A 72,089-nucleotide genomic window follows, 5' to 3' on the forward strand; every position below is an offset into this window, starting at 1 on the left:
TTGTATTACTCTGTGTTCTGGGAAAAAGTTCATCATTAATGATAATCTTAAATTACAACAGCAACTCAAGGATATCAGCAAATGAGCTAATATTAAGAACAATAAAAATAAAAAGTATAAAAATTCAATTCAATATAAACCATATGATTTTTCTGGGGGAGATACAAAACACCTTCAGGTGAAAGATAATCTATACAAAATATAGAAAAAAATTAAAAATACATATTCCTTTTACCAATCTACAAAAACATTCCTCTCTTCCTTCCAAAAATAAAAGCAAACAAAAAAATATCAAGGGACAGACAGCAATTAACAACCCTGACAGCTGTCAACTCATAGCTGACATAGCATTAACTGTTAGACTATGGTGTTCTGTTGAACATAAATAATTTCACAAACTCACAATATCACATGAAATCACTCTATGGTCCTGGTGGAAAGAAAGAAACAAACAAAATTTCTCTGTAATCACCTCTGAGGACAAACGACAACAGCAACAGTAACAACAAATAGCCCCCTTTTCAGCATACTGCAAGTGACTGCTACTTCTTTTCCATTTACAGTTTTAGCCTTGTTCTGTTTTTCCACCCTCCTAGAAAACAATTATTAATGTACTAACCAAGAGGGTCTTAATGTTCCCCTCAGCTTAACTTAACTGTAGTCATCTTTCTTTTTGATGATAGATCTCTGACCTCACTTTTCTCAGAGGCTTTACTTTAGAAAACTTTTAATTGTAAATTCTTTCTCTGTTCTTTGAGATGTAAATCTTCTACCAGTCTCTTTCCAGTTTCACCACACAAGAATGCCTTACTCAAAAACCTGGGAGCCATATTTTTGAAATATAATCATCAAGAAAGATAGCTCTCCTATTTCTTAATCTCTGTGGAAGGATAGGATCCTAACTTTATCAGTAAGCACCAATTAACAAACATGGATGACCTCATCACCTTGACCAATCTCCTGCCTAACGGCCCCAGCATTTAAAAATTCTCCTGTCTTGTTTCAGTGGTGTTGAATTCAATCTCTCTCCCCAGTTGCAAAAGCTTGAACTTCTACTACAATAGTCATTTGTTGTGATTTTTTTTGGACATTACTTAATAGAATTACCAATTCCTTATAATAACATTCAATTCTGAATGTAATCTGGTTTATTGAACCCTTCCCCAAATCACCTAACAGAACCACAAATCTTACAATAAGCACTTGTTAACATCTTCTTACTAAGATATCCCTTATTTCCTTATAACCTCTATTGTTTGACTATTGGTGTGTTTCTGGTAAACTTGGCTGGTGAGCACCAATAAGACTAATGTCACCTATAAACATAGGAAAGACTTCTAAATTAATTAAGAAAATATAAACATAAAGTTATCAAAATATATTAAATTACAATAAGCTGTGGCTTTTGGAGGAATGAAAGATTAGTGATTAACTAAACTGTTAAAATGTACTATGAGCTCAAACATTTACCTCTACAGTTTTTAAAATTCCTTTAAATTATCAAATCATATACCAAATTAAATAGTACACATGCACACACATTCACAGCACAATTCATTCAGAACAGCATTAGAAAATAGGAAAAACATTCTGTAATATTGCTAAGTGTATTAAATCTCATTATGGTAAGGGTATGCCTTTTAAGCTGAGATTTGAAAGGCAAGTAGAAGTTCGACAAGAAAAGGCTTAACGGTTTAATGAAACTTACCTGAAAGTGCTCAGTGAGTTAGGGCATGAAATGTGATGAGGCCAGTTTCAGGGAAAAGCCCCAGATAACTTCACATGTGTGTTCTTTCAAATATTTTAAAAAAGGAATAATAACATTCCCTCACAAAATCTCTCAGAAAATTAAGGAGGGAACCCTTCCCATCTCATGTTGCTAGTGTTACCCTGATACAAAGCCAGACACAGATATCACAAGAATATACAAATTAATATTCCTCAGGAACATTGACACATAAAAATTAATACGATAGAAAAAAAATTAATACAATAGTAACAAAAAAAATCCAGCACCATATAAAAATGATTATATACCAAGACTAAGTAGAATTTATCCAAGGAATATACTGTTGTTTTACAATCTGAGAACAATAAATGTAATAACCATATTAATAGAAAAGGATACAGAAGCCAAATTGCATCATAATCTCAATAAATGTCTGAAAAAGTATCTGACAAAATCCAACATCCATTTGTAGTTTTAAAAAGTATTCAGCAAACCAGGAAAAGAAGGGAATTTCCTCAATCTGATAAAGGGAACTTACAAAAACCTCACAGCTTACATTATATGCAACAGTAAAAACAGAATGATTCCCCCCTAAGATTGAGAACAAGGCATAAATGTCTACTCTCACCACTTCTATTCAGCATTTTCTTGGAGATTTTAACCTGTACAGTAAGGCAGAAATGAATAGATAGATAGATAGATAGATAGATAGATGGATAGATGGATAGATAGAGATAGAGAGATAAAAGAAGTAAAACTGTCTTTATTCATGGATGACTTGATAATATATGTAGAAGATATCATATAAAGGAATTCACAAAAGAGCTATTAGCATTAATTAAAAATTTTAGTAAGGTTGCAGGATTCAAACTCAGTATAAAAATCACTTCTATTTATATACCTTAGTAACAACAAAAAATAAATGGAAGAAAGAATTCCATTCACAACACCTTCAAAAAGGAAAAAAAAAATCTTAATTTAGCAAAATAATTGCAAGTCAAACTTAGAACTACAAAATACTGCTGAGTAAAATTAAAGAACATCTAAATCAGCAGTCCCCAACTTTTTGGCACCAGGGACCAGTTTCGTGGAAAACAAGTTTTCCATGGACGGGGACGGGGTGGGGGGCTGGGAGGGATGGTTCAGGCAGTTATGCCAGCGATGGGGCCGGCAGATGAAGCTTCACACTCACCTGCGCTCACCTCTTGCTGTGCGGCTCTGTTCCTAACAGGCTGCAGACCTATACGGTCCAGTGGCCCAGGTGTTGGAGACCCCTGATCTAAATAAATGGGGAAAAGTTCTATGCTCTTGGGTTGTAAGACACAGTATTGTCAAGATGGTAATTTTCCTCAAATTTATCTGTTAATTTATTGTTTTCTCTAAAAATATCCAACAGGTTCTTTTATAAAACTTCCAGGCTAAAGCTAATATTTATATAGAAATCCAAAATACCTAAAATAGCAAAAACAATCTCTCAAAGAAGAACAAAGTTAGAGAAATTATACTTCCTGATTTCCAAACTTAACTAAAAAACTACAGAAATTAACCAGTATGTGAAACAGGCATAAGGATAGACATATAGGCCAATAATAAAATAGAGAGTCCAGAAATAATCCCTTGCATGTATTCATTTTCAATAAATGTACTAAAAAATTTTACTTGAAGAATATAATCTTTTCAGCGTGTTGTGCTTGGGCACATGTGAGGACTCTTACTTCACATGATACATATACAATGGACCACAGACCTAAAACCTGTAGAAAATGCAGAAAAATTCTGTGATCTTTGATTAGTCAAAAAGTCTTAAATATGACATCCAAAGCATGTTTCATAAAAGAGAAAAGTTGATAACTTTTACTTTGTCAAAATAAAAAAAAATATGCTTCAAAAGGCCCCATTAAGAAAATGAAAAGATAAGCCACTCTGAAAAAAATTTTGCAACGTATATATGTGACAAAGGACTTTATTAGAATGTTTAAAGAACTCTATAACACAATAATAATATGAAAGCAAATATCCCAATTTAAAAGTCCCAATTTAAAAACAAGTTGGATATACATTTCACCAAAGAAGATATAATGAATAGCTATTAACCACATTAAAAGATGTTCAACAATATTATTCATCAGGTAAATGCAAATTAAATCCCCAATGACACCACTATACACCCACTAAAAGGATACAATTAGAAGGAGAGACAATAGCATGCTTTGACAAGGATGTAAAGAACCTGGGACCATCATATACTGCTGGTGCGAATGTGAAATGGAAAATAGTTTGACAATTTCTCAAAAAGTTTAACATAAACTTATCCCTTGACATGACAGTTCCACTACTGGGAATTTAGTCAAGAGAAATAAAAAAAATATTTATACAAGGCAAGCATGCAGCATTTTAGTGATATTAACTATATCCCAAAACTGAACAAAGTCCAGGTGCCCCTCAAATGATGAATGAATGGATAAACAAATATGGTTTATCCATATTGATCTCAGGTGGCCTTGGCAGCAGCTAGAAGCAGGATTTTGGCTTTTGACCAGAGATTGAGGTCTGGTCACGGCAGTGAGAGTGCTGAATCCTAGCCACTAGACCACCAGGGACCAGTGGCCATTGACAAGGCCCTGGCCCATCAGCTATGTAGAAATGAATTTCCACACAGACATGGAAAGTAGTGAAACAAGTGTTTATTAGGAGGAAAAGTGGTGTGTGTGGATAGACACATGGGCGAACTCAGAGTCACACTCACATGGTTGTTTGAATCACTTATATGGGGCATTTCTTCCAGGTTTCCTTTGGCCAATCATCTTGATTTGCTGGTTCTGAGTTGTATCTGGTTTATCTCAGGGTCCTCCAATGTGTGCATGCACATCTCTTAGCCAAGATGGATTCTAATGAAGAGGCCTATGGGTAGGTTGACATCACCTACTATGGGGTGGCGCCCCTCCCTTTTTGACCCCTGAGGAGCCTTTCTGAGCATGTGTAATCAGAAAGGTCTCCTTGACTTTGAGAATGAGGAAAATGTTGTCTTTTATCTCTTATCTGGGCAGGTCTCTGTTCTTATTTCGCTCCTGTTATTTTGGAGTATCTGTCCACAGGGGACAAACTCCAGCTGCTCAGCCTGGGGCCCATCTATCTCCTCCCTCAGTATAATGGGATACAAACAACTGATACATGCTGCAACATAAGTGAACGTTAAAATATGCTGAGTGAAGGAAAACATGCAGAAGACTCCATGGTGTCTGACTCCAATTCTAGAAGCTTTCTAAAAAAAGGTAACTTGATACAGAAAGAAAGCAGATCAATGATAGTACAAGGCTGAGGGTGAGTGGGAGAATGAATTAACCATAAATGATAACCTGGGAACATTTTGGGGTAATGGGAATGTTTATTGGATTGTGGTGATGGTTGAAGAACTGTATACATTTACTAAAAACAAAGAAAGATAATAGAGGAGGAGTGAGTTCCTTTATGTAGGTGCCTCTCAGTGGAGGCGATAATGGAGCTAGGACCTGGAGTATGGGAAAGATCCAGGCTAAGTAAGAGTGTTGAGGAAGAGATTAAGGGCATCAAGGAGCCTTCCAGAATAAGGACAACAGGCAGTTGGTTAAATGCTACCACATCAGGATACAATAAAGGTATGAAGACATAAACTAGGGCAGCTGCTGATGACAAAATTTCCACACCTGAAATATTTGCCTAAGCTTGGTTCTCATCTCTCTTCTCTTGCCTAGAATCAAAGGAAAATCTTCTCCTTTATATGGAAGCTGGGGAGTGCAAGGAGGGTCTCAACCCCAACAGCCCTTTGTCCTGCCTTCCCTGGTGAGCCTGGATCTGGGTAGAGGAGGTGAGAGTGTCAAATTTCCTCTGTTTTAATTATAGGGATCTGCTCACAACTGAAGAACACATCTCCCAAGACTAGAAGCAGAATACAAAGTTAGATACACCTCATTCTACTGTCCTCTGCCTCCTTGCAGAGCAGTTTTCTTCTTCTACTGAAGAAGCCCTTCCTCTCTCCAGCTCTCTAATTCATGCTCAGGGAGCTGCATGTCAAGTAGAGACATAGATCCTAACAAGCTTTTACTAGGGCAAAAGCAAGAAGACATCATGGAACACCTTCTGATCCTTGGGGACCTTTAGTAATCTCATCTGCAAATCATTAGGCAGATTTTATCAACTGTTTCTAGCTAGGTGGGCTGAATGGGCAAGCACAGGACCCCACACTCAGAAGGTTCTCTGATTTGTTTAATTCTCTGCTATCACCATCTTGGAATTCTGATTAACTTGAACTTTGAACTTCCATTTTGTAATGGAAGGACAATGAAACAAAGAAACAAATCATAACAGCAATAACAATAATAGCACCATCAACAAAATTGAGCTTATCAAAACCTACACATCTATGTCCACTTAAAAAATACCACAACATTATAAAGAAGAAAAAATCAGGCAGAAATGTAGGCAAACCCCAGCAGTACCCCCAAATGTGAGAATACTTCTCACTGTAAATAAATAAAGGAGGAAATAGTGACAGAAAGACAGCAATGTGCTGAGTACCAAGTGACATTGTTAAACTTGTACAAAATGATACTTCTTATTAAAGGATTAGGGAAGCAACTGAAGCCTCAAAAGGCAAAGTTGACTTGATAAGGGGAAAAGTACTTGAGTCATAGAACACACTTGTCTAGTTATCAAACAAAACAAAACAAAACAAAAACACACAGCTAAACAATATAAAGATATTTAAGGGGGCATGAAGGACTTTGGAAATAACAAATAGATCTAATATAAAATCATTGGATTTTAGACTTGGGAAGAAACAACCTTCTGTCTTTCAATGAAACCGTGTACAAGCCCCTGTGTCCTTGTCTTTTGAAGTAAAAGTTTGACTCAAGAGTTAATGAATGAGAAATGTGAAGACATAGAAACAAAGAGTAGCTGTTGGGCTGGGGAACTGTTAACAATTTAGACTATAATTCTGCCACATCACAGAATCACTGAACTCCCAATTCCCTGAAATATATAGATAAAGGCCTGACACATATTCCTAAGTTGTTTGTACAGGAAGCAGACCCCCACCAGATGAAAATTGCTCACTTCAAGAACATAGACCCTAGACTGGTTGAAACCAGAAGGGTGATGATGCTTGAAACCACCTTGATACCAACCAGTCCCAGAAATGTCCACGAGCTGATCATGCCTGCACCTTGAACACTGTAAGACTCCTCACTACCTCCTCCAGGGGTGGAGTCATATAGTCTTGAGGGCATTAGCCTGCTGTGGCTCCCTTTGCCTGGCAAAGCAATAAAAGCTACTCTTTTCTACTTCACCCAAAACTCTGTCTCTGCATTTCTATTCAGCACTGGTGAACAGAGGCCTAGTTTTGGCAACACTAGCATTCTTACTGAATTGCTCCAATGGCAGCAACTGCTCCAATTCAAAGATTCAATACTCATTTTGTTGCTAATTCCTCCCTCCCTAACATAACCCTCCTAATCTCCAGTAATTCCTTCAGTAGGGTTTCCAGGGTCCATCACTCCAGCCATTCTCTTGCCCAATACCTTCAAATCCATTTACTATATTCATCTTTTCTCCTCTATAAGACAACATTCTGATCCTGAGTAAATCTAACTGTCTGACTTCCTCATAACTGTTAGTAGATGTTGTAATGCTTTTTGATATACCATAAAACTGTAGTGTCCAATATTTGTGTAACTTTCATCACTGCCAAGATTTTTTTCTTGTTTTCCACAAAGACAGTTTCAAATGGTTTCATTGTCTTCATCTTCTGATTTCTTCATGAAACTGTCCAAAAAAATTGTGCCGGCCTGTGGAAAACAAACATGGAAGACTTACTTAAGACTATTTCAATGGAAGAAAGAGATTTAACATAACTCCACTGAAATGAAAGGTAGTGGAAAAGTACTGGAGGATGTTAGAAGAGAGGCTGGAACATTCTGTGTTTGCTCATTGGCAGAAATGAAAGTTAAGTCCCTACTCTCCCACAGAGACTGGAAGATAGTAATTGTATCTTCCTTGATGGTTACATTTCAAAAAGATGGCTCCCAAGTTCATGAAAAAGATATTGCTGGGTTGCAAAACTGACAAGAAGCTGTGAGGAGATTTACGTCTTAAAGAGACATAGAAAAAAATGTACAATTTAAAGTTTTCTAAAGTAAATCCTCTGAGAATAGGAAGGATTGTGAAGTCCAGGCCCAATAGGCAAGAAGAGACACGTCTGAAGTTTGGTCAAGCTGAGGGGAAATTTAAGGCCTTGGTCCTACCCCTCACTCTTTTCTTTTTTTTTTTTTTGCGGTACGCAGGGCTCTCACTGTCGTGGCCTCTCCCGTTGCGGAGCACAGGCTCGGGATGCGCAGGCTCAGTGGCCATGGCTCATGGGCCCAGCCGCTCCGCGGCATGTGGGATCTTCCCGGACCGGGGCACGAGCCCGTGTACCCTGCATCAGCAGGCGGACTCTCAACCACTGCGCCACTACCCCCTCACTCTTAATTAATGACATCTACTTCACATAAGCCTTTCATCCTACCTATGAGTTGACTTGTTCCTTTCTTCCTAGGAAAGTGGTTTTCCTTATTTCCTCCTCTCTTCATGCAACCTAAGCCCCTTTCCCTGTATCTTGCATTCCATAACTTTGACTTTCTTAGGAAACTAATTTCCCAACTACTCCTTATATCTTCAACAGTTTAGTCACTTCTTGCTCCTTCCCACTAGTATCAAGTTATTTCCCAAACAGCAGGAACAAAACAATATAGTCCGTTGGCTCCAAATCACTTTTATCTTATCTTCTGTTATTCAGCTTCTCTTTAGAGCCACACTTATTGAAAGATTTGATAAAATCACTGTCTCCTAGTCTTTACTTCCTATTTTTCACCCATTAATTTTTCTCTGTATCACTTACAAAAAACTTCCTTTATAACAAAAAGCAATGGTGATTTAATGGTTCCCTTTATACTTGGTATTTTAATAGTATTTGGGTGTACTGAGTATACTGCCTGTTTTGATATTTACTTAACTACCACAATACTATAATTTCCTAATTTTACCCTTGAGGTACAGGCATATTTTGTTTTCTTCATATAATATTTCCCTTTGCTTTTTCCTAAATGCTGTTGTTATAAGAATTATATCTTTCTGGGCATATACTCAGAGAAAACCATAATTCAAAAAGACACATTCACACCAATGTACATTGCAGCACTATTTACAATAGCCAGGTCATGGAATCAACTTAAATGCCTATCAACAGATGAATGGATAAAGAAGATGAATGGATAAAGAAGATGTGGTACATATATACAATGGAATATTACTCAGCCATAAAAAGGAACGAAATTGGGTCATTTGTAGAGATGGAGATGGATCTACTGACAGAGTGAAGTAAGTCAGAAAGAGAAAAACAAATATGGTATATTAACACATATATGTGGAACCTAGAAAAATGGTACAGATGAACCAGTTTGCAGGGCAGAAATAGAGACACAGATGTAGAGAACAAACATATGGACACCAGGGGGGGAAGTGGTGGTGGGGGTTGGGGGGTGGGATGAATTAGGAGACTGGGATTGGCATATATACATTAATATGTATAAAATAGATAACTAATAGAACCTGCTGTATAAGAAATAAATAAAATAAATTTCAAAAATTAAAAAAAAAGAATTATGTCTTTAACCCTCTTCTCATCTACATTCTCTCAAATTGTATCCACTTCTGTTACTATCTATAGACTGATAACTTCTGTGTATTTCTGCTGTAAATATTCCTCTTGAGTTTCTGACCACACATAAAATTTAACATCTCACTGACAAAGAAAGAAAACAAACAAGAAACAATGAAATTGAGGACTGGTTCATTGAAAAGATAAGCAAAATTGACAGGCCATTAACTAGGCTAACCAAGAAAAAAAAGAGAAAGGGCACAACCAAATAAAATCAGAAATGAAAGAGGAGAAATTACAACTGATATCACAGAAATACAAAGGATCATAAGAGACTACTATGAATGATTGTACCTCAACAAATAGGACAACTTATAAGAAATGGATACACTTCTAGAAGCATACAGTCTTTCAAGACTGAATCAGAAAGATATAGGAACTCTGAATAGACTGATTACTAATGAGGACATTGAAACAGTAATCAAAAAGCTCCCAATAAACAAAAGCCAAGGGCAAAATGGCTTCACTGGTGACTTCTACAAAACATTCAAAGATATAATACCTATCCTCAAACTTTTCCAAAAAATAGAGAGGAAGGAAACTGTTCAAAGACATTTTACAAAACCAGCATTACTCTGATACCATAACCAGAGAAGGACATTACCAAAAAAGAAAATTACAGGCCAATATCCCTGATGCACATCGATGCAGAAATTCCCAATAAAATATTGCCAAACATAATTCAACAATACATTAAAAGGATCATACACCATGATAAAGTGAATTTATTCCAGAGATGAAAGGATGCTTCAACATCTACAAATTAATCAATGTGAGTCATAACAATAACAAAAAGGAGGAAAATTATATTATCATCTGAATAGATGCAGAAAAACGTGTGACAAAATTCAACGTTCATTTATGATAAAAACTTTCAGTCAAGTGGTTATAGAGGGAACATACCTCAATAAATAAAGGCCATATATGACAAACCCATGGCTAACACGATACTAAGTAGCAAAAAGCTGAAAACTTTTCTTTTAAGATCAGGAACAAGAAAAAGGATGCTCACTTTCACCAATTTTATTTAACATAGTATTGTAAGTCCTAGCCACAGCAATTAGGCAAGAAAAAGAAATAAAAGAAATCCAAATTGGAAAGAAAGAAGTAAAGCTGCCACTATTCGCAAAAGACATGATACTATATAGAGAAAACCCTAAAGACTCTACCAAAAACTATTAAAACTAATAAATAAATTCAGTAAAGTCACAGAATACAAAATCAATATACAGAAATTTGTGCCATTTCTACACATTAATAATGTACTATCAGAAAGAAAAATTAAGAAAATCCAATTCCAACTGCATCAAAAAGAATAAAATATCTAGGAATAAATTTAACCAAGTAGGTGAAAGATCTATACACTGAGAACTATAAGACACTGATAAAAGAAACAAAAAATCGAAAGATATTTCATGCTCATGAATTGGAAGAATTAATATTATTAAAATGTTCATACTACCCAAAGCAATCTACAGACTCAATGCAATACCTATCAAATTTCCAATGACATTTTTCACAGAACTAGAACAAATCTAAAATTTCATAGAACCACAAAAGACTCTAATAGCCAAAACAGTCTTGGAAAAGAAGAATGAAGCTGGAGGTATTACACTTTCTGATTTCAAAGTATACTACAAAGCTATAGTAATCAAAACAGCATGGTACTGGCACAAAAAAGGACACACAGATCAATGGAACAGAGTAGAGAGCCCAGAAATAAAACCACACATATATGGACAATTAATCTAGGAAAAGGGAGCAAAGAACATACAATGAAGAAGGCACAGTCTCTTCAATAAATGGTGCTGGGAAAACTGGAGAGTCACATTGAAAGGAATGAAACTAGACCTCTACCTCACACCATGCACAATAATTATCTCAAAATGGATTAAAAACTTACATGTAATACATGAAACCATAAAGTTCCTATAAGAAAAGATAGGGGTAACCTCATTGACATGTGTCTTAGTGACGTTTTGTGGATCTGACTCCAAAGACAAGGGAAACAAAAGCAAAAATTAACAAATGTGACTACATCAAACTTAAAAGCTTTTGCACAGCAAAGAAAACCATCATCAAAATGACAATGAGAAGATATTTACAAATCATATATCTGATAGGGGTTGATATCCAAAATATATAAAGAATTCATACAACTCAACAACAAAAAAACAAACAACCCACTTTTAAAATGGGCAGAGAACTTTAATAGATATTTTTCCAAAGACATAAAGATGGCCAACAGGTATATGAAAAGATGTTCAGCATCACTAATGATCAAGGAAATGCAATTCCAAACCAGCTCACACATGTCAGAATGGCTATAATCAAAAAGACAAAAAATAGCAAGTGTTAATGAGAAGGTGGAGGAAAAGGAAAAGGAACCCTAGTACAATGTTGCTGAAATGTAAATTGGTGCAGCCACTACAGAAAACTGTATGGAAATTCCTCAAAACGTTAGGACTAGAACTACCATAAGACTCAGCTATTCTGACTTTTGAGTATTTATTTGAAGAACATGAAAACACTAATCTGAAAATATATGTATCCCTATGTTTACTGAAGCATTATTTACAATAGCCAAGATATGGAAAAAAATCTGAGTTGGCCATCAATAAATGAATGGATAAAGAATATGTGTTTTATATATACAATGGACTATTATTCAGTCATAAAAATGAATTAAATCCTGCCATTAGAGGCAATATGGATGGATCTTGAGGGTATTATGCTAAGTCAAATAAATCAGGTTAAGAAAAACAAATACCGTGTAATTTTACACATATGTGGAATCTAAATAAATAAATAAATAACAATGAACAAACTCATAGGCAGAACAGATGAGTGGTTACCAGAGAGGAAAACGTTTGGGATAGGGGTGTACAAAATAGGTGAAGGAGTCAACAGTGCAGTGATGGATGCAGGCTTGTGGTGATCACTCTGTACTGTATATAGATGTTGAACTGTAATGGTGTACACCTGATTATATATATATATATGGACACACACACATATATAAAACATCTCACTATGGATGTAAATATGGTACACAACTAATCCATTCAAAACTGAACTCATCAGCTTTACTCTCCTGTCCTCAACGTTGTCTTCATATTTCTCCCCTTTTTTTATTAGGTGGAACCATTTACCTAATAAAAATCTGGGAGTCACCTGCGATTTTCTTTCTCTCATTCATTTCAACTCAAATACCAAGTCATGTTGTTTCTAAATGTTAAACTCTCTTGAATCTACAAATTTTTCTCTATTTTGACTGTTACTTCTCCACTTTGGGTCCATTATCTCTCATCTAGCTTATTGTAATATCTTTCTAGAATCAAGACTGGACCCCTTCTAAGAAATTCTTTAGCATTTTAATATATAAATCTGGCTATTTTATTTAGTTACTTTGAAAATTTTGTACTATGTTCCTTACTTTAAACACTTTATAAAATAGTTAAGCACTTTGAATCTTACCACTTCAGGCAAATTCTCCATAATCCTAAACACCTCTTGTACTATTTTGTATCTATCCTAATTGCAGTTTAGTTCTTCAGATGTTAAATGGTCTCATATCTCCAAGTTTTAATATTTGCTTTTTCCTCTAACTGAAATACACCTCTACTTCCTATACAACCTCTCACTGGGTATATTAGTTAGCTGTGCTGCAGTAGCAAACAATGCCAAACTTTCAACAACAAATTTATTTTTCTCATTCATTTTACATGCTGCCATCATGAGTCAGCTGCTGTAACTTTACTGAAAAGTAAGGCATTTAATTATTATTGTTTTTCTCTTTAACTTGACAAAAGCCCCTTGTTTTCAGACATTTCGTGTTCTTGTTGTTTTGTCTATTTTTGTCAGTACCTTGAATAGTATGTTGGACTTTTAATAAGAAATATTGAACTAAATTGATATGTTAGCATTCAGACAAACCTTGATGCCTATACTTCAGATTTAATATACAACCAGTATCTATATAATGTATGCCTTTCTTTTTATTTATTTTACTTTTCATTACATGCTATGATTTTCACCAAGGAAAAGCACAAAGAAATTAAGTGTACAACAGTGTGTAAAAATCATTATCTTAAGGTCAAAAGAAACCCAGAACACCTAAAATAAAGACTTGATTATGTTTTAAGTTACTTTTTTATTATTTTACTACATTCCCAAGGACACAGTGTAAAGTGAATTGGAGTGAAAAAAATTTGAGTGATCAGTATCATCATGGCCTAAATTACCTTGAATCATTTGTTCATCTCTAACTGTTATGAGCAACTTGAATGGACATTTTCTATATCAATTTACATGATACTGAATATATTTCAATTTAATTTCCTCTTAAATACCATTTTTATGTGCTACATAGAACAAGATTCTGGGGTGTAGCCTTCATTTCCAGTTTATTTGCTTCAGTTGAAAGATAATTTGATTGCTTTCCTTTTGTGTCAGTTAGGATACTATTAGAAGTTTTTCATACAAATATGAAACTCAAAATTGAGTTTATAATTATCTGTACAGAATTACTTTGTCTATTTATGTGATCTTTTTCTAAAGAGTATGAGTATTTCTGTCTCCTATAATACATAAATGGAGAAGACCTGAAGGTAAAATTCAACTTGTACTGAATAGAAAACCATCCTAAGAGCTACAAACCCCAAACACAGATCAGTAGAAATTTCTTTAAATCCAGCCCCAATTTACTCTCTTGGACTATTCTAATAGATAAATAAATGAGTTCTCTATATATAGACATGCCATGTTTCAATTCATTTATTAATAGCCAGAGTGAGCCTTCTGACTTCTAGTATGATCTTATCATTCCCCTGTTTGAGAGTCATCAATGTTCTTTTAAGGAATCTTGTAAACTTTTCAACCCCTAAATCTTAACATTGGCACTCTAGCTATATTGCATTAACTGTGTGTCAAAATGTTTTGATTTCTATGCCTTCACATATAATCTTCTCTATTTATGAAATGACTTTTCCCATCTTCTTTTCATTGGTGAAATGTTTGGCTTTTTTAATGACTCAGTTATTTAAACTGTTGGGTTCCTTCTTCCTTTATTTATTTTATAATTTATTCAACACATAATTATTAAGAAGCTACAATGTGTTGGATAGTATGACAAGACCTGGATAAATAAAAGTAGATAGTCACTCTAAGCTTTTTGTGAAATAGAATATCCAATGCCTCATATAAATATAAAGACATAGCAAGTGAACAGTGCTATAAAGAAAAGAAACATGGAATTATGATATAACATAAATTAGGAACATTACCAAATCACTGAGTTAATGAAGCCTTTACAGACAAAATAATAATTAAAACAAGAAGTAAAAGGTGAGTGAGTAGGAGCTGACTACATGAAAAGGCGGGAAGAGAGAATTCAAAGCAGAAGGAAAACCATGTTAAATTCCCTGTGGTAGAACTTGGTTTGGAAGATACAACGTTTTGAAAGGGGATTCATCTAGGTGAATGATGAATTTGTAAATCGTTCAAGCTGCAGTCCAGGGAGCCGTGTAAAATATCTTCCACTTATTTATCATAGCTTAAAGTATGTTCATGAGGGAAATCTATGGAGAACATCCTGCCTTTCTTATCTCTTTTGTTCAAGCTATATTTTATTTTGTGAATATTGTGCAAAGCTTGTCAAATGGTCATTCTCTAATTGGAGTTTAAATGAAGTTTTCTTTAGTTGTGCTTCCACTGCCATTTCTCTCAGAAGCTTTATCTAACGTTAAAGAAGATTTGATGTCTGTACGTCTGCATAACTTGGATTAAATTATTCTGAGTTTTTGTTTGCTTTGTTTTACATATGGTTGTACACATAACTCCATATGAACAGAGAAGTCAGTACTATTAAACAAGACACATAAAATGAGCACAGGTAAACTAATGACTCAACTACCAGACAACCATCCAGTTAGTTATGAAGAATCTAAATTTATTAAACCAAAAAATATACATCTCTCATATGAATGGATAAAGATGATGTGACACATATATACAATGGAATATTACTCAGCCATAAAAAGAAACAAAATTGAGTTATTTGTAGTGAGGTGGATGGACCTAGAGTCTGTCATACAGAGTGAAGTAAGTCAGAAAGAGAAAAACAAATACTGTATGTTAACCCATATATATGGAATATTTTTAAAAAATTGATTCTGATGAACCTAGCTGTAGGGCAGGAATAAAGAGGTAGACATAGAGAATGGACCTGATGACATGGGGTGGGAGGGCGAAGCTGGGGTGAAGTAAGAGTAATGTCGACATATATACACTACCGAATGTAAAAGAGTTGGCTGGTGGGAAGTAGAAGCATAGCACAGGGAGATCACCTTGGTGCTTTGCGATGACCTAGAGGGTGGGATAGGGAGGAGGGGAGGGAGGCTCAAGAGGGAAGGGATATGGGGACATGTGTATGCATATGGCTGATTTGCTTTGTTGTACAACAGAAACTAGCACAGTATTGTGAAGCAATTATACTCCAATAAAAAGCTATTAAAAATTATATATATATATATATACATCTCTCTAAGTATTATATTACTGTTACGGGCAATAGAGAGGAAAATTTAGTTCATAGGCAGCTCTGTATTACAACAAGTGCAAGAAATTTTCAAACATTGTAAATTTTATGAGAAATTACAAATGAGAAAAAGACAAGCTTTTCTTCTACTCCAAATACCTTAAAAAATAAATACTTCGTTTGTGAGAAAATGCCCCTAGAAATATTACATAGATTAATGAAACTATGAAAATCATTTGAGAGCCTCATTTAGATACACTGACACAGTGTACTACTTTCTAGAATACTCAACACTCATCACAATAAGGACCCTAGAGCACAAAGTACTAAAGAGTTTTTAAAATTTTCTTATTAGTTGAAAATATTTATTAAATATTGTGCAATGGCACTTTCTCCAGAAATTTCTGAAATACTTTAAAAAAGACATTTGAGTCTCACATATTTAGAAGTGAGGAAACATCCTATTTCTTCTTACTTAGTAAGGATAAAACACACAAACATTCTTTTACCCATTTGATGTAACTATACTATTTGAAAAAATTGATTTTCATATATAAACACAACCAATCTGTAGAACTAGATATTTTTTAATATTAATGTAGCATTACATAAACCTCACTAAATCTATCTTTTACTATAGGTAATTCTGATTAAGTAAATTTGACATATGCTTTAAAAGACTAAAGAGGCAAATTTGACTTAATCATTTCGGACATATATATACACAAAGCAGAAAATTCAGACTACCAAATATGAGTACTGGACAGAAACAGAGAAAGCCCCCAGAATTAAGTGTGCATCTATCTGGCCAAGTTATATTCAGTATTTTCTCACTTCTACATTTTTATCCTTTAAAGAATCCTCCTTAGAGATCTAGGGTCTACTAGATCATTCATAAGATGCTGTCATGTTTTTAAAAACTAAAAAACATGGAAACCTCAATTAAAATTTATATTTTTCATGCCCTGAGGGATTGTTTTATGCCAATTTTAAGTAAGTTAATTTGTATTCAAAATTTAACTGACTTATTTGAATAACTCCTGCTATTTTCTTTGTTCCAAACATTACTATGTGCCCATGATAATTTTTATATAGCTTATGGTTAACAGTATTAGGCATGTTTAAAACACTCGTGCTATCAGACAAAATCCAATAAGTGTCACAGAGAGCTGTGAATGTTGTTTTCTGACTAAGATGATATGAGAAGGCTTTAGGGAGAAAGGAGCCATATGTCAGAGTTTTGAAGACTAGGTACACTTTGTAAAAACTCAGATGGAGAGAAAAAACATTTTAAATAATACAAAATTTTTAAAAGAAGAAATGATGTAGGAAAGTTAAGCATCTCTTGATGAACAGAATGTAGTAGTAAAGTTTGGAGACAGTGAACATTGTTTTGTAAAAGGGTTGTAAACAAGGCAAGAAAATACATATGTAAGGGAAATGTATTGGGAAGCATCTGGAATGGAAGAGTAGAGGAAGACACAGCTAAAGTTGCTGTTGTTGTTTGGTTTTATTCATTTTTAATTGATGAATTCTTAATATTTAAGCTTTCATGTAGAGATTTTACTTTATTAATAAGTTGGCTCACTCAAAACCAGAATTTCAATGACAGTAGAACCTGTTGCTCCCAAGAGAATGATACTTCCTTAATTTTTACTGTTCATTTTAAAATAACTTTTTACTGAAATACATTTTAATGTGAGTATCAGAAAAGCCCTAAAATCATGAGTGCACAACTGAATGAACCTTTATCAAGTGAACACACCTGTGTAATCACAGCACAGATGAAGAAGTAGAATATTTCCAAAACACAGTATTCACATTCTCCTTTAGTTGCTGTATATCTCACAAAGGTGATTGGTAACCTGACTTCTATCATGATAGATTATTTTTGTCTGTTTATAAACATTATATAAATGGAATCATAGTGTGCACTATTTAATATCTGGCTTCTTTAACTCAACAGTAGGCTTGTAATATTCGTCATGTGTAACAAAATTTCTTTCTTATTTATTGCCATATAGTATCCCATGGTCCCTCTAAGAAGAAAACACAATACATATAATTATCCATTTTACTGTTGGTGGTTATTTAAGCTGTCTCCTGTTTGGGGGTACCATAAGTAATGTAGGAATGAACAGTCTCTGTTATGGAATAAATTGCACCCCCCCAAATTTATATGTTAAAGCCTTAATCCCCAAAGTGATCGTATTTGGAGATAGGCCTTTTAGGGGAGGTAATTAAGGTTAAATAAGGCCATAAGAGTGGTGCTCCAATTTCATGGAGTTAGTATCCTAGAAGAGAAAGAGACACCAGAGATCTCCCTTTCTCTCTGCTTCAGTGCAAACACAGAAAAAAGGCCACTTGTGGACACAGCAAGAAGGTGGGCATGTACAAGCCAGGAAGAGAGACTTCACCAGAAACCAAACTTGGCACCTTGACCTTGGGCTCTGGCCTCTATAAGTGTCAGAAAATAAATATCTGTTGTTTAAGCTACCTAGTCTGTGGTATTTTGTTATGGCAACTCAATTAGTCTAATAAGCTCTCATACATAAATACCATAAAATTCTGTGTTCATTTTAATATAGAGGTTTTGCAAATTTTTCATTAGTTTTTTGGTTTGTTTGTTTTGCTTTCTTTTTGGCTGATTGTGTCTTCATTGCTGTGTTCAGGCTTTCTCTAGATGCGTCGAGTGGGGGCTACTCTTCATTGCAGTTCACAGGCTTCTCATTGCTGCGGCTTCTCTTTGTTGCAGAGAACAGGCTCTAGGTGCATGGGCTTCAGCAGCTGTGGCACGTGGGCTCAGTAGTTGTGGCTCGCAAGCTCTAGAGCGCAGGCTCAGTAGCTGTGGCACATGGGCTTAGTTACTCCACGGCATGTGTGGACCAGGGCTCGAACCTGTGTTCCCTGAATTGGCAGGTGGATTCTTAACCACTGCATCACCAGGGAAGTCCATTTTCATTTGTTTCATTACTAGGTAACTGAAACTTTCTGCAACTACTAAAATGCTATCAATCACTTTGTAATTTTCATTGTCAACTTATAAAAACATTTTATGTTGGCCTGGCATGCAGTTCTCTGTAAAATTTAACTTTTTAACTGTAACAGTTTATTTCTAGATTATCTTGGATTTTCTATATACACATTAAGTCATCTCCAAATAGGCAGTGTTTCATTTCTCTTTCTCCAATTCTTATAATTTATATTATCTTGCCTTATTATACAAGTAATATTTCTAGTAATATGATAAATAGAAGTGATAAGAGTAAACACACTTCTTTTATTCCTGATCTCAAGATTGAACACTTTCAATCTTTCACTGTTATGTGTGATGTTTAGTGGAGGTATTTTAAAAATACGGTTGACTCTTAAACAACATGGGTTCAAACTATGAGGGTTCACTTATACACTGATTTTTTTTCAAAAGTAAACACTACAGTACTACTTGATTTGAGGTTGGTTGAGTCCTTGGAAGCAGAACTGTGGATATGGAGGGCCAACTGTAAGTTATAATCAGATTTTCAATTGTGCAAAGGGTTGGCAGCCATAACCCTCATGTTGTTAAAGGGTCAACTGTACTCTTTAACTAATTAAGATAGTCTTTTACCACTTGTAGTTTACTAAGATGTTTTTCTTATATTTATCAAATGATAAAATGCATCTACTAAGAGTATGACTTTTTTCTCTTCCTTTGTATCAGTCAGGATTTGATTAGAGAAGCAGGTCACTAGAAGTGATTTCAAATAAGGAGAATATTATTTGAATTTGACCTTAGACAATTGTGGTAATTAAATTAACAGCTCATGCAATTTTGTTGACTTGGAGTCTGGTACAGCACAGGGTAGCATCTGCATCAGCAGCACAGACAGTTAGGAAGGAAGATGAATGGGAGGTAGAGAAGACCGAGGACAAACTGGAATCCATGAAGAGAAGCTCAGACTCACAAAGGTAAATTGAAACCCATTAGTCTCACCACATCTAAGCTTTCAACTTCAATGATCTGAGTGATCTGCAGGAGAAAATGGTATTATTTCTTTTAATCCAGTAGTGAGAGCAACAGAAAATAATGACCTAGAGGAAGCTGAAGAAGATACTACCACGTACCAACAATGTGAGCCAGTTGATTGATGACAGCATGCATGAGTTGCAACAGTGCCTGAACTTACTCTGACTCCCCAGCATAAAAATGGCAGCTGTTTATTTTTCACCTTCCAAATTTTTTATAGCTTTCTCTTGTAACCAACCCTAGACAAGCCACATTTGAAGAATGAAATTCTTTTCCAGTTGACCTACATTGACACAGAACAAATACATACACAGCTATCCATACCTAACTTCCAAATAAAGACAAAAGCAAAAGCCTGATTCCACGTAGGATGATAGTATAATAGCTAGTATAACTGAAAGCATTCTAACTGTAAACTTTTACCTCACCCCTAAGCATCTTTCTCCTCAAAGTAGTAGACATCAGGGTAGGGTGGGTAGAAAGGATGGGGTGCCGAGCAAGAGACACTTCATGCCTGTAAATAAGACATTGTATTTAATTTTTGTTTTGAGAAGATGTCTACACAGCTAAACCAAACAAACTTCTAATGTTTTCTGTCCACCCAATTTTCTACATCTTCATTCCCAACACCATATATTTTACTCTTGGGGACTTCTTGACCCAATAGCTCTAGCCACCTTGTCCGTCATTTGGGACTGCAGAACTTGTTTCCCTGTTGTCATAAGAACATACCTCCTTCCTCCTGCCTGAAGGAGAGTGAGCAATGATCAAAGCACCATTTGGGCAGCTTTTTTCAATCCTTCTTCTCACTGTTCATCCTTTAAACATTCATTAGCAGGTAGAGAAGTTAGGGACCCTTACCAGCACTCCCACTCACTCACCACTTGGATAAGAACATTTGCTAACAGCTCCAAATGCAAATTTTTGTATTCCTTATGTCAGCTCAAACCGTCATCCTTTCTCTTCTAGAAAGCCATGCCTTTGTCAGCACTTCATTCTCATTGCCCAAACTCTCAGTACCTATGAAGAATCTGAAATTTTACACTATTTGCAAGCTAACAAGTTAGTCTGCCACAGTTTGATGGATACTAGAGAGAAAAATGAGTGTACTGGGTCAAAGATAAAAGAGTTACTAGTCACAAAGATAGCAGCAGTCAAAGTGTCAGGATTTGTGCTAGTTCCCTGAGACTGAATTCCCACAGAGTGATTCAAAGGGGGTTAGATATTGCCTGCACATACTATAGATTGTATTACAGTAGAAAAAACCCAAGTTTAGGAAACCCAAGCTTTTATACTGGTCAGGTTGTTCTGTTTTTTGCCCGGACATTATCTTTACTATACTGGATTGTAATGAAGCTTGCCATTTACTCCAGAGGGAGGTGCTATCTTAATCTTCCAAGGCTCTGTGCTCTACAGACATCCTTCAAAAGATAAGATGGACAAAGCCAGTCAGTTCCTTTGCTCAGAAGACATGTAGAGATGTAAGAGAGCCATGGAGAATTATCCCCCAATATTCAACTGAACTCCACTGAGGTCACAAGTGTAAACTGAAAGGAAAGAGGCAAGAAAGTAGGAGGATGGGCCATGGACATCTAGGCCATATGCCATGCAACCTACTTACGATTTTAGGACCTTCCCAAGCTCAATCTTGTATATAGTAGTTCTGTTTGATGATGGAGTATTGCTGAACACATACACCTTTAAGGTTTGAAAGGTCACAGAATACCCAAGTCATGATACATAGCTCAGTTCAAATGGTAATTTTATGCTGTATGGTCAAACATTCTGTCTCTCCTAGGGCCCTGAAGAAAGTTAAAAAGAGAATTATTATCATCTGGGTAAGGGATCACATTACTACAAATTTTTAAGGAGCAGCCCAAGAGTTCAAATAGCAATCCTATTTGGTCAAATATATTTCAAGAAAAATTGGATCCTCTGGGCCATATGGCCCAAGTGGCAGAAGAGTTTTTTTGTTTTGTTTTGTTTTTGTTTTTTATGGAACACTGTACCTGTTGCAGGAATTTATATTTTTCTAAGTCCCGTTAAAAACTGCCAACTTTTAGGGTTACTTGGTACATGGGTCAGAGATGCTCACCCATAGCGGGTATTTGTTGCCTTCAATATTCAAAAGGCTGACTAAGCTTGTGTCTCTTTTTCTAGCATTACAAGATATCAGATGCAAAAATGTGCCCATTGAAGAAATATATCTCCATGTCTTGAACAGCTGGACCCCAAGAAACTTAACCTAGTTGACAGACCACTAAACATTTGTAGAATTTATTTCACACTATCTGGAATACATGTGTCTTACAAGGGATTCTAGAATATTTGGTACTTTCTGCTACTAAGTTAAAAGATCATGTTATAATCAGTGTAATGGAGAAGTACAATGTCCTGTAGAATAGAGAGGCAATCAAGGTTGGAAAGTTGAGCTAGCCCCAAAGGATAGCAGAGAAGATGTATTGCTGGCCCTAACAGCTGTATGAAAATGGCTGCTGGGGATCTTTAAAAACAAAAACAAAAACACTGGCCAGATTAATGACACTTACCAGATCCCAGCACACGGGTTGACTTCTTCCAGCAATACAATCACATTGAAACAGTAACTTTAATTAAAAGAAAGACCCAATTAAGTTTATAATAATCCACTGTTGGTATCTAAAATTCATCTGAAATTTGTATGAGTGTGCGGTAAGTAATCATTATCCTTACATCTTTCAGGTTTTTAATGGTGGCACGAATCTCTGCAATCCCTCCAGTAACGTGGTGCATATTTTGTTTTAATACTTTTGTAGCTGAGTGGAAGTTCTGGTGGCTCCGTTTGGCTTACACTAGCATCACATTTCTCAGTTCATAAGTTAGGGAATACATGTGGGCATTCTGCAAGGTACTAAATATGTCTATCCTATTAATCATTTTGGACTGGGTATACAATCACAGAGGACTCATGGTCTACGGGGACCACTGGGAGAAGGGCTCAAGCCAAAACTCCATTCCTAACATAACTCCATAATCCCTAGTAAGACTGTGGACCACAGTAGCATTTTGGGTCATCTGTAATTGTCAGTTCAAAGCAATGTATCCAGCAGTATCTAAAATGCCTGATTATTTCCCTTTCTCCAGTGCATAGTCACCCTAGTAAATGGTCATATGTCTCTTTGTAGAAGGCTGGGGAGATATATAGCATACAGCATCTGTTTATATAGTAGGATCCTTCCTCAAGCTATACTATCATTCCCTTAATTCAAGGTATTCTTGGGTTGTGAACTAGCTCTAGCCTGGAATTATTTGTGGGACTGTAACTCATTATTGTGGTGATTCAAGTCAGATCCCTGTCATCAGATCTAGAGACTTTCAGATTATACAAATCAAGTAAGATTTAAGCAGCCCACCCATGTATTTCAATTCTTGGGGTACCATAATCAGCTAGGCAATGCCAAAGACCTCCGATGGTCAGAACATTCTGACCACTTGATTCTTCCCTGCTACCCAGTATAGTGAGCAGACTTCCTGTGTTTTTGTTGAGTATAAGCACAACCCCCATAGCTTTTTTGTCAAGTCTATTTTTAGCCCTAAATTTATTCTGCCTTGTCTCCTTTTTCGTGTGCTCCTGACTATTACACACTATTAAAAATAAGTATGTTTGAACATATTCATGCAAAGACACACACACAAAGATAGGACTGGTGAACTTAACATTAAAAGAATTATGTGTTGTTATTCTTAGAAAAGTACTTTTCACATAGTAGAGTCTCCTTAATATTATAGATGACTTTGAAATGCAAATCAATTCTCCACAAAATAATTGTGACAGAAAGCCAGCTCAAAATAGCTTAAGAATAGAGGAAAATATATTGCTTCCTGTAACTGAACCATAGGAAGGACAAGTATACAATGTAACCTTAAGCATATTGAGAACTGTAATTTACACCACAGTCCAGACCTTTGTCTCCACTGCTTGTTTTTGTTTCTCTCTGTATGTGGGCTTAATTCTCCCCGATTAGTTTTCTCAATTTTGGTCATTACTACGGCCCTCAGCATATATTAGAATAATACATTTGCACTTTTATCACTGGAGAGTATAAGCAAGGTAATAAAATAAATAGCCCATTCCTGGAAAACGTTATTGGCACAGGATTGAGAATATTCTTCCCAAGGTAAGTATACTTTTCTGTAACAGAGTTTTCTAGATAGTCAAAATAATAAACATTACTGATAAGAAAGAACTAATATTCATTTGTCTAAGAATTTCATCAGCATCACCAAAATGAGACTTAACAAATAAAGGCATGATTTATGCTAATGAAAAGATACATAGGAACTGTAAATTAGATGTTATGCATAGGTGTATAAATACATACATGCATATGTGTGTGTACATATAAAGGCATATATGCATGTAGGTAGATAGATAGTTGTATTTAAGTTTAACAAGGGAAACAATCTTATATAAATAAAATGTTGTAAACATTTTAAAAAGATGTAAAAGGATGTAAACATTCATTACCTCTGTTTTATTCAATTAAGTAAGGAAAAATCATAAAGCATAATAAGTGATCCAAATTTGAAATCTTGTAAGCTTTAAATGCCGTTTGTGTTTGTGTTACATCAGATGGTTAAATTGTCTTGGAAACTAAGTTGGGAAATTTCCCCAAAATATCAAAAGACAAAATAGATAAAACTAATAAATTGACTCTAAACACGTGTGTGTGTACATAACAAACATTATAAGGAGGTAGACAATAGAATATAGACAGGGATAGATGAGAGATAGATAGATGGTAGGGAAAACAATATTTAAAGGGAAAAAGGAAATCAAATGGCATTGTATTTTCAACAGTTTATTATATGATTGTTAAAGAAATAAGTAAATATGTTTTTAAGCTAAATTTATAGGTCTGTACTATACTTTGGCAAGGTAACAAACTATGCTGTGTGTTAGAAATTGTGTTGAGTCTAACAATCAGTTCCAGCCACCATACTTCAATTGAGTTGAAAAAAGGTCTATGGACTTTGACCTGACTGTCCCTCCTATTGATTAAAGAGCTGTTTCCCACTGATCGGATGCACAAAATAATGACTATGCATGGATTGTTTGAGGACTCTGGCATTTTATCAGTAGGTGTATTTCAGCTCCAAATAACTAGTACCCATTCACTGAGATATTTTACATTTTTATATAAAAAAGATACAATAGAATAGGGAATATGTAATTAGAGAAATTTTAAATTTATTCAAAGTAAAACTACTTGCCTTTTCTTAAATGAAAATAATCTAGATTTTATAACTAAATGATACCACTCATATTAGCTATAAAGTAGAGAAAGATGGATGAACAATTTTATGGTTTGGATACAATTGTTGCTTTTCTCTCTGTTGAAATGTGCTTATGAGTCTCTTCTGTGTTTTGTATTGATCCATCACAGTCACAGAGTTGCCTTGTCTGATATTAGGGCTCTATGAAATTACATTCAACAGGAGAATGTGACAGCCTAGCAGTTAGGGCTGGACCACCGGCTAACTCCAAGACCAAGCTGACAGTGCCAGGCCAGCTTCCAGCTGTCATTTTCCTATGGAAATGTAGATGTGTAAAACTGAACATAATATCATAAAAGTAGAATAAAAAGTACAGATGGCAGTTGAGTAAGGGTTGGGGGTGGATCTTTCACATCAGCTGAATTCACTGAAGCATTTACCTTATCAAATAAAGTACATATCCAGCCAAGAAACTCACAAAGGTATTATTGAATTCTGGAAATATTTGTGAGGTCTGCTCAGGTTGTGATAACAACTTCAATTGCATTACTAAGTGAACAATTTGTCTGAAATATTTTTATGTGACAGAATATTGTCTTTAAATGCTTTTTAAAGTATTAATCATATCTCCCACTCAATATTTTTGGGTTTTCAAGGGCTGTAACTGTGCCATATACCTCCTTCTATCCACCGTATAACACCTACTCAATGATAGTCTTAGTGTGGATGTTAATAAACAATTAAGTGATTGGTCATAGAAATGGATTAAATAATTAATAATTAAATGGAAAATAGAAATGGATTAAAAAGAGAAGTGACTTCTTCAAACTACTATAATTCATAATATTAGATGTCACCAGCTTCAGGAAATCATTTTCTTCTGAAATGTATTTAAAATGCAATTTTTGGAAATTATTTTTATCTCCCTCCTCCTTGAAAGCTTACTTCAATAATTCTATGAGCTGCAACTTGAGATGATAACTTTTTCATTTATTTCCAACTGTCTCTGAAAATTAATGATAACAGGGATACTCAGACATTCAGCCTTTATAAGCACTTACACGTTCACCTTCTCTGATTCCTAGGATTGCTATCCAGCTGTAGTGCTTCCCATTGAAGAATACTTAAATTACCTCAAACTCAGACATAGCTACCTCCTGGAAGCTTACTAAGTATAAGAATGGTTTAGGGCTTCCCTGGTGGCGCAGTGGTTGAGAGTCCGCCTGCCGATGCAGGGGACACGGGTTCGTGCCCCGGTCCGGGAAGATCCCACATGCCGCAGAGCGGCTGGGCCCGTGAGCCGTGGCCGCTGAGCCTGCGCGTCCAGAGCCTGTGCTCCGCAACGGGAGAGGCCACAACAGTGAGAGGCCCATGTACCACAAAAAAAAAAAAAAAAAGAATGGTTTAGAATGTTCTCAAACTTTATCATACATTAGAAACACTTGGAAGCTTGTGACCACATAGTTTGCTAGGCCCCACCTCCAGAATTCCTGATTCAGTAGGTTCCCAGGTGACATGAACGCTGCTGGTCTAGATACCACATTTTGAGAAATATTCATTTAGACATTAAAAAACTTATTTTGAGAACTACTGATTTAAATATTGTGGTAGGCAGAATAATAGTCCCCCAAATGTGTGCACAACTTAATTTGCTAAAGCTGTGAATATATTACATTAAATGGAAGAAGAGATTTTTCAGATGGGAATAAGGTTAAGGACCTTGAGGAAGAAAGATGACACTAGATCATAAGGGTGGACCCAATATAATCACATGGGTCTTTAAAAGTGGACATCCTTCCCAGATGTATTAGAGAGAAGGCAATGTGACTACAAAAGAAAGGTCAGAGAGATGAAATGATATTGGCTTGCAAGAGGAAGGAAGGTTGTCATGAGCCAAGGAATATGAGCAGCCTCTAGAAACTGGAAAAGACAGATTTTCACATAGAGCTTCCAGAAAGAAACTCAGCTCTACTGACACCTTGACTTTAGCCTACCAAGATTCATGTTAGACCGACCTATAGAATATAAGATAATAAATTCATCTTTTTAAGCCAGAAACAATAGAAAATGTATATAGGTATTGAAAAATTATATGACCTGGAATTACACATCCCTATCTGTTCTTTCCTAACCCTTCACATTCCACAACTCCAAAATATAGGTGACCATCACAGCAGCAAAAACCCTGAACCTGATATCAGAAAGCCAGCATTTGAAACATTTATCTACCACTTACTATGTGTATTAATTTAGACGAGTGCATTTCTTCATTTAATTGACAAACAGTTGAGACTCTCCTATGTAAAAGGCATATGCTATGTGTTGGGACAGAAAATCAAATCAGGTATAGCTGCTATCTTTAACTGGCTTTAATGTTGGAGACAGGGCAGGAAATCAAGACATAGACATAGAAATGATCTAGATATTGATATTCAGAATAGTGATATGAAAGCCTAGAAGAGGGTGTTTCAACCCAAGTCTTCTGATTTCAATATTTTTTTCATGTAAAACTATAGTCTTCACAATGAAGTGGACTTAATATTTATTGAGGTCAGTCAGAGCTACCAGGTGTTTAGGTGGTCAGTTAGGACGATAAGTAATGTTCAAGCTTTTATTCACTAACTGAAATAGTTTAAGCGAGTGGTCAAAAAAGAATAGAATGCTTGCCAACTTCTCCCTTCCCCGAAGATTGGCGTCAGTGAGGATCAGGTGATGTCCTGGGCAGACAAGGGAAAGTGTCTTGGTGTTGAGGAACTCTGAATAAAAGGCTCTGGACATTTATGGACCAGAAAACTCCGGGGAGGGGAAGGGTTAGGAGTGGGAAAGTAGTGAGTCAACATAGTCAGAGCCCCCAGATAAAAACGTCTAGGTGCAAAGGCTTGAAAAGTACTTCAGCAGGGTCCTCTCCCCTGTTCCCCAAAAATAGACCTCCATATGGAGGTGCCTAGACTAATACAGATATGTATTCGAGCATGGCTGGCACTGGGTGGGAATCCTTGAATACAACTCCCACAAAAGACTGTAATGCATTGGCTGTGCATCAAGTCTGGTGTGAGGACAGCAGCTCCCCCATGAGGTCTGCAAGGCATAGCCTTTGTAATTGTCAATGGTTAGGCCTTAAGGATCAAACACATGATTCTAGCCTGATAGGTCCTATATGTGTAGACTGGTGCAGTCCAAAAGAATTATAATGTGAGTCACTTACATAATCTTAAATTTTATACTAGCCACATTAAAAAAGTAAGAACAGATAAAATCAATTTAATAATATAAGTTTATCTAAACCAATGTAGACAAAATATGTCCAAGTATATTCAATATTAAAAATTATTTTTTAATTATTAAAAATTATTAATGGGATATATTAAATTCTTTTTTTCCATGTTAAGTTTTCAAAATCTGGTGTGTATACACACTTGTATAGCATCTCCATTGGGTCTAGCCACACTTCAAGTATTTAATAATCACAGGTGGCCACTGGCTATTATGCTGGACAATGTAGGTATATGTCCGTCTCTAAGCATTTGGGGAAAGGCACAAAGGTGTAGTCCAAACCTATTCAATCCTGGTTTTCAGTTTTTGTTCCCCAGTTATTAGTCTTGTGGCCATAGGCAAAATTCTTACTTCCTTGAGTTACTATATTTAAAGTATCTAGTAAAGACTGTGATACATACTTGGGACTCAAAATGCATCATTTCCCTTTACCTCAAAGTTCCTTTCTTTACAAAAATTATCTCAATTGAAGAGGATCCTTGTGGGGTTTTAATGAGATAAAACATATTAACTATTTTGGTGGGTGTGCAGAAAAGAGTTAACATAACATATCTGAAACTTGGGAGCTCCCACCATGGACCTCCCACCAGAGACTGTGATTTGGTGTAATACGCTCAAAACTAGTCAGGTTTGAAGCTAAGAAGAAAACCAAGTGCTTTGCTCAGGGCCCTGGTACTGGTTTCATGACAGTGTATTAAAACAGCTGAAGTTAAATGTTTGCAATGAATTTACATGTAAAAATCTCATAAATGTAGAAGCAACAAATGGCACTCTGCTAGATATGGAGAAATGCCCTCAAAAAATTGCTGACATTTTCATGGCAGGCATTTGTTGTTGGGAACTCCATAAAACTAGAGCAAAGCATCCTAGTCTCCCTTTCATCCAGATAGGACCATATAACTAAATCTTAATGGAACATGAATGGGAGTGATGTGTTCCTGCCAGGTTCAATTTTCTAAGAAGTAGATGTCCTTCTCCACTGCCTTCTGCCTTGTCAGCTGGGTGGAGCAGAAGATTCCAAGATCACAGTGGATGGCAAAACCAAAAAACAGAAAGAGCCCATGCTTTGAACCCTGTCACAGGACAACCAGCTGACCCAAAACATCCACATTGGGCTGTTGTAGGAATAAGACATACACATTCATTGTTTGAAGATTCTAAAATCGTAAGGCTATTTATATACAGGAGTTGTTACTCTAAACACAAGAAAATTTCAGGATATAGAAACATAACTGTATTTAAAAACTCCCTCTATTTGATCTCAACATTCAAACACACCTTGACAAAGTTTTAGCTCCAGAAGATCCTTATTACCTGTGGAGACGTTAGTACCTTGACAAGATGATAATGAGGGCACTCTTTATGATGATCATTTTTTTTAAAGAGTTAAAAGCAGATTGGAACTGCTTTTAAAGAATCCCAGGCCAAAGAGGAATATACAAAATTTAACCTAAATAAACATTTAAGGATGTTTTACAATATACTCACTTCTGACTCTTAGACAGTACCCACCTCTCACCTAACGACTAGGATCACACTATTCCTAAAGCCTCACACTCATACTCTCCAAGAATTCTCTCTCATGTTCTCTTGGTGTTCTGATCTCAACATCTTGATTCCTTAATCACCTCTTCCTTTACCAAAATGCTGCTGCAGTCAGAAGAAGTGTGAACCCCATGAGCATTACAACTTCAAAAGGATACACGTTAGATAGAATATACAATGCTATAGTAGATTTTTATACACACAATGAATTATATATCAGTTGCCAATTTGACACATAGTCATTCCTCAGTATCCAGGGGGGATTTGTTCCAGGACCCCCGCAGATACCAAAATCTGTTGGTGTTCAAGTCCCGTATATAAAATGATGTATAATAACTGTATATTTAATTTCCTTAACAGGAATTTTAATCATTTCTATGACTTTCCTGAAGAGTTTGAAAAACAAAATATCTCTATCTGTAGATGCCACAAAATATAATGTATAATATTATACATTAGAAGTTTCAATATATTCTTAGTCTTTCCCAGTAACAAGGGAATGTTATTTGCCTTTAGGTATCTGCTAATTAGTGGTACAGCATTATTTACTAAAGGGACCACTGTGAGTTGAAATCAATGTATCAACTCATTGAATTACTAATAAGATAGAGTACAAGGTTTTTTTTTTTCTTGAAAGCATACGGTTTAAATTTTGTATCAGCAACTAAATATGAAATGATATATGATACACATGTTTCTTACCTGGAAAATTTCTACTAGGTAAAATTACTCTTAGCAGTTGGAATTTTATTTTAATACTTATTAATGATGTTTTAGAGAAATCACTGAATGATAAAAAAAATTTGCTCTTTCGAACAGACAAATTGGGCAATACTCAGACTGGATTGACTTTTATTTTGTGAATATGTGAATCTATAAAAGTTTCAGGATGACACACACCAGAATAATGTGAAATTTATCTACAGCAGAGTTGATATTGTGCCAGATTCTTCAAGATCCTCCCTTTTTTCCCAAAATTTATTCTAATCTCTGAAAAGCATGCAAAATGGAATAAATAACCATTAAATAAAATGTTTCTTTTCTCTATTTGAAACAAAGAAAATATGACAGTTCTTGGAAAATGTAGTTTGTTTACATTTACTCTTCATTTTTATAATAAAATGAGAAAGATAATACATGCTTTACAGTAGCAATAATTATGTAGTCAGAGATTTGACTTTCCAGGATAATTTCTATGTTGAACAGTCCAAGAATTTTCAATTTTAAAAACAATATATTAAGAGTTTTTCTGGAATTTATAAGAAATATGCAGTCTAAGTTTCTAAATAAAATCAAACCACCTACTGTGATTTATATTGCTCTGAATGACACATTTGAATTTTTTTTGGTTTTACTGTAGAACCAACCTTCCAGAAGTTTTATAATAAACTCATTGCATTTCTAGTCCTTCCACTTTCTTTTAAATTATTATTATAATCCTTGTTCAAACTCTGCTTTTCTCTTTGTGTAGCAAAATCAAATTCTGAATTCCAAAATGAGCACCTGTCAGGTCAGGCAGAATAATTTTTGTGTTGCTTTCCCATTTTTGATCTTTGTTACAGGAGTGAATCCAGAAATAGTCGGTGAAACACTGTACCATGTGTACCTCAGGACCGTTTTCATGAAGTACTATATGAGGATAACCAATTCATCATTTAGCATATTGTCACGCAAAATGACTCCAGATTAACTGTGGAGTGGGGAGGAAATCTAGCTTAATATTAAACCATTGCATAAATACAAATTTAATTTTCTGTTTATCCTTTTAAAAATGTTCAATTAACTAAAAAATTAACCTTAAATGTAATAATTAACCTTGGCCTGATTGTACTATGAAATATCGTATTCTACTTTGTACAGTTGAAGCATTTATGCTAGACTTGGTTTCTAAAACATGGCCACCTCAACCACATGATTCTACCTTCCTTTCCTAATTTTCTTGTTTTTATATATACTAAATTTATACTTAAAGCAAAAACACTTAACAAGATTTTTAAAAAAATTTTCTGCACTAAAGTGTGATTGAATTTAATTCTGTTACCCTCAAGTGTCATGCAGCCACTTGAGGATGAAAATATAAAGTTTTTAGCTCAATCTTTCCCTGAAATGCTGCTCTGGGAGTAATTTTTCCACCTGTTTAGAAAGTGCAAGTGAGATGAGTTTGATTTCTCAGTCTTTTATTTCTGTTCCAGTTTTGCCCCACCCCATTCAATATACCTTTTAAATTGTACTTTTATTTCTAATGGACCTTAATGCCCTTAATACCCTAGAATCTGATTTTTTATTTTCCTGCATTTAGAGAACTGCAATACTTTAATTATACCTTATTTCTTCACTGTATCTACATCTACATTTTAATTCAAAACTATACTAAGGACCACTCCATGCCAAGGTCATCACATACTCTTATATGCCATATTTCCTTCTATAGTAAGTTCAAATACAAATAGGACCTATAGTCATTGCAGGATCAAGCCCCATAATATTGCTGCTCTCTTGCTCTCTGTGCATCCCCAGCCCGAACTGGCTCTGCCCCACCCTTACCTTATGCACATTATTGTCTCCCCTTCCTAAGCTGAAAATTTAATCAGTAAATACCTGTGTGATCGGCCCAACACCCACTAACGATTGTTCTAGCCCTCGGACCAGACCAGAACGGTTCCAGCTTTGGAACCAGAAACAGGAAACAGTGGCCCTCTCAGTAGATGTTAACCCAAAGAGCTGGGGAGGGACATGTTCCAGCTGTCCCCTGGCAACCAAGGAGCACTTCTGACGTTATGACCCCTTTATCTGATGGCCTCCTCCTCCCTGCAAAGATTGCTGCTGTGTCCTGCCTGCCACTGGCCTTACACATTGGGGTGTCACTCAAGGCCATTTGCCTCTGACTTGTAAGATTCCCTGTCCAATAAATTGCTGATGTCTCTGTCGTTGACTCTGTGTTCTTTCTTCAGTCTCATGGCTGGGCAGTTGCAAGGATTGCAGGACTGTGGGGTACAGCCCAACAGCCATGATTATAATATTGCCCTTATTTAAATTGTTTAAATGATGTGCATAAAATTTATACCTGCCATCCTACCTGCCCCTGGGATAGATTTTCCATACTTCAAATATTATATTATGACACTTCAGTCCTCCAGAATTCCTGATTAGTCCAGAATTCTCCAGAGAATTCCCTATGCAGATCACCACACTGTTTCTCTCTGGAGTTGGACCAGATCATAGTGAATGGTCTAAACAAGAAGTACCTCTAAATGCCTTAAACAGAGCAGGTGACTGGCACTTGTGGCTAATTGTTACAAAAGTCTGGACACACCAAGAAAATATCAAACTGAAACATTTCACTTAGAAATTATCCCTTGCTTATACCTTTCTACCATTCTTGTATGGTAAATTAAATTGTGTAAAAATTAAATATAGAGCAAACTGCTGACCATACTAATTTCATGTGAAGATCAAATATTAAAACATTTAAAAAATTTTAGATGGAATGAATGAAAGCAAGAATAATAATAACACTCTAAAGCTACATTGTCTGAGGCACTTTTCACATGTGGCTATTTAAATATAAAATTTAAATTAATTAAAATCAAATAAAATTTAAAAATCAGTTCTTTGGTTGCACTAGACATATTTTAAAGTGCTTAATAGACACACGCATTTCCATCATCACAGAAGGTTATACTGAGCAGTGCTACTAAAGGATAAAAAATTACATTCTAATTTACATTTTAGTTTATAATGGAAAACAATTTTCTATCTTTACATGCACAGATACACCTTGGTTACAAATTTGCTCCCAAAGTTGGAAACCAGCATGAATAGAATGATCAAAGACAAAGATAATGATTAATCAAAATAAACATGTAAAAAAACTGGCTAATTTTGCACTGATAAATTTCAACTTTTATGTAATATTTGATTTAACAATGATAAATTACTGCTCCCAGAGCACCTCTGCAAAAATTCCTATCTCAAAAACTGTAAGCTGTGGATTTTCTCTTTCCTTTTTAAAAGCATGGAGGAAAAATAACAAATGAAATGCCAAAATCAAATTGGCATGCCCATGAACTAAAGGTTTTTCATAACTATTAAGAGAATTATAACTACTTTGTTGTGCTACAGTTCTCTGTAGAAATAGAAAGACAAAGAAACTGCACTTTTTGGTTCTATATTTCTTTTTTTAGAAATGCAAATCCACGTTTAAATCTCAAGACAATTATTTTAAATCCTAGCTGTCTTTCAGAGACTATAAATTACAGAGATTACTTTTTAAACCTACAGAAAAGAATTTATAAACCATAAGGAATAGAATAGAGCAAGGTGTCTATAAGACTTTAAAAAAGACGACACTTCATCTGAACTACTGAAACACTCATTCTCCACAATAAAGCAAAAAATAATCTTTTTCCTCAATATCATTACACTCGTGTGTTTGTACAACACATATTTAGTACACTACTATAATTTTAAGTTATTAAATGGAGTATGAAACAGTTTTGTCCTCTAAACCATATTTTCCTGAAAAATTAGTAAGTTGTTAAGATACATAAGTATGCATTTTTCCTATAAACAGATAATTTTCCTTTCTGCTGGTAATAAAACATTTTCAGAAATTGTAGTTTGGTTTCTTCTCTCTTTTTGTTTTTTGTGTTTTTGTTTTTTGTTTTTGCCCTCTTATACTCTTAATTGACTAAAGATCATATTACATTACAACTGGAGTAAAACTAAATAGTACAAATAATATAAATTATAGCACATCTATAGAAACATAATTATCTTGTTGCAAGTTTCAAAGTATAAAATTACTCTTTAATAACGTATATTATAAATGTGTTTTTTCTAAATTAATGTGATTAATATTACTTAAAATAATGTAATGAAATTTAGCATTATTTCTAACAGTTTTAATAATTATATATACAAATAATGTTGGATATAAGTGATCAAGGGAATGAATTATAATATATAATTGAAAATCAATGTGAGTAGAGATCAATTAAATTAAATATACTTATTTCCACATGCCAGTGTCTGATAAAAATTTTGTGAGAGTTTCACAGTGCCAATTACTATGAAAGAATATACTATATTGTCATTTAGTTTGTAAATTAACCAATTTCATTACACTGAAGGATATCTTCCAGGCAACAGCATCTCTCTCACTGAAAATTTTATTTAACAGGTCTTCCTTCTTTTGTGAATATAACTATTTGCAATTTTAAAAATATCTACATGTGGCCCATTCTTAGCAATGTTCCAAGTTTAATGCATTTAAATCTATATTTGAGTTTCAAAATTTATTTTGATTTTCAAATTAAGTAACTATTAAACAGTGTTCAATCTTTTCAACACGGAAAACTTAGATTAGATATTTGTAGTTCACAAAACAAATGATGGTCACAAGTGAAAGTACAAAAGCCCTTTTTTCTTGTGCTGGATATGATGCAATAAAATGAATATTCATATATAAATAACATCTGTGGGTTTTTTTTCTATGGACAATTTACACCCCAACTGTCTACTAAAGTGTTATTTATCCTCAATAAATGGACAGGTACTTGGATTTGTGTTTTGATACTCGATACAATTTTAAGTCTTGGCAAATTTAAGCAATCTTTTTGAAAATCTGATATATATATGAATATTAAGTTGTACTGTTGATTGCATAATCAAGTTTTCTAAAATATTATAATTGTCAGAAGTCACAAAGTGTCAATTATCATAGCCTTTAATCTACCTCTCATATATTTAATACTTATAGTCATGTTTTAACTAAAATATTATACTTTTAAATTTTGGAATTCTTTCAGTTAATTATTAAAAAAGTGGAATAAGTTAGTTACTCCTTTATATTAAAAATATTCCTTGTAAGATACCTAGCTTAATTAAATATGCTAATTTTACATACTTTTTTCTTATTAATATTCATTCAATTCAGTGCTGAGATGTCATATTCAATTATTGAGGATACATGCCCCTATTAAATAATAAAAGTGGTCTATCTTTTAAATTTATAAAATGATTTTGTGTAGTTTACAAAAGAACTATAAAATATGTCTTTTTAGCATTAAATGAGTTAATTGGGGAAAACATGCATTATGTTGCTAGGTAAATATTGAAATTAATACATCTAGAAACAGATTATAACAATTTTAATCTAATAAAAGTATCAGATAAAAACAGAAGTCTGATTTTTTCCTAAATAAAAAAGTTTCATAGCCCAGCAAGGCTAACATTAATGGAGGACATACTATGAACTGTGTCAAATACTTCACATGTTTAAACTTGCAGGAAGTCTTCTCACTCATTTTACGGAATTAAATACTGAAGCATAGAAAGGTCTAGCAACCTGTCTAAATTCACACTGAAAGTAAGTAGCAGGGCAGGGGACAGAATTCAGGAAGTCTAACCCAAAAACCACACTTGTCATTACTGTAATTCATTGCCTCTTAAGAGAGATTTTAGCCCTTTTGCAGTTGTTTTACAATCAACACAATTAATTCATCAGTTCTCTTGGGTAAAAGAAAGTTTGGGAAAAGGAATCACTCACATTGGCAAATATGACATAGGAAGTAGAGGAAAGGGAAAAGATTTAAAGTGGAAATGTGGGATTTGGAATTTCAGAATATTATATATATTTTCCATTTTCTTCTAAGAGAAATTATAAATTTTGAAGAACTCAAAATTTAGCTTCATTAAATTAGGAGGGAGCAGAGTTCTCATTACTGGTCCCCACAATTTTTTTTTCATCCAAATTGTGACCCATCTTGTTACTACAAGCAATCACTGATGCTGTAAGCCACATATTTCCTGGTGTTTGTTCTGGGAACATGGCAGGAATGTACTTCCCTGTCCCTTGGAAATAACATGGAATGAGAGCAGAAACAACATGTAAACTTCTTCAGGGAAGAGCCAGTGTGCAATTAGCCACCTTCCCTTCGCTCTGCTATAGTGATCATAGAAACATGTCAAGGTCAAGTCTCCATTGGCCTGGGTCCCAGAAAGACTGCAATGAACTGAGCCCACCTGACAACTCCTGTAGAACATATAGCATGGTTAGAAATAAATGTATATTCTAAAAAACCACTGATATTTAGGGTTTCTTTGTTACATCAGCCTAACTCAGCCTATGCTGTACAATACATTCTCAAAGCACCATGGGGTGTCCGGGAAATAAATATCTGTTTATGCAAAACCTTGGTCATAAAATTGTAAGGAGGATTTTATTATTAATAAATCTAAAATGAATTTTATAATGATTATTAGAGACAGTTATCTTTGAATGTGTGTTCTAAAATATAAACAAATGTAGTAAACCTTATTTCTAATTAACTTTATATTTCCATTACTGAAAATGTCCATGGACACAAATCATGATACATCTCCTAGCCAAAAGATAACACTAATAGCATATCACCAAAAAATTTAGAAGGAAAAAAGGTGTTATTTTCCATCAGTAATGATATCCATATTTTAGATCTCTTCTCCCTAATCCTGAGTAACACTGGAGTGACCATCTCCATTGTTAGTCAAAACAGTCTCTTTATTTTAAGAATATCTATGAGTTTCCCCATTTGACTGATGTTATTTAAGCAGAAAAGACAGAGGGGAGAAGGGGATGAGTCTCCTGGAGAAAGTAAAACCAGGGTGTAGATAAAAAGTAGTATTTCAATGTATTTACTACCAAGTGGCCATTATGACATCACCAATATTTTTACCTGCTGCTACTTTTCTCAATACTGAAAAAGGTACCACGATAAAAATTTAGTTATCAGAACTAACTTTTTTCCCATCACAACACTCACCTGCAGGGCACTAAATCTTATTAGGAGATTTTAGTTTAAAAATTAATTTACATGTTAATTGATTGACTCATTCAATATATTCTAAATAGAATTATGTTAAAAGTATAGATTAAATTTCCACACTAGCTTTAAAAATCTGCACATATTTTGTGTGTGTGTGTGTGCGTGTGTGTTTATACAGCTTTCAGAAAATTAACTTCCTTTCTGGGAGTTGTTAACTGCCCATACGCTAAATATTTCTTGGCAACATCAGATTTTCTCATTTATATGGCAAGGTGAAATTCTTTGCTGTATTCAAAAAATTTCACTGTAATTTGAGGATCACACTGTATTTTTAATCCCTTAAAATTTCCTAGAAGAAACGCAGTCATATTTTTATTGTATGTGTTTTAATATATGCTTTACAAAGATTGCATGAACCTCTTTTGGAGGAGTAATGATAATCTGTTGAGTAAATGTAATGGACTTCACCAGCTTTCAAGGAGTTAAGTTTTATGTTAACCAATTTAAAAACATTTCTTTTACATGAACACTTTTATAATATGTGGAAACAATCTATTGTACATAATTACAAATTACAGGAGCATGAAGAATCCTGTTTAAAGAAATTATCTTACAGTGTAAATACATTAATTCTTTGTGTAATCTTATTAAAATAATTCATATTGTTATAAAAACAGGAAGAGCCTGATTCTATAGCAAACTATTCTTGGTTACCATGTGCATGTTGGATAAAATTTCAGGACCTCAGGATTTCATTTTATATAGCAGGATGAACTAATATATTTCACATGAGCAAACATTTATTTAAAAGATTCAGGTTATTTCTTGGAAAATTGTGTCTAATATTTCTCCTTTGATTTCCATCTTCCACCTAAATAGTTAGAAATCTTAGTTTCACTATTTTATTTTTACAGTATTACTTTGATTAGTCATTATTTCACTGAATGATAGAAATATATCAGAGGATGGCCTAGAATAAATGATTCTATAGTTTCTACTTGGAAAGAATTTTTGTTGTATGAGCCTCTGAATTTGCTTTTCCTACTTTAAATTGTCTTAATCCATGAAATTCTTCATTTTGCAAATATCTACAATGTCATTCTTATTGTATTGTTTAATCATGTATGCATATTATTCCTTTTGGTTCCATTATTTTTAATTAAAACCCACCAAATTTTAATATTGATTATTTTATAAGAAAAATGGTTTTACAGACTTGTCCTCTTTCTTCTTTCTCTTGCATCTCAGGCTCTTCTCTACCCCTTGTTTGCCTTCTTTCTGCTGGAATGTTCATTTTAGGAGCACAAATGAGAATAGTAAATTATAGAAATACAATGGCTATAAAAAAGTATTTTTTAATCCCTTAATTCCTTTTGAAAATCAACTAAAATGGCATAATATAAATGTTAGAAAAATAAGCTAAAACCCTAAAAACAATCAGAAAATAATAGGTTTTTTGTTTCTTTATAATAAGAAAAAAGGATAAGTAACATAAAAGTAACCAACTTTGTGAATTTCAAGTTTATAACTTTCAATATATTATATAAAATTGTAAAAATTAAGGTATTAGTCTAATATATGTTTAGGTATTTATTTTACATAATTTGAGGGGAGATACACTTTTATTCCCTGTAAGAAATAAATGGCAAATAATTGTAAATGGGCAAAAAATTATTGCATCTTTTACTGCAATGCCACTTAAAGGATTGTCCAGTGCATCCTCTAGGTATTTTCTAATTCTATGGGGATGTGGATCTTTGGTTGACTTTGATTGACTAGTCCATTTTACAACTCTGTGGATATAGAAATTAATTTATATAAAACCAATTGTAATACAAATTTTTTCACCTGTAGCACCGCGAATGAGTATTTTCCAGTAGAGAAAATCAACCTCCAAATATCAAATTTTCACTAGAATTTATTTTAACTCATTATTATTTTCCTCATTAAAAGATTAATTTAATAAAATGTTTGACATATGTTCACTTAATACATGTATGAGTCATGTTTTAATTTTTTATAATTACAATATAAATGTAATTATAATATAAAATTTTAATAATTATAATATGGGGGTGGCTTCAAGATGGTGGAACAGTAAGACGTGGAGATCACCTTCTTCCCCACAAATAAATCAGAAATACATCTACATGTGGAACAACTCCTACAGAACACCAGCTGAACACTGGCAGAAGACTTCAGGCCTCCCAAAAGGCAAGAAACTCCCCACATACCTGGGTAGGGAAAAAGGAAAAAGATAAAACAGAGAAAATAGAATAGGGATGGGACTTGCAAACGCGGGAGGGAGCTGTGAAGGAAGAAAAGTTTCCACACACTAGGACACCCCTGCATGGGCGGAGACTGCGGGTGGCGGAGGGGGGAAGCTTCGGAGCCACAGAGGAGAGCGCAGCAACAGGGGTGCGGAAGGCAAAGCAGAGAGATTCCTGCACAGAAGTTCGGTGCCGACCAGCACTCACCAGCCTTAGAGGCTTGTCTGCTCACCCACTGGGATGGGTGGGGGCTGGTAGCTGAGGCTCCGACTTTGGAGGTTGGATCCCAGGGAGATGATGGGAGTTGGTTGCGTGAACACAGCCTGAAGGGGCTAGTGTACCACAACTAGTCAGGAGGGAGTCCAGGAAAAATTCTGGAGCTGCAGAAGAGGCAAGAGACTTCTTCTTGCCTCTTTGTTTCCTGGTGCACGAGGAGAGGGGATTAAGAGTGCCGCTTAAAGGAGATCCAGAGAAGGGCACGAGCCGCGGCTATCAGCACGGACCCCAGAGACTGGCATGAGATGCTAAGGCTGCTGCTGCAGCCGCCAAGAAGCCTGTGTGCAAGCACAAGTCACTATCTACACCTCCCCTCCCAGAAGCCTGTGCAGGCTGCCACTGCCAGGTCTAGTGATCCAGGGACAACTTCCCCGGGAGAACACATGACATGCCTCAGGCTGTTGCAAGGTCACACTGGCCTCTGCCACAGGCTTGCCCCTCATTCCATACCTTGCCATCCCTCAGGCCTGAGTGAGCCAGAGCCCCTGAAGCAGCTGCTTCTTTAACCCCGTCCTGTCTGAGGGAAGATAAGACGCCCTCAGGCAACCTACACGTAGAGGTGGGTCCAAATCCAAAGCTGAATTCCAGGAGCTGTGCGAACAAAGAAGAGAAAGGGAAATTTCTCCCAGCAGCCTCAGGAGCAGTGGATTAAATCTCCACAATCAACTTGATGTACGCTGCATCTGTGAAATACCTGAATAGACAAAGGATCAGCCCAAATTGAGGAGGTGAACTTTGGGAGCAACGAGATATATATATATATATATATATATATATATATATATATTTCCCTTTTTCTCTTTTTGTGAGTGTGTATGGGTAAGCTTCTGTGTGTAATTTTGTCTGTATAGCTTTGCATTTACCATTTGCCCTAGGGTTCTGTCTGTCTGGTTTTTTTTTGTTTTTGTTTTTTTTTGCTGTTGTTTGTTCTTGTAGTATACTTTTTGGCACTTGTTATCATTGGTCAAAATGTTTTTTGGTTTGGTTGCTCTCTTTTTTTTATTACTTAAAAAATTATTTTTTTATTTTAATAAATTTATTTTACTTTTTTATTTTATTTTATTTTATTCTACATTTCTTCCTCTTTATTTCCCCTTTTATTCTGAGCTGTGTGGATGACAGGCTCTTGGTGCTCCAGTAAGGCATCAGGGCTGTGCCTCTGAGGTGGGAGAGCCAAGTTCAGGAGACTGATCCACAAGAGACTTCCCAGCTCCACATAATATCAAGTGGTGAAAATCTCCCGGAGATTTCACTCTCAATGCCAAGACCCAGCTTCACTCAATGACCAGCAAGCTACAGTGCTGGACACCCTATGCCAAAAAAATAGCAGGACAGGAATACAACCCCACCCATTAGCAGAGACACTGCCTAAAATCATAATAAGTCCATAGACACCCCAAAACACACCACCAGTCATGGACCTGCCCACCAGAAAGATAAGATCCAGCCACAACACCAGAACACAGGCACTAGTCACCTCCAACAGGAAGTCTACACAACCCACTGAACAAATCTTACCCACTGGGGACAGATGCCAAAAACTATGGGAACTATGAACCTGCAACCTGTGAAAAGGAGACCCGAAACACAGTAAGTTAAGTAAAATGAGAAGACAGAGAAACAAAAAGCAGATGAAGGAGGAAGACAAAAACCCACCAGACCTAACAAATTAAGAGGAAATAGGCAGTCTACCTGAAAAAGAATTCAGAATAATGATAGTAAAGCTGATCCAAAATCTTGGAAATAGAATGGAGAAAATACAAATAATGTTTAACAAGAACCTAGAAGAACTAAAGAACAAACAAACAATGATGAAGAACACAATAAACTAAATTGAAAATTCTCTAGAAGGGATCAATAGCAGAATAACTGAGGCAGAAAAACGGATAAGTGACCTGGAAGATAAAATAGTGGAAATAACTACTGCAGAGCAGTATAAAGAAAAAAGAATGAAAAGAATTGAGGACAGTCTCAGAGACCTCTGGAACAACATTAAATGCACCAACATTCGAATTATAGGGTTTCCAGAAGAAGAAGAGAAAAAGGAAGGGACTGAGAAAATATTTGAAGAGATTAGAGTTGAAAACTTCCCTAATATGGGAAAGGAAATAGTTAATCAAATGCAGGAAGCAGAGAGTACAGGATAAATCCAAGGAGATAAACCCAAGGAGAAACACACCAAGACACATATTAATCAACAAATCAAAAATTAAATACAGAGGAAAAATATTAAAAGCAGCAAGGGAAAAACAACAAATAACACACAAGGGAATCCCCATAAGGTTAACAGCTGATCTTTCAGCAGAAACTCTGCAAACGAGAAGGCACTGACAGGACATATTTAAAATGAAGGAGAACAAACAACAACCAAGATTACTCTACCCAGCAAGGATCTCATTCAGATTTGATGGAGAAATTAAAAGCTTTACAGACAAGCAAAAGCTAAGAGAATTCAGCACCACCAAACTAGTTTTATAACAAATGCTAACAGAGCTTCTCTAGACGGGAAATGCAAGAGAAGGAAAAGACCTGCAATAACAAATCCAAAACAATTAAGAAAATGGTAATAGGAACATACATAATGGCAACTACCTTAAATGTAAATGGATTAAATGCTCCAGCAAGAGACATAGACTGGATGAATGGATACAAAAACAAGACCCATATTTATTCTGTCTACAAGAGACAGACTTCAGACCTAGGGAGACATACAGACTGAAAATAAAGGGATGGAAAAAGATATTCCATGCACATGGAAATCAAAAGAAAGCTGGAGTAGCAATTCTCATATCAGACAAAATAGACTTTAAAACAAAGACTATCATAAGAGACAAAGAAGGACACTACATAATGATCAAGGGATCGATCCAAGAAGAAATAAGAATTGTAAATATTTATACACCCAACATAAGAGCATCTCAATATATAAGGCAAATACTAACAGCCATAAAACGGGAAATCGACAGTAACACAATCATAGTAGGGGTCTTTAACACACCACTTTCACCAATGGACAGATCATCCAAATGAAAATAAATAAGGAAACACAAACTTTAAATGATACATTAAACAAGATGGACTTAATTGATATTTATAGGACGTTCCATCCAAAAAACACAGAATACACTTTCTTCTCAAGTGTTCATGAAACATTCTCCAGGATAGATCATATCTTGGGTCACAAATCAAGCCTTGGTAAATTTAAGAAACTTGAAATTGCATCAAGTATCTTTTCCAACCACAACGCTGAGAGACTAGATATCAATTACAGGAAAATATCTGTAAGAAATACAAACACATGGAGGATAAATAATACACTATTTAATAACCAAGAGATCACTAAAGAAATCAAAGAGGAAATCAAAAAATACCTAGAAAAAAATGACAATGAAAACACAATGACCCAAAACCCCAGGGATGCAGCAAAAGCAGTTCTAAGAAGGAAGTTGATAGCAATACAATCCTACCTTAAGAAATAAAAAACATCTCAAATAAACAACCTAACCTTACACCTAAAACAATTAGAGAAAGAAGGACAAAAATACCCCAAAGTTAGCAGAAAGAAAGAAATCATAAAGATCAGATCAGAAGTAAGTGAAAAAGAAATGAGGGCAATGATAGCAAAGATCAACAAAACTAAAAGCTGGTTCTTTGAGAAGATAAACAAAATTGATAAACCACTAGCCAGACTCATCAAGAAAAAAAGGGAGAAGACTCAAATCAATAGAATTAGAAATGAAAGAGGAGAAGTAACAGCTGGCACTGCAGAAATACAAAGGATCATAAGAGATTACTACAGGCAACTCTATGCTAAAAAAAAATGGGCAACATGGAAGAAATGAACAAATTCTTAGAAATGCACAACCTTCTGAGACTGAGCCGGGAAGAAATAGAAAATATGAAGACCAATCACAGCAATAAAATTGAAACTTTGACTAAAACTCTCCTAACAAACAAAAGCTCACGATCAGATGGATTCACAGGTGAATTCTAGCAAACATTTAGAGAAGAGCTAAAACTATCCTTCTCAAACTTTTCCAAAATATAGCAGAGGGAGGAACACTCCCAAACGCATTCTACAAGGCCACAATCACTCTGATACCAAAACCAGACAAAGATGTCAAAAAGAAAGAAAACTACAGGACAATATCACTGATGAACACAGATGAAAAAATCCTCAACAAAATACTAGCAAACAGAATCCAAAAGCACATTAAAAGCATCATACACCATGATCAAGTGGGGTTTATCCCAGGAATCTAAGGATTCTTCAATATACCTAAATCAATCAATGTGATACACCATATTAAAAAATTGAAGGACAAAAACCACATGATCCTCTCAAGAGATGCAGAGAAAGCTTTCAACAAAATTCAACACCCATGTATGATAAAAACCCTGCAGAAAGTAGGCATAGAGGGAACTTTCCTCAACCTAATAAAGGCCATATATGAAGAACCCAGAGCAAACATCGTCCTCAATGGTGAAAAACTAAAACCATTTCCACTAAGATCAGGAAGAAGACAAGGTTGCCCACTCTCACCACTATTATTCAACATAGTTTGGGAAGTTTTAATCACAGAAATCAGAGAAGAAAAAGAAATAAAGGAATCCAAATCAGAAAAGAAATAAAACTGTCACTGTTTGAAGATGACATGATACTATACATAGAGAATTCTAAAGATGCTACCAGACAACTACTGGAGCTAATCAATGAATTCGGTAAAGTAGCAGGATACAAAATTAATGAACAGAAATCTCTTGCATTCCAATGATCAAATATCTGAAAGTGAAATTAAGAAAACACTGCCATTTACCATTGCAACAAAAAGAATAAAATATCTAGGAATAAACCTACCTAAGGAGACAAAAGACCTGTATGCAGAAAATTATGACACTGATGAAAGAAATTAAAGATGATACAAATAGATGGAGAGATATACCATGTTCTTGGATTGGAAGAATAAACATTGTGAAAATAACCATATTACCCAAAGCAATCTACAGATTCAATGCAATCTGGCATTATCACTGGCGTTTTTCACTGAACTATAGCAAAAAATTTCACAATTTGTATGTAAACACAAAGATCCCGAATAGCTAAAGCAATCTTGAGAAAGAAAAATGGAGTTGGGGAAATCAAGCTCCCTGACTTCAGACTATAATACAAAGCTACAGCAATCAAGACAGTATGGTATTGACACAAAAACAGAAATATAGACCAATGAAACAGGATAGAAAACCCAGAGATAAACCCATGCATAATGGTAACCTTATCTTTGATAAAAGGGGCAAGAATATACAGTAAAGAAATGACAGCCTATTCAATAAGTGGTGCTTGGAAAACAGGACAGCTACAGGTAAAAGAATGAAATTAGGACACTCCTTAACACCATACACAGAAATAAACTCAAAATGGATTGAAGACCTAAATGTAAGGCCAGACAATATGCAACTCTTAGAGGAAAACATAGGCAGAAAACTCTATGACATAAATCACCACAAGATCCTTTTTGACTCACCTCCTAGAGAAATGGAAATGAAAACAAAAATAAACAATGGGATCTAATGAAACTTAAAAGGTTTTGCACAGCAAAGGAAACCATAAACAGGACAAAAACACAACTCTCAGAATGAGAGAAAATATTTGCAAATGAAGCAACTGATAAAGGATTAATCTCCAAAATTTACAAGCAGTTCATGAAGCTCAATATCAAGAAAGCAAACAACCCAATCCAATAATGGGCAGAAGACCTAAATAGACACTTCTCCAAAGAAGGTATACAGATTGCCAACAAACACATGACAGAATGCTCAATGTCATTAATCATTAGAGAAATGCAAATCAAAAGTACAATGAGATGTCATCTCACACTGGTCAGAATGGCCATCATCAAAAAATCTACAAACAATAAAAGCTGGAGAGAGTTTGGAGAAGAGGGAAACCTCTTGCATTGTTGGTGAGAATGTAATTTGATACAGCCACTATGGAGAACTGTATGGAGGCTCCTTAAAAAACTAAAAATAGAACTACCATACGACCCAGCAATCCCACTCCTGGGCATATACCCTGAGAAAACCATAATTCAAAAAGAGTCATGTACCAAAATGTTCATTGCTGCTCTATTTACAATAGCCAGGAGATGGAAGCAACCTAAGTGTCCATCAACAGATGAATGGATAAAGAAGATGTGGCACATATATACAATGGAATATTACTCAGCCATAAAAGGAAAAGAAATTGAGTTATTTGTAGTGAGGTGGATGGACATAGAGTCTGTCATACAGAGTGAAGTAAGTCAGAAAGAGAAAAACAAATACCATATGCTAACACACACACACACACACACACACACACACACACACACATATATATATGGAATCTAAAAGAAAAAAAATGGCCATGAAGAACCTAGAGATAAGACAGGAATAAAGACACAGACTACTAGGGAATGGACTTGAGGATACAGGGAGGGGGAAGGGTGAGCTGGGACAAAGTGAGAGAGTGGCATGGACATGTGTACACTACCAAACGTAAAATAGATAGCTAGTGGGAAGAAGCTGCATAGCACAGGGAGATGAGCTCGGTGCTTTTTGACCACCTAGAGGGGTGGGATAAGGAGGGTGGGAGGGAGGGAGATGCAAGAGGCAAGAGATATGGGGACATATGTATATGTATTACTGATTTACTTTGTTATAAAGCAGAAACTAACACACCATTGTAAAGCAATTATACTCCAATAAAGATGGTAAAAAAAATAATTATAATATAACATTTCTAACTGGTGAAGCTGTCTATAAAGGATACTATGTTCCTTTAAACAAAAAAAGAGAACATGAAATAGAATTTTTTATTTTTTTCTTTATACGAGTATTTGACATCTAAATTTCCTCTATTGCTGAAAAACCTTCTAGAGCAGTGTTTGATTTTGTATGTACTGTGAGAAAGTTCACTTCAAAACACGGAAACCCAAACACTGCTCTATCTTAAATTGAGTGAGTAGCTCTCTAAGCCACTCCCCATCGAGGACTCCCTGAGGGGCTTCCTAAGAAGTTTTTGGGGTTTTTTAAAAGTCACTGTAGACACTAAGCCCAGAGTAATTAAAATGGAAAGATCATATCTTTGTAATTCTTGAGGCTCTCTAAATTTGAAAGACTATACAGAATTGAAGAATAACAGTGTGGTTGGTCGATCTATGAATTTTCTTCAAAGATTGTATCATCTCATTTGAAATATTTTTCATATGGTAAAATAAGTACCTCTAATATTTCTCCCTCATATTTTAAACAAATATGTAGTTGGGATACAACATCAAATTTGTTTCCAGAGGTCGATGATCTTCAAATTATCATACCATAAATCTTATTTTATCTTCAAGAACGTTTTGAGAATTGTTAAAAATATTAAACTCTCTTGACAGTAATATAATACTTTACAGCTGTGCTTTCACTTAGAAAGAGTCACCAAAGATTGCACTTTGTCACTTCAATCAAGACATTTCTTTCACTGTGATGTGTAGGCATCATTGAAAGTTTTTGCAAATAAAGCCGTCTTGTGTTTTTGGTGATATATTGAAAGCTTTGAATATGATCAAGAGGACTAAAAACTGACTCAAATAAATTACACATAAAACTTAAAAAGAATGTTAAATTAGGAGGCACGATCTAAAGTTAGAAAACTAGTCATAAGTATAAGCTAATGGAAAACATAGAGAATCCAAAAATCAAATTAGATAGTTGCCTGTATATATTGCACTAAGTAGAGAGGAAATATGCTAATCCAGATATTAGCATTTAAAAGAAAGAGGCATTTTCTTGAGATTTGGAACATTTCATCTAAATAGGTGAAGTAATGGAAACTTAGAGTAGATTTAGAATCAAAGGCAGAATATAAGTAACCTTTAGTATAATGGGCTTACACACATCTCTTTCTATATGTATTGCTGGCATTTTTTACTTGTATATAAATTTTCATTTGATCGTGCCTCTCATTCTGATGTGTGCTATTAATACTTACAAAAGATCTTATCTAAGCAAGTTTTAGGCAATTTCAGTTTAACTCTATCACATCTTCAGAAATGTAAAGAGAACATACCCGCATACAAACAGACAGCATTTTTCGTAAGGCACGTTATCATTTTTCACTAAACATAAAAAATGTTGCATTTTCTTCATCATGCACAAAGGCAACATTACAAAAGTGCACGAAATAACTCCAAATGTTCATATAATTTCTTTCTGCCCAGGTGCAGAAGTATCCATTCTCCTTAGAAGTTCTGATTGGCTTTAAAAAAGTGGAGGAAAAAATAAAACCTCAGGACAACAAATTACTTGGAGAGAGGATTTCACACGTATTGTTAGGACAGAGAAATAAACTGAAGACTCATTTTGGGTAACACAAAAAGAAAAGTCACAACTCTCAATTCTAGATATTTTATTTATCTCTGAAGAATAAATTCTTACTTTAACTTCTCTGAAGGTTCAATTTAAAATGTGTCTGGCTATAAAGTATTTATGTAGCCCCTCCCACTGTCCCTTTAAAATGTTTATAATGAATAGATAAAGTTAGAGCATGAATTTACACAAATAATAAGAAAAGTCAGCACAAGACATTTCCCAGTTTATAGCCTTCCAATGACTTCCCACTGTACATAGAATAAATCCCAGCTTCAAATAGGCTGACAATGTCATTTAAAGTCTGCTCCCCATTCCATTCTTGAGCCTCATCTCATGAAACTCTCTCCTTCATCTACCAGTCTGTAAACTCTTTCTCATCCCCAGCCCTTTTCACCTCCTCCTAAAAACCTGACTTCCTATTCCTTTACATGTTTTACTCTTTTTTTCTTTTCTTTTCTTTCTCTTTTTCTTTTTTTTTTCCATTTTGAGTCTCAGTCAACTTCTCAAGAGGTATTCAATACCACTCTGTCTTTTTTTTTTGGTTGATAATTTTATTTATTTATTTATTTTTTAAACATCTTTATTGGGGTATAATTGCTTTACAATGGTGTGTTAGTTTCTGCTTTATAACAAAGTGAATCAGTTATACATATACATATGTTCCCATATGTCTTCCCTCTTGCGTCTCCCTCCCTCCCACTCTCCCTATCCCACCCCTCCAGGCTGTCACAAAGCACCGAGCTAATATCCCTGTGCCTTGCGGCTGCTTCCCCCTAGCTATCTACCTTACTACGTTTGTTAGTGTGTATATGTCCATGACTCTCTCTCGCCCTGTCAAAGCTCACCCCTCCCCCTCCCCATATCCTCAAGTCCGTTCTCCAGTAGGTCTGCATCTTTATTCCTGTCTTACCCCTAGGTTCTTCATGACATTTTTTTTCCCCTTAAATTCCATATATATGTGTTAGCATACGGTATTTGTCTTTTTCTTTCTGATTTACTTCACTCTGTATGACAGACTCTAGGTCTATCCATCTCATTACAAATAGCTCAATTTCATTTCTTTTTAAGGCTGAGTAATATTCCATTGTATATATGTGCGACATTTTCTTTATCCATTCATCCGATGATGGGCGCTTAGGTTGTTTCCATCTCCGGGCTATTGTAAATAGAGCTGCAATGAACATTTTGGTACATGACTCTTTTTGAATTTTGGTTTTCTCAGGGTATATGCCCAGTAGTGGGATTGCTGGGTCATATGGTAATTCTATTTGTAGTTTTTTAAGGAACCTCCATACTGTTCTCCATAGTGGCTGAACCAATTCACATTCCCACCAGCAGTGCAAGAGTGTTCCCTTTTCTCCACACCCTCTCCAGCATTTATTGTTTCTAGATTTTTTGATGATGGCCATTCTGACTGGTGTGAGATGATATCTCATTGTAGTTTTGATTTGCATTTCTCTAATGATTAATGATGTTGAGCATTCTTTTATGTGTTTGTTCCATTCTGTATATCTTCTTTGGAGAAATGTCTATTTAGGTCTTCTGCCCATTTTTGGATTGGGTTGTTTGTTTTTTTGTTATTGAGCTGCATGAGCTGCTTGTAAATTTTGGAGATTAATCCTTTGTCAGTTGCTTCATTTGCAAATATTTTCTCCCATTCTGAGGGTTGTCTTTTGGTCTTGATTATGGTTTCCTTTGCTGTGCAAAAGCTTTGAAGTTTCATTAGGTCTCATTTGTTTATTTTTGTTTTTATTTCCATTACTCTAGGAGGTGGGTCAGAAAGGATCTTGCTGTGATTTATGTCATAGAGTGTTCTGCCTATGTTTTCCTCTAAGAGTTTGATAGTTTCTGGCCTTACATTTAGGTCTTTAATCCATTTTGAGCTTATTTTTGTGTATGGTGTTAGGGAGTGATCTAATCTCATACTTTTACATGTACCTGTCCAGTTTTCCCAGCACCATTTATTGAAGAGGCTGTCCTTTCTCCACTGTACATTCCTGCCACCTTTATCAAAGATAAGGTGTCCATATGTGCGTGGGTTTATCTCTGGGCTTTCTATCCTGTTCCATTGATCTATCTTTCCGTTTTTGTGCCAGTACCATACTGTCTTGATTACTGTAGCTTTGTAGAATAGTCTGAAGTCAGGGAGCCTGATTCCTCCAGCTCCTTTTCTTGTTCTCAAGATTGCTTTGGCTATTCGGGGTCTTTTGTGTTTCCATACAAATTGCGAAATTTTTTGTTCTAGTTCTGTGAAAAATGACAGTGGTAGTTTGATAGGGATTGCATTGAATCTGTAGATTGCTTTGGGTAGTAGAGTCATTTTCACAATGTTGATTCTTCCCATCCAAGAACATGGTATATCTCTCCATCTATTTGTATCATCTTTAATTTCTTTCATCAGTGTCTTATAATTTTCTGCATACAGGTCTTTCGTCTCCTTAGGTAGGTTTATTCCTAGATATTTTATTCTTTTTGTTGCAATGGTAAATGGGAGTGTTTTCTTGATTTCACTTTCAGATTTTTCATCATTAGTATATAGGAATGCCAGAGATTTCTGTGCATTAACTTTGTATCCTGCTACTTTACCAAATTCATTGATTAGCTCTAGTAGTTTTCTGGTAGTATCTTTAGGATTCTCTATGTATAGTATCATGTCATCTGCAAACAGTGACAGCTTTACTTCTTCTTTTCTGATTTGGATTCCTTTTATTTCCTTTTCTTCTCTGATTGCTGTGGCTAAAACTTCCAAAACTATGTTGAATAAGAGTGGTGGGCAACCTTGTCTTGTTCCTGATCTTAGTGGAAATGCTTTCAGTTTTTCACCATTGAGGATGATGTTTGCTGTGGGCTTGTCATATATGGCCTTTATTATGTTGAGGAAAGTTCCCTCTATGCCTACTTTCTGCAGGGTTTTTATCATAAATGGGTGTTGAATTTTGTCGAAAGCTTTCTCTGCATCTCTTGAGATGATCATATGGTTTTTCTCCTTCAATTTGTTAATATGGTTTATCACATTGATAGATTTGTGTATATTGAAGAATCCTTGCATTCCTGGAATAAACCCCACTTGATCATGGTGTATGATCCTTTTAATGTGCTGTTGGATTCTGTTTGCTAGTATTTTGTTGAGGATTTTTGCATCTATGTTCATCAGTGATATTGGCCTGCAGTTTTCTTTCTTTGTGACATCCTTGTCTGGTTTTGGTATCAAGGTGATGGTGGCCTCGTAGAAGGAATTTGGGAGTGTTCCTCCCTCTGCTATATTTTGGAAGAGTTTGAGAAGGATAGGTGTTAGCTCTTCTCTAAATGTTTGATAGAATTCACCTGTGAAGCCATCTGGTCCTGGGCTTTTGTTTGTTGGAAGATTTTTAATCACAGTTTCAATTTCAGTGCTTGTGATTGGTCTGTTCATATTTTCTATTTCTTCCTGATTCAGTCTTGGCAGTTTGTGCATTTCTAAGAATTTGTCCATTTCTTCCAGATTGTCCATTTTATTGGCATAGAGTTGCTTGTAGTAATCTCTCATGATTTTTTTTATTTCTGCAGTGTCAGTTGTTACTTCTCCTTTTTCATTTCTAATTCTATTGATTTGAGTCTTCTCCCTTTTTTTCTTGATGAGTCTGGCTAGTGGTTTATCTATTTTGTTTATCTTCTCAAAGAACCAGCTTTTAGTTTTATTGATCTTTGCTATCGTTTCCTTCATTTCTTTTTCATTTATTTCTGATCTGATTTTTATGATTTCTTTCCTTCTGCTAGCTTTGGGGTTTTTTTGTTCTTCTTTCTCTAATTGATTGAGGTGCAAGGTTAGGTTGTTTATTCGAGATGTTTCCTGCTTCTTAAGGTGGGCTTGTATTGCTATAAACTTCCCCCTTAGAACTGCTTTTGCTGCATCCCATAGGTTTTGGGTCGTCGTGTCTCCATTGTCATTTGTTTCTAGGTATTTTTTGATTTCCTCTTTGATTTCTTCAGTGATCACTTCATTATTAAGTAGTGTATTGTTTAGCCTCCATGTGTTTGTATTTTTTACAGATCTTTTCCTGTAATTGATATCTAGTCTCATGGCGTTGTGGTCAGAAAAGATACTTGATACAATTTCAATTTTCTTAAATTTACCAAGGCTTGATTTGTGACCCAAGATATGATCTATCCTGGAGAATGTTCCATGAGCACTTGAGAAAAATGTGTATTCTGTTGTTTTTGGATGGAGTGTCCTATAAATATCAATTAAGTCCATCTTGTTTAATGTATCATTTAAAGCTTGTGTTTCCTCATTTATTTTCATTTTGGATGATCTGTCCATGGGTGAAAGTGGGGTGTTAAAATCCCCTACTATGAATGTGTTACTGTCGATCTCCCCTTTTATGGCTGTTAGTATTTGCCTTATGTATTGAGGTGCTCCTATGTTGGGTGCATAAATATTTACAATTGTTATATCTTCTTCTTGGATCGATCCCTTGATCATTATGTAGTGTCCTTCTTTGTCTCTTTTAATAGTCCTTATTTTAAAGTCTATTTTGTCTGATATGAGAATTGCTACTCCAGCTTTCTTTTGGTTTCCATTTGCATGGAATATCTTTTTCCATCCCTTTATTTTCAGTCTGTATGTGTCTCTAGGTCTGAAGTGGGTCTCTTGTAGACAGCATATATAAGGGTCTTGTTTTTGTATCCATTCAGCCAATCTGTGTCTTTTGGTGGGAGCATTTAGTCCATTTACATTTAAGGTAATTATCGATATGTATGTTCCTATTCCCATTTTCTATATTGTTTTGGGTTCGTTATTATAGGTCTTTTCCTTCTCTTGTGTTCCTTGTCTAGAGAAGTTCCTTTAGCATTTGTTGTAAAGCTGGTTTGGTGGTGCTGAACTCTCTCAGCTTTTGCTTGTCTGTAAAGGTTTTAATTTCTCCATCAAATCTGAATGAGATCGTTGCTGGGTAGAGTAGTCTTGGTTGCAGGTTTTTCTCCTTCATCACTTTCAGTATGTCCTGCCACTCCCTTCTGGCTTGTAGGGTTTCTGCTGAGAGATCAGCTGTTAACCTTATGGGGATTCCCTTGTGTGTTATTTGTTGTTTTTCCCTTGCTGCTTTTAATATGCTTTCTTTGTATTTAATTTTTGACAGTTTGATTAATATGTGTCTTGGCGTATTTCTCCTTGTATTTATCCTGTATGGAACTCTCTGTGCTTCCTGGACTTGATTAACTATTTCCTTTCCCATATTAGGGAAGTTTTCAACTATAATCTCTTCAAATATTTTCTCAGTCCCTTTCTTTTTCTCTTCTTCTTCTGGAACCCCTATAATTCGAATGTTGGTGCGTTTAATGTTGTCCCAGAGGTCTCTGAGACTGTCCTCAGTTCTTTTCATTCTTTTTTTTTTATTCTGCTCTGCAGTAGTTATTTCCACTATTTTATCTTCCAGGTCACTTATCCGTTCTTCTGCCTCAGTTGTTCTGTTATTGATCCCATCTAGAGTACTTTTAATTTCATTTATTGCGTTGTTCATCGTTGCTTGTTTCATCTTTATTTCTTCTAGGTCCTTGTTAACTGTTTCTTGCATTTTGTCCATTCTACTTCCAAGATTTCGGATCATCCTTACTATCATTATTCTGAATTCTTTTTCAGGTAGACTGCCTATTTCCTCTTCATTTGTTAGGCCTGGTGCATTTTTATCTTGCTCCTTCATCTGCTGTGTGTTTTTCTGTCTTCTCATTTTGCTTATCTTGCTGTGTTTGGGGTCTCCTTTTTGCAGGCTGCTCGTTCGTAGTTCCCGTTGTTTTTGATGTCTGTCTCCAGTGGCTAAGGTTGTTTCAGTGGGTTGTGTAGGCTTCCTGGTGGAGGGGACTAGTGCCTGTGTTGTGGTGGATGAGGCTGGATCTTGTCTCTTTAGTGGGCAGGTTCACGTCTGGTGGTGTGTTTTGGGGTGTCTGTGGCCTTATTATGATTTTAGGCAGCCTCTCTGCTAATGGGTGGGGTTGTGTTCCTGTTTTGCTAGTTGTTTGGCATAGGTTGTCTAGCACTGTGGATTGCTGGTCATTGAGTGAAGCTGGGTGCTGGTGTTAAGATGGAGGTCACTGGGAGATTTCCGCCGTTTAATATTATGTGGAGCTGGGAGGTCTCTTGTTGACCAGTGTCCTGAAGTTGGCTCTCCTACCTCAGAGGCAGAGCCCTGACTCCTGGCTGGAGCACCAAGAGCCTTTCATCCACACGGCTCAGAATAAAAGGGAGAAAAAGTAGAGAGAATTAGTAGAAGTATGAGGAAAGAAAGAAGGAAAGGAGGAAAGGAAGGAAGGAAGAAAGAAGCAAAGAAGGAAAGACAGGAGGGAGGGAGGGAGGGAGGAAGGAAGGAAGGAAGGAGGGAAAGAAGGAAAAAAGACAGAAAGAAAGAAGATACAGTAAAAATAAAATAAAGTATAATATAGTTATTGAATTAAAAAATATTTAGAAAAAAAAAAAAAGGGACGGATAGAACCTTAGGACAAATGTTGGAAGCAAAGCTATACAGAGAAAATCTTACACAGAAGCATACACATACACCTTCACAAAAAGAGTTAAAGGGGGAAAAATCATAAATCTTGCTCTCAGAGACCACCTCCTCAATTTGGGGTGATTCGTTGTCTAAAGGAGGGAAGGAAGGAAAGAAAGAAAGAAAGAACGAAGGTAAAGTATAATAAAGTTATTACAAATAAAATTAATTATTGAGAAAAAAAAATTTTTTTTAAAAACCATGGACGGATAGAGCCCTAGGACAAATGGTGGAAGCAAGAGTATACAGACAAGATCTCACACAGAAGCATACACGTACACATTCACAAAAAGAGGAAAAGGGAAAAAAATCATAGATCTCGCTCCTAAATTCCACCTCTTCAATTTGGGATCATTCCTTGTCTATTCAGGTATTCCATAGATGCAGGGTATATCAAGTTGATTGTGGAGCTTTAATCTGCTGCTTCTGAGGCTGCTGGGAGAGATTTCCCTTTCTCTTCTTTGTTCTCACAGCTCACAGGAGCTCAGCTTTGGATTTGGCCCTGCCTCTGCGTGTAGGTCGCTGGAGGGCATCTGTTTTTTGCTCAGACAGGACAGGGTTAAAGGAGCCGCTGATTCGGGGGCTCTGGCTCACTCAGGCCGGGGGTGGGGGGCGGAAGGAGGGGCACTGCGTGCGGGGCGGGCCTGTGGCGTCAGAGGCGGCGTGACGTTGCGGCAGAGGTCGGCGTGACGTTGCACCAGCCTGAGGTCCGCTGTGCGTTCTCCCGGGGAAGTTGTCCCTGGTTCCCGGGAACCTGGCAGTGGCGGGCTGCACAGGCTCCGCGGAAGAGGGGTGTGGAGAGTGACCTGTGCTCGCACACAGGCCCCTTGGTGGCGGCAGCAGCAGCCCCAGCGTCTCCCGCCCGTCTCTGGGTCCGCGCTTTCAGCCGCGGCTCGCGCCAGTCTCTGGGGTTCGCGCTTTTAGCCGCGGCTCGCGCCCGTCTCTGGAGTTCCTTTAAGCAGCGCTCTTAAACCCCTCTCCTCACGCACCAGGAAACAAAGAGGGAAGAAAAAGTCTCTTGCCTCTTCGGCAGGTGCAGGCTTTTCCCCGAACTCCCTCCCGGCTAGTCGTGGTGCACTAACCCCTTCAGGCTATGTTCAAGCCGCCAACCCCAGTCCTCTCCCTGCGCTCAGTCCAAAACCGAAACCCGAGCCCCAGCTCGCAGCCCCGCCCGCCCCGGCGGGTGAGCAGACAAGCCTCTCGGGCTGGTGAGTGCCGGTCGGCACCGATCCTCTGTGCGGGAATCTCCCCGCCTTGCCCTCCGCACCCTGTTGCTGTGCTCTCCTCCGCGGTACCGAAGCTCCCCCCTCCGCCTCCCGCAGTCTCCGCCCGCGGAGGGGCTTCCTAGTGTGTGGAAACTTTTCCTCCTTCACAGCTCCCTCCCACTGGTGCAGGTTCCGTCCTTATTCTTTTGTCTCTGTTTTTTCTTTTTTTCTTTTGCCCTACCCAGGTACGTGGGGAGTTTCTTGCCTTTTGGGAGGTCTGAGGTCTTCTGCCAGCCTTCAGTAGGTGTTCTGTAGGAGTTGTTCCACGTGTAGATGTATTTCTGGTGTATCCGTGGGGAGGAAGGCGATCTCCGCGTCTTACTCTTCCGCCATCTTCCCAACTCCACCACTCTGTTTTAATTAGGTATACTTGGTACTGTATTCTGTTTCTGTATTTAAAGACATTTATTCTGATTTACTGTGGAGTTATATGCTTGTGTATTTTTTCAAATGGTGCAGACCTTTGTGAAAATAAGGCCATGAGTTTTTTTAGACCTCAAATTAATGCCAGCTAGCACAGCATTTATTATTTTTTTTAAAATCATATTCACTGACAAGATTTTGAAGTTAGGAAATTTCCTATAATAATCCTGATTTCTGACTTCACTCAAACCCCAGAAAATCTCACACCACTGAACTGGCACCTATCACAGAGTAGCAGCTGTATCTATGAAGGAGCAGTTTCCAATGCATAATAGATCCTCCACTCTTGCTTTTATCTCTGAAATTGTTGATATTTCACTCTTCTGAATAAGTACTTCCATTTCTCACTTTGGTTTGTCCATTTATTGTTTGTGTCACCATGATCACTGTCTTTTTCACCATTGGAACATTACACCTTATTCAATGGCTTGCATGCATATAGTGGATTGCATGCATTATATAAATACGTGTTCAGTGAATCAATGAATGATGAAATTAATATGCCAGAATCTAAGAATAACTTTCACTAAATTCTGGACTGATAAAACTGGAATAAAACATTCATGATTAAAGTGTGCTATGCTAATAAAAATGAATCAAACTTTCCCTTCTGAAGCTATTTAGAATGATTACTGAACCCTTTACCAGCTATACTTTTCCTCTTCCAGCTTTTATTTTTCCTAACCGCAACCAAAATCATTGCCTATCCATTCTTTTAGCTTACAGTCCTTGCGTTTTTTGGGTTTTTTGTTTGTTTGTTTTTAGATAAATGGGATTTCTTTATCCTGCTTCCATCTTTACTCCTAGCAGCAATTTTCTTCCTTTATCCTGAGCCTGAAAGTTGCAAAAACAAATGTACACAAGGGAAAGTGGCCACATTGTTAGAGGGGTAAATTACATAGGATTTTTATTTTCTTATATGCTCTACATTTTCAGATTTTCTGTTTAAGAAAAAAGTAGATTGAGTTCAACATTAGTCAAAGCCTGTGAAACATGTAGAGCTGGTCAGAAATTTTCCACCTAAATTACCCTACACTGTAGTACAGAATAAGAAGTTGCCCACACAAAAATGGTACCAAGATCAACCCACAGGAGCTGCCCTTTGATGAAACCAATTCAGACTGGAGATTTTTCTCTTCATTTAAAGATGATAAGATAGAAAAAAATAAAATATTTCATCCATGCAACAATATTTTATTAGCATCTACTAAGTGCCAGGCACTGTCTTTTGCATTTAGAAAGCAAAGGTAAATAAGGAATACATGTTCTTTGCTCTTATAAATCTTGAACTGCAATAAGTGCTTTATGAAAAATTACCTTATAACAAAAGATGTGAAAAACGATTCTTCAACCTCATTTCAGGAAGAGAATGAATGTGGACATAATGATGAACATGATTGCAGTAGTTAATCCAGAAAAAAAATGTTACTGATGTATTTTGCATTTTCAGTATGGTACTAGAAGACACAGATGTTTTTAATGATAATAGAAAAAAACTAATAAGGAAATGTAAAGGTAATGTATTATAGTGAAAACAGATAAAAGAAGAAAGATAATAATGATAATGTAACTGAATAGAGAGAAATTTAAAGACAGTAACAGACTTGGAAATATAGATATAAGGGAGCTTCGATCTGGATAATAAAATAAAGAAGAGATTCAAGATTGTGGAGATCAGTTAAGGTGTCATTTGTAGTACCTGGGCAAAAATTAATGAAGCCTAGAGAATCAAGATGGTGGGGTAGGAGGATGCAGATCTCACCTCCTCCTCCCACAAACACATCTAAAATACATCTTTATGTGGAACAATTTTCACTGAAACTAACTGGAGACTGGCAGAAAGACTCCTGTACAAACAGGATGTAAGAAAGTTGCAAGAAGAATTGGGTAGGAAAGAAAGAGAAGCAATCAGGTCAGGAACTGTGGCCCTAGGAGAGGACTCAGAGAAAAGGAAGATTACAAAGGTAGAGATCCTCCCTGGGAAGTGAACCATTTGAGCCACATATTGGACACCAAAGCCCTGTGGTCCAAAAAAGGGAAGACAAGCCCTCTTACCTGGTTGGAGGCCTGGTGGAACCAACAGGAAGGTTGTGGGAATCCTGGACTCTGCCATGAGCAGTGTATGAATGCTTGCTTCCTTTTGAAGCAGGGTGGAAAGGGTGGATTGAGTCTGCATACCTGGCTGACTCATTTCCTGTAATGGCGCCATTGTTCATCCCAACCTGAGCCAAGTGAAAGCTCCAGCTACACTTACTTCACCTCATAGCTCCACACTGGAGCAAGGGCTGCCACAACCAAGGAAAATGCCTGGCTCTGACATACTGTGGCGGCTGAAACCCTAAGTGGTACCTGAGCAGACAGAGGGCAGCCATTATTGACAATTGCACAGGCAGCCCATTGCAGGCAGACTAGATCTCTAATAGTGGTCAGAGCAACCCACTCCATGCTCTATCCTCACCAAATACCCAAACCTGCCCCTCTTGCTCGAGCACTGTTCTTCTCTGGGGCAAGAGTGCTGGTGCCTGGAGAGGGAAGAGTACACACTTAAAGAGAAATGAGCCAGCTCAGATCTGACTCTCAGGGCTTTAACTCCAGGTACTTGGGACTTCTGATAGGGTAGTGATGACCAATGAGCAGAGGGTAGCTCTACTTCACACCTGGCTCTAATTTTAACCCGTCCTTCTCCAGCCCCACTTCCTAGAAAGGTGATAGTTGATAGCACACCTGAGAAAAGATGTGACTTGTTTTCACATCAAATCCAGCTCCCAATCAAAGCCAGTGGGCACATGTAGAGGCAAGCGCCCAAATAAGGACACACCAAGACCACAATAGGTACCTGTTTCATCTAATTTCATAGGACAGAGAAGGATAAGCAAAATGAAAAGCCAGGGTAATTGGTCTCAATTAAAAGAGAAAGAGAAAATTCCTCAAAAAAGCAACTAATGAAACAGAAATAAACAATTTACCAAATAAAGAGTTCATCTAACTGAATTATGAAAAATAGATGAACACAGTGAGAATTTTAACAAGGAACTAGAAAATATAAAACAGAACCAGACAGAATTGAAAAATACAATAACTGAAATGAAAAATACACTAGAAGGAATGAGCAGCAGAGTAGGTGATACAGAATGCCTAAGTGATCTGGAAGTTGGAATAATGGAAATCATTCAATCAGAACAGTAAAAGAAAAACAGAAATTAAAAAAATGAAAACAGTTGAAGGGATCTTTGGGATAACCTGTATACCACCATTCATATTTTAGGGGTCCCTGAAGAAGAAGAGAGATGGGTGTTGAAAATGTATTTGATGAAATTGTGGCTGACAACTTCCCAAAGTTGAAGAAGGAAACAGATATCCAATTACAGGAAACACAAACAAGATGAACCCAAACAGACTTCTCCCCCAAGATACATCATAATTAAAATGGTAAAAGTTAAAGATAAAGGGAGAATTCTAAAGACATCAAGAGAAAAACAAAGAGTCATATACATGTGAACCCCCATAAGGCTATCAGCTGATTTTTCTGCAGAAACATTGCAGACCATAAGGAAGTGGGATGATATATTTAAAGTGATGAAAGAGAAACACCTGCAACTTAGGATACTCTACCCAGCAAGATTCTCATTTAGAATTGAAAGAGAGACAAGCAAAAAAGACTTCATCATTGATAAAAGACTTAATCAATACTAAACAAATACTAAAAGAAATATTAAATAGTCTTTTCTCAATGGAAAAGAAAAGGCTAAGGATTTATAGGAAAGGAAAAATCCCACTAGTAAAGGCAGATATATAGTAAAGGATGAGGATCAACCACTTAAATAAGCTAGTATGAAGATTAGAAGAGAAAAAATATTATAAAATCAATTATAGATACAATAATCAGTAAAGGATAAACATGAAAATGTAAAATATGACATCAAAAAAAAGTGTGGGGGAAAGGAGTAAAAATGCAGACTTTTTAGACTGTTTGAAATTAAAGGACTACCTGTTGAAAAAATTAATATAGTTATAGGTCAACATACATAAACTCCATGGTAACCACAAATCAAAAACCTACAATAGATACACAAAAATAAGAGAGAAAGAAACAGAAGCATGCCACTAAAGAAAATAATGAAACTACAAGGGAAGAAACTAAAAGAAGAAGAAAAGAACAGAGAAGACCTACAAAATCAACTAGAAAGCATGTAGTAAAATGGCAATAAGTATATATCTATCAATAATTACTTTAAATGTCAATGAACTAAATGCTCTAATCAAAAGACATAGGAGAGCTGGTTGGATAATAAAAAAAATATACCTATGTGCTGCTGATAAAAGACAAGTTACAGAACTAAATACACACAGACTGAAAGTGAGAAGATGGAAAAATATATTTCATGAAACGAAATGACAAGAAAGTGGGAATAGCAAAACTTATATCAGACATAATAGACTTTAAAACAAAGTCTATAATAAAAGACAAAGAAGGGCACTATACAATGATGAAGGGATCAATACAAGAAGAGTATATTACACTCTTTAATAAATATGCACCCAATACAGAAACACCTAAGTACATAAAGCAAATATTAACAGACATAAAGGGAGAAATTGAGAACAATACAATAATAATAAGGGACTTTAACACCCCACTAACATAAATGGACAGATCATCCAGGCAGAAAATCAATAAGGCAACAGTGTTCTTAAATGACACAACAGGCCAGTTGGACCTAATAGATAACTATAGGACATTACATCTCCAAACAGTAGAATACACATTCTTTACAAGTTATCATGGGACATTCTCTAGGATAGATCATGTGCTAGGCCACAAAACAAATCTCAAAAATTTAAGAAAATGGAAATTATATAAAGCATTTTTCTGATCATAATGGTATGAAACTAGAAATCAATTACAGGAAGAAAAAAGGGAAAAGAACAAACATGGAGACTAGACAACATGCTACTAAAGAACCATTAGGTCAGTGAAAAAATCAAAGAGAAAATCAGAAAATGTCTCAAGTCAAATGAAAATGGACAAACAATTTTCCAAAAACTATGGGATGCAGAAAAAACAGTTCTAAGAGGGAAGTTTATGGTGATACAGGTCTACTTCAAGAAACAAGAAAAATCTACAATAAACACCTAAACTTTCATCTAAAAGAAATTTAAATAAAAGAACAAATTTCAAACACAGTAGAAGGAAATAAACAATAAAGATCAGAGAGAAAATAAATAAAATGGGGACCAAAAAATTAAAAAACAATGGAAGAGATCAATGAAACCCAGAGCTGGTTCTTTGAAAGATAAACAAAATTGATAAGCTTTAGTTAGGCTCACAATGAAAAGAGTGAGGAACCAAATAAAGTAAACAAAAGTGAAAGAGGAGAAATAACAACAAATGCCACAGAGGTACAGAAAATCATGAGAGTACTGCAAATGGCTACGTGCCAAAAAATTGGACAACTTAGAATAAATGGACAAATTTCTGGAAACATACAACCTGCCAAGGCTGAATCAGGAAGAAATGGGTAATATTAAAAGACTGGTTGCTAGTAGTGAAATTTAATTTGTAATAACAAAACTCACAGCAGCAAAATTCCAAGATTGAATGGCTTCACAGATGAATTCTACAAAGCATATAAAGAAGAGAGAATACCTATTCTTCTCAAATTATTCCAAAAAATTGAAGAGGATAAAACACTCCTAAATTCATTCTACAAGATCACTGTTACCCTGATACCAAAACCAGACAAAGACACTACATAAAAAGAAAATCACAGGCCAATATCTCTGATAAGTATGCATGAAAAAATCCTCAACACCATATTAGCAAATGGAATTCAAGAATATATAAAAAGGATCATACACCATGATTAAATGGTATTTCTCCCTGGGGCAAAGATAGTTGAATACGTGCAAACCAATCAATGTGATACACCACATTAGCAAAAGAAAAGAATAAAACTCTCTTGATCTTAATAGATGTGACAGAAGCATTTGACAAAATTTAACATCCATTCATGATAAAAACTCTTATCAAAGTCAGTATAGAGTGAACATATCTCAACATAATAAAGGTCATTTAGGACAAACCCACAGCTAACATCATACTCAACAGTGAAAAGCTGAAAGCTCTTCCTCTAAAATAAGAAACAAACAATGATGTCCACTCTTAACATTTCTATTTAACATATTATTCAAATTCTTAGCCACAGCAATCAGACAAAAAAAAAAGGAAATAAAAAGAATCCACATTGGAAATGAAAAATGTCACTGTTTGCAGATGACATGATACTGTATAGACATAACCAGAAACCACCACCAAAAATCTAATAGAACTATAAATGAATTCAGTAAAATTGCAGGATACAAGATGAATATACAGAAATCTGTTGTTTTTCTAGACACTAATAACAAATTATCAGAAAGAGAAAGCAAGGACAAAATTCAATTTAAAATCACAGCAAAAAGAATAAAATACCTTGGAATAAACATAACCAAAGAGGTGAATGGCCTATACCCTGAAAATTATGAACCATTTATGAAGGATTTTGAAAATGATACAAGGAAATGGAAAGATATTCTGTGATCTTGGTCTGGGAGAATTAATATTGTTAAACTGTCCATATGACTCAAAGAAATCTATAAATTTAATGCAAACCTTATCAAAAAAAAATGACATTTTCCACAGAACTAGAACAGTAACCCTAAAATTCATATTGAATCACAAAAGACCCCAAATTGTCAGAGCAATATTAAGAAAACAGAAGAAAGCTGGAGGTAACACCCTCCCAGTGTTCAGACTATACTACAAAGCTACAATAATCAAAACAGCATGGTACTGGAACAAAAACAGATACATAGATCAATAGAATAGAATACAGTGACCAGAAATAAACCCATGCATCTTTGGTCAATTAATCTATGACAAAAGAGGCAAGAATATACAATGAAGTAAAGACAGTATATTCAATAAATGGTGCTAGGAAAATTGGACAGCTACATGTAAATGACTGAGATTAGAACACTTCCTCACACCATATACAAAAATAAACTCAAAATGGATTAAAGACTTAAATGAAAGACCTAAAACCATAAAATTCCTTACAGAGAACATAGGCAGAACAGTCCTTTTTACTCTTTGACATAAATCATAGCAATATTTTTTTTGATCAGTCTCCTAAGGCAAAAGAAGTAAAAACAAAAGTTAACAAATAGGACCTAATTACACTTATCAGCTTTTGTACAGCAAAGGAACCACTGACCAAATAAAAACACAAACTACTGAGTGGGAGAAAGTATTTGCAAATGATATGACTGATAACTGGTTAATATCCAAAATTTATAAACAGCTCTTATAACTCAATCAAAATAAAAACAAAGAACCCAATTAAAAATGGGTAGAACACCTGAATGGACATTTTTCCAAAGGTGATATACAGTTGGCCAACAGGAATGTGAAAAAATGCTCAACATTGCTAATCATCAGAGAAATGCAAATCAAAAGCACGATGAGATATCCCCTCATACCTGTCAAAGTGGCTATCATCAAAAAGTCTACAAATAACAAATGCTAGTGAGGATGTGGAGACAGGGGGACCCTAGTACACTGTTGGTGGGATTGTAAGCAGTCACCATGGAAAACATGGAGCCCTCAAAAAACTACAAATAGAACGACCATATGATCCAGCAATTTCACTGCAGGATCATGCACCCCAATGTTCACAGCAACAGTATTTACAATAGTCAAGATATGTAAGCAACTTAAGTGCCCATCAACAAATGACTGGGTAAAAGATGTGATATATGTATACAGTGGAATATCAGCCATAAAAATTAATGAAATTCTGCCTTTTGTAGCAACATGGATGGATCTAAAGAATATTATGTTTAGGAAAATAAGTCAGACACTGAAAGGCAAATACTCTATGTTAACACTTCTATGTGTAATCTAAAAATTAATACAAATTAATGTATGTAACAAAACAGAACAGACACACAGATATAGAGAACAAACTAGTGGTTGCCAGTGGGAAGAGGGGAAGGCTGAGATAGGGGTATGGGATTAAGGGATACAAACTACTATGTATAAAACAAATAAGCAACAAGGATATATTGTACAGCACAGGAAACTATACCCATTATGTTTTGTTTTGATTTTTTTTGTGTGGCACGTGGGCCTCTCACCGTTGAGGCCTCTCCTATTGCAGAGCACAGGCTCCGGATGCGCAGGCCCAGTGGCCATGCCTCACGGGCCCAGCCACTCCACAGCATGTGGGATCCTCCCAGACTGGGGCACGAACCCGTGTCCCCTGCATCGGCAGGTGGACTCTCAACCACTGCGCCACCAGGGAAGCCCTACCGACTAGTTTGAAATAATTGTAAATAGAGTATAATCTATAAAAATGTTGAATCACTATGTTCTATATCTGAAACTAATATAATATTGTAAATCAACTATTTTTCAATAAAAAACAAAGAATTTGTGAAGATATAGATGATAATGATGGGGAATCAGAGGAGGACACCACTTCGTGAGTCAGAAATAAGAAAATGGGTAGAACAGGTGAAAGGGCCTTGAGACATGATGAATTTAAGACATTTTATTTCAAGATGAGGTGACTCAAATCACCATTAAATGTGATGGAGATCTACATGAAGGAGGTGCTAAGCAAAAATTATTGGCATTTTTTGGATAAAATTTACATGTTTGATGGATTTTGGGGCCAGTATTTTAGCTATCTAGTTGGAAAATACAGACCTAAAGCTCAGGAGAGAAATATAAGTTGCAGATTAAAACTTTAGTTATTCCTTATAAAATAAGACTGGATAAATAGAAGCAACAGATGCTAAGAAAGTGCTAGAATGAGAACTTCTTCTAAAACATTGTTTTCCATAACAGACTAAATTTCAAATCTTTTGCCTAAGTCAAGTTAGTCATTATTACCCTGACTTTAGGTATCTCCCCAGTCTTATTCACCATCAGTCACTGCCTCTCTGTTTTCAATTTTTAGTAAGACACTTCCCATATTTCTACACATGCCCTCTGTTGCATGTCTTCTTTTCTGCCTTTATGCTTTTCTTTCAGACTGAAATGAGTTATCTATACTGTATCCCTGAGAACTATGATTAAACCTTCAAATTTTAACTCAGATATGGTTCCTGCAGAAATATTTTCCTGAGCTCCTGTGTTACACCAAGGCCTGCTCATCAGTGTTCCCATACTACCTGTGATTGTTTTCTCTTAGCACCTACAAAGATATAGTAACAATGCATAAATAAAAAAACTATGTCTTATTCATTGTTTTGTCATCTGTAATAACTATAGTGCTTGGTACATATAAGGTACTCAAATGCTTCTTAAATGTCACTTTGGAAATAATATGAGAAGCATGAGAATGACAATGTTTAATATCTAAGGATATATTTTAGCAGATTACCAATTAATTCATGTTCATTACAGAGAATTTGAAGTATACAGATAATCACAAAGAGGAAAGTGCAAACCACTTGTTAATCCTCTTCACAGAGAAGATGACTGTTAATGATTCCAGGTATGCAATTATTTTGTTCTCTGCACGTTCATGTACATATAAATATTGTTAAATTAAAACAATATTTTTGCTTTTTAAAATGCTTCTCTGATGTTGCAAATATCATAAACATTTCTTCTACAAATAATTTATAACTAATATATTGCATTGCACTGTAATATATCATATTTTATTTAACCAAGTACTTATTTTTAGACATTAGACTTATTTTTGTTATTATTAAGAATTCTCTATAAACAGCCTCAAAATTAATTTTTACCATATAACTTTGATAATTTAATAATGATAAATTAATTTCTCAAAATAGAGTGCATTTTAAGGTTTAATATATGTTGAAAATTGCTCACCTGAAGAGAGGTACCAATGTAGACTCTCTGAAGCACTGTATGAAAACTGTATCTAAGTATTTTTTCCTCTCCAAATATGGATACCATGGATTTTGTCTTATTTTTTACTCATCTGACAGACAAAATATAACCTCTAATAGTATTAGTATAAAAATTTTGTTGATTACTAGAGCAATGGAATATTTTAAGATATTCTATTTTATTTGGAAAATTTGTACATTTTGAACATTTACTACTATATGTTTAAAACTTTTAATTTTAGAAGATGAATATATGCAGTAACTATATTAACTTATTATTTTAGACGTACTGAACTTCTTTCAGCTTATTATTTTATTAGAAATGCATTTTTGATGACTCAGTATGTCAAAGTCTCTGACAAGCCCTGCAGTAGAGAATCTCATGTAAGTTGACTTAAAATATGTTTTCTCCAATTTTATTTTGCTATTTGGCTCAATTTTTTGTATTAACATACATACTAGTCAATGAAACTAGCATTGTATAAAAAATAGCTTGTGATGTAATTTTCATATATGTTGGCATTTTATATGTAAAAAGTTAGAAAATTTAAGAATGTCCATAAAAAGAATTATCAGAGAGATAGAATAAAGTAGAAGAATGTAGACTGGAAATAAGCAGAGGAGATAATTTCCAGCAAAATATGTGGTCAGAAGGATGAGATACTGTAGAGTGATAAGATAGGATGAAAATGGTACAAAGTCACTGGATTGGGAACATAGAGAGATTTCATTTTATATTCATTAACTATAAATAATTATGAAGGTCTTTCTCTCATTAAAATGCCTACTCATAAAGATATGTGTAGAAGAGATTTCAAGTCCACATATATCATTTTTTGTTTTTATTCAAAAAATATGTATTAAAAATATATTTGAAAAGCTTCCCTGAAGATGTCTTGATGACAGTGATAAACACTTTGTAGTGTGAATAATATTATACTTCTCCTGAAAAGAATGGTTTTCTATCATCCACTACTGACTGGCTTTTTTTTTTTTTCTCTTTAATTCTTTGGGTAGTTCCTTGGTGTTATCTATCGCTATATACTTAGAACACAATTTAACTAAAATGTTTAAGTGTTTGAATAAATCATAGACTTCTAATGCTGTATCCTTTAAATAAAAATTCAACTGAATAGTCAAAAGATAATCAAGAATTTTCCTAAAGTATTTTGCACTTTAGAAGGTTGTTGCTGTTGTTTTCTTACTTGAGGTAGAGATTGGCTTAATCACCTAAGCATAAATAGCTGAAAATATAAATTTGAAAAAAATGGACATTTTAAAACATGTTTGTTTAGTTATCTATGTTGAATGATAATCAGATATTATAGCACCACAGGAAAACCTTATTGGCTTCTTTGAAATATAAAAGTAGGACCTGGGGACAAGAAGCAAGAGGAACACAAAGTCTTGCACATCAGAGCATCATAGGGCAGGTGGTTACAAGGCAACAGTCAGGTTTTTAATATTTCAAAATCTTTTTTATCATGGTTTCTAAATACCTACACCTTAATATTTCAGTGTATTTTAAAAACAAAGGACATTTACACTTTTTATATGATCTTAAATTAGTGGAAATATCACCAGTGTGATCTATTGTGTCATCTGGTTGATTCTCTAAGAACAACAACGTTCTCTTTAAGGTAGAATACTTTAGATGTTAATGTAATATATACCATAATATATAAATATCCAAACCAGTAGATACAGGGTGGTTAATGTATGCTTGTGCATGTGTATGTATATTTGTGTGTGTGTGTGTGTTTGTGTGTGTGTGTGTGTGAGAGAGAGAGAGAGAGAGAGAGAGCAACGGAAAGACAGAGAGAGGCAGAGAAATGCAAATAGATAAGAATGCTATTGAAAAGGAAGAACTTGATAAGCTTATGTAAAATCTTATTTTATTGTTTAAAATATAATAAAATAATTAAACAATCATATTCACAAAGTGAAGTTTTAACTTATTTTCAGTAAACTCTAAAACAGAGATCAAACACTAAAAGTTGAATATAATTTTGTGATCTTATTCAAGAACCTAACAGACAACAGAGGATGAATATATTGACATTAGTTCTATGTCAAGACCATACTTCATTTCAATTACTAAAATATTTTCTATTTGCACTAGGAGAGCAGGACACTCTAGAATACATGGCTTCCTAATACATTTTTCCACTTTTTGATTTAATATTTATCCAATTAAAGAACAAATAATGAGGGCTTCCCTGGTGGCACAGTGGTTGAGAGTCTGCCTGCCGATGCAGGGGACACGGGCTCGTGCCCAGGCCTGGGAAGATCTCACATGCCACGGAGTGGCTGGGCCCATGAGCCATGGCCACTGAGCCTGCACGTCTGGAGCCTGTGCTCCACAACGGGAGAGGTCACAACCGTGAGAGGCCCGTGTACTGCAAAAAAAAAAAAAAAAAAAAAAAAGATAAAAAGTCAAATCGTTGAAGAGTGTATAAAAGAAACAGTGCTTTTCAGTTCCAGCATTTTCATTCCTGATTCTTGCTTTTCAAAGGTAGATCCTTTTCATTATTTTAGTTTTTTACACCTGGTATATATTTCCATATTTCTAAACAGTATGCTTATATAGATAATTCTGTTTTTAAATTTTTGTATTGAGGTTTTACAATGACGTGTTAGTTTTTGCTGTACAGCAAAGTGAATCAGTTATAAGTATAAATATATCTCCTCTTTTGTGGATTTCCTTCCCATTTAAGTCACCACAGAGCATTAAGTAGAGTTCCCTATGCTATACAGCAGGTTCTCATTAGTTATGTATTTTATACGTATTAGTGTATATATGTCAATCCCAATCTCCCAATTCAACTGATCCCCTCTTTCCCCCCTTGGTGTCTATATGTATGTTCCCTATGTCTGTGTCTCTATTTCTGCCTTGCAAACAGGTCCATCTGTACTACCATTTTTCTAGATTCCACATATATGCATTAATATATGATATTAGTTTTTCTCTTTCTGACTTACTTTACTCTGTATGACACTCTCTAAGTCCATCCACATCTCTAAAAATAACCCAATTTTGTTCATTTTTATGGCTGAGTAATATTCCATTGTATATATGTACCACATCTTCTTTATGCATTCATGTGTCTATGGGCATTTAGGTTGCATCTATGACCTGGCTATTGTAAATAGTGCAGTAATGAACATCGGGGTGCATGTGTCTTTTTCTCAGCGTATATGCCCAAGAGTGGGATTTCCGGGTCATATGGTAGCTCTATTTTTAGTTTTTTAAGGAACCTCCATAGTGTTTTCCGTAGTGGCTATATCAATTTACATTCCCACCAACAGTGCGAGAGGGTTCCGTTTGTCCACACCCTCTCCAGCATTTATTGTTTGTAGATTATTTGATGGTGGCCATTCTAACTGGTGTGAGGTGATACCTCATTATAGTTTTGATTTGCATTTTTCTAATAATTAGTGATGTTGAACATCTTTTTATGTGCCTCTTGGCCATCTGTATGTCTTCTTTGGAGAAATGCCTATTTAGGTCTTCTGCCCATTTTTTTGATTGGATTGTTTGTTTTTTAGGTATTGAGCTGCATGAGCTGCTTATATATTTTGGAGATTAATCCCTTGTCCATTGCTTAATTTGCAAATATTTTCTCCCATTCTGAGAGTTGACTTTTTGCCTTGTTTATGGTTTTCTTGGCTGTGCAAAAGTTTGAGGTTTCATTAGGTCCCATTTGTTTATTTTTCCTTTCATTTTCATTACACTAGGAGGTGGTCAAGAAAGATCTTGCTGTGATTTATGTCAAAGAGTGTTCTTCCTATGTTTTCCTCTAAGAGTTTTATGATGTCTGGTCTTACATTTACTTCTTTAACCCATTTTGATTTTATTTTTATGTGTGGTGGTAGGGAGTGTTCTAATTTCATTCTTTTACATGTAGCTGTCCAGTTTTCCCAGTACCACTTATTGAAGAGGCTGTCTGTTCTTGCCTCCTTTGTCATAGATTAGATAATCATAGGTATGTGGGTTTATCTCTAGGCTTTCTATCCTGTTCCATTGATCTATATTTCTGTTTTGTTCCAGTACCATACTGTATTCATTACTGTAGCTTTGTAGTATAGTCTGAAGACAGGAAGCCAGATTCCTCTGGCTCCGTTTTTCTTTCTGAAGATTGATTGGCTATTTGGGGTCTTTTGAGTCTCCATGCAAATTTTAAGATTTTTTGTTCTAGTTCTGTAGAGAGAGCCATTGGTAATTTGATAGGGATTGCACTGAACCTGTAGATTGCTTTGGGTAATATAGTCATTTTGACAATATTGATTCTTCCAATCGAAGAACATGGTATATCTCTCCATCTGTTTGTGTCATCTTTGATTTCTTTCATCAGTGTCTTATAGTTTTCTGAGTACAGGTTTTTTACCTCTTTAGGTAGGTTTACTCTTTGGTATTTTATTGTGCTTGTTGCAATGGTGAATAGGATTGTTTCCTTACTTTCTCTTTCTGATCTTCTGTTGTTAGTGTATAGGAATGCTAGTGATATCTGTGCATAGATTTTGTATTCTGAAACTTTACCAAATTCATCGATTAGCTCTAGTAGTTTTCTGGTGGCATGTTTAGGATTTTCTATGTACAGTTTCATGTCATCTGCAAAGAGTGCCAGTTTTACTTCTTCTTTTCCAATTTGTATTCTTTTTACTTATGTTTCTTCTCTGATAGCCATGGCTAGGACTGCCAAAATTATGTTGAATAATAGTGGCAAGAGTAGACATCTTTGTCTTGTTCCTGATCTTAGAGGAAATGTTTTCACTTTGTCACCATTGAGGATGATGTTTGCTGTGGGTTTGTCACATATGAGCTTTATTATGTTGAGGTAGGTTCCCTCTGTGCCCACTTTCTGGAGAGATTTTATCATAAATCAGTGTAGAATTTTGTCAAAAGCTTTTCTGCTTCTACTGAGATGATCATATGGTTTATATTCTTCAATTTTTTACTATGGTCTATCACATTGATTGATTTGCATATATTGAAGAATCCTTGCATCCTGGGGTAAATCCCACTTGATCATTTTATGGTGTATGATCCTTTTAGTGTGTTGTTGGGTTCAGTTTGCTAGTATTTTGTTGAGGATTTTTGTGTCTATATTCATCACTGATATAGGCCTGTAATTTTC

The sequence above is a fragment of the Monodon monoceros genome, unplaced genomic scaffold (genome assembly GCF_005190385.1).
Source record: "Monodon monoceros isolate NGI ecotype Baffin Bay Population unplaced genomic scaffold, NGI_Narwhal_1 Super_Scaffold_8, whole genome shotgun sequence".
Lineage (NCBI taxonomy): Eukaryota > Metazoa > Chordata > Mammalia > Artiodactyla > Monodontidae > Monodon > Monodon monoceros.